This window comes from Malania oleifera, chromosome 10 (genome assembly GCF_029873635.1).
Source record: "Malania oleifera isolate guangnan ecotype guangnan chromosome 10, ASM2987363v1, whole genome shotgun sequence".
Lineage (NCBI taxonomy): Eukaryota > Viridiplantae > Streptophyta > Magnoliopsida > Santalales > Ximeniaceae > Malania > Malania oleifera.
The window spans coordinates 92,904,759-92,976,847 of NC_080426.1; the positions used below are offsets into that span (position 1 = coordinate 92,904,759).

Consider the following 72,089-nt stretch of genomic DNA (forward strand, 5'->3'; position numbering starts at 1 on the left):
AGTGCATGAGAGTGTAAATGATAGGATCTTTGTGTCAAAATAATATTTCAATCACAATGCACTAACAAAGATCACAAGCACACTTCAAATATCTCAATAAATAATATTTCTCAATATAAACCACAAGCGATATTTAAAAATGGTTTGCAAAATATTTATTTGATCTTTGTAATAAAAAGATAATCTCAATCAAAAGGTATAACAACAAAGATCATTTAGCACTTAAGAAAATATCTCAAAATAGATTTCTCAAAGATACGCACAAGAGATATTTTTGAAAATGATGTATAATATTTTTACAACCAAAACACAATATGAACTCTTGAGTATTGCAATGAGAATGCAAAACTCAGAAGCCCAAAGAAGTTTTCCTACGGTAGGCTTATTTACGAAGCCCTCTAGGAGAACTTGCAGCTTACTCTCTATGAAATATAAATCTCAAATAGAACAACCAAGAGAGAGTTTAAGCTTGGTGAGATAAGTTCAAGAATATTACGAGGTATTTGCAATATGAATGAATAAGAGTGGGAGTTTAAAGCTTGAATATGAAATATAGGCTTTTTGAGATTAAGAGGATATTGGCTAATTATATTTGCTAATCTTATGCTAATTATTCCAAATGATGGCGTATAAACAGACAACCCCTAAAATATAATCGTTAAGGACACATGGAATTATTAGGAAAGTTTTAATACAATTTAATTATTTTAACCCCGTTAAAAAAAGTTAACCACGGTAAAAATATTGGGGCAACCCGAGAGGTCCGGTCGACTAAAACAAGTTCGGTCGACCGAAGTTCTTGAGGTTTGGTCGACCGGGCAAGAAATGAACTATATGGTCGGTTAACCGAGCATCAAGGTTTAGGGGCGATTTTCTCAGTTAGAGCGGTTCGATCGACCGGGAAGAAATGAACTAGATGGTTCGGTCGACTAGACCATTGGGGCATCTCCTGAGGACCCTCGGTTGATCAGTGCGTTGATGTTCATTTTGTGCTCGGTCGACTAGGTGGTCAAAGTGTTGACTCAAAGGAAGTTTGGTCAACCAAGTGTAAATGAGCTATTATGAGTTCGATCGACCAGACTGTGGTCAAACCGTTGACTTGGTTTGGGTTCGGTCGACCGAGAGTATATGTACTATGAAGTACGGTCGACCGAATGTGGCTATTTCAAGCATTTTGGTCCCGTTTAAGCATGCAAATACCTTATTCAAATGACCATTCATATATATGCATGTGTGAGTGTCCTAGGGTCATTTTTAGGTCCTTTTTAGTTCGAGGACACCGAAAAAATTCGGTGTCGGTCGACCAAAGAGTGTTCCCTAAGGTCCATCTATGGTCATGAGCTTATCGATCCTACCATGCAGGTAAGGTATTAATTATTATAGACCATTCCCTATTTACTATTACAAAGTCAATATGATAAATATAAATTACAATGAATACACATTTTGAGTCTTCGTCTTCTATAAATCCATGTTCGTGCACCATATGATATGTTTGATTGGTCCTGCACACAAACTCATCAAACCATTAAATACTAGAATATTTGTCATAATCAAAACAGGGTATGACACATAGGGTTAACATATAATATCCTAAACAATGAAATATATTGAATATTGGACTCGCTCAAAAAAGCATGCATGCCTTCCTTAAACTTGGTCAATTATCCTTCATTTTCAATAAATTCACAAAAATATATTTTAATTATTCAAAATTGAAACACTATATATATGGAATGACTACATGTGCACATATTATTATACTTGTACTATTATTTTATGTTGTTTTATACATAAAAAAAGTCATAACTTCTAGAACTCAAAAGGACACTGATAAATAGTTTAATATAATGCATTCTATTATATATAACATTTCTTGATTTGTCAAGAGAAAATTCCTCATTACTGGACTAGGCAGCTAGGATTAATTTATGGCTAAATTATCTACAATGACATTGTTGGAAGATTGACATATAAGTTGGCTTTTTTTTTTTTTAAGAAAAAATTCGCACATGTTCTTTTTTGTCTCTTAGGGTCATTTTCATTGTTGAAACTTGAAACGTCCATGTTATTTGATTTAAATTTTATTATGATAATTATTTATTTGTCAAAAAAAATTCTTTTTGTCGGACTAGGCAACTAGACTTAATTTATGACTAAACTATCTATAATGACATCATAGGAAAACTTGAAAAAATTCCTTACCCTAGGATTAGTCTAAAGATCAATTAAATGAGTAGTAATTAGGTGTTCTAACCGCACCAAGGAAAAATAGGTTAGTGGTGATTTCAAATTCAAAATTTTCAAAAATCACATATTTCATTCCCTCACCTCCCAGGGCTTTGCACTGGGACGTCGCGACATAGAGATTTGTGTAGATCCACAAATTAAGCCTAATAGACAACCACAAAAGTTATTTCCCACTTATATTGGCCCCATTTTTAAATCTAAAAATATTATATATATATATATATATATATATATATTCTTATATTATCCTAAACAATGAAATATTTTGAATATTGGACTCGCTCAAAAAAGCATGCATGCCTTCCTTGAACTTGGTCAATTATCCTTCATTTTCAATAAATTCCCAAAAATACATTTTAATTATTCAAAACTGAAACACTATATGTATGAAATAACTACATGTGCACATATTATTATACTTGTACTATTATTTTATCTTGTTTTATATATAAAAAAAGTTGTAACTTCTAGAACTCAAAAGGACATTGATAAATAGTTTAATATAATGTATTCTATTATATATAACATTTCTTGATTTGTCAAGGGAAAATTCCTCATTATTGGACTAGGCAACTAGGCTCAATTTATGGCTAAATTATCTACAATGGCATTGTTGGAAGATTGACATATAAGTTGTTTTTTTTTTTTTTTTAAATTCGCACATGTTCTTTTTTGTCTCTTAGGGTCATTTTTCTTGTTGAAACTTGAAACATCCATGTTATTTTATTTAAATTTTATTATGACAGTTATTTATTTGTCAAATTTTATTTTTTTTTGTCGGACAAGGCAAGTAGACTTAATTTTTGACTAAACTATTTATAATGACATCGTAGGAAAACTTTCATATATGCGATTTTTTTTTTACTTGCTTATGTATCTGGCAGAAAAAACAATAAAAAATGATGTATTTATATTTAGGCATGACACCTAATTTTCCAATTTTACGTCTCGTATAATTGTTTAAATAAGTTATGTAGTAACACTCATTAATGATTTTTTTTTTTTTCTATCAGGATCATTTTAGTGGTTATAGTTTTCATATTTGAATTATGAGAGGGTTTGAAGGGCGTATGGAGTGGGAATAATCCATGCGCAATACAATCTCCTATTACCCCAAAAACTAATAATATCTTATATAAAAAAGGCTTATAAAAGCAACTCTATACAATAATAAGACCACCCGAATGGATTAAAAAGTTAACTAATCGAGTTGTAATAGTTGTAACTTAAAAAAATCCTACATTCTTCATTATACTTGTGTGTATAAATGAACAAATATGTAGAGTACTCACATTCATGGGCGGAACTACTTACATCTTTAAGCGATTCTCAAGCCCAATTTTTATACTCGGTTCATAAATGAGCAAAGTGTGAACATAGATAGACTCGACTTATTTCGACTCGTGAGCAGCTTGGTTATAAGCTTAACTGAGCTCGTTAAGAGGCTCAGTATTGGGCTCGTAAATAGGTTCAATTATAATTTATACTTATAATAATAGTTGGCTAAGCCCAACCCAGGTCTAAGGGCCAAGACTGGCCGAAGCCCAACCTGCAAGTGCCGATACGGTCCAAATTTTAATATAATTTTCTATTACATTTTTGTCCCTTCACAGTTTCACTTTGGACTATAGTCGTTTTGCTACCCTGTTACCAGTCGGCAGGTGCGTCTAAGCTCCGCCCCTTTGCGACTCTGCTCACGGATTGGACTCCTTACTTTGCCTCTCCCCGTCTCCGTCCCTGGCTTCATAGCCCGTAGGAGCCCAGCGGCAGCACAAACGCAAGTGCGCAGCCCCTCAGCCACGCGATTGAGGTAACTTTCTCCTCCGATCTCTTCTTACAACTATCTCAATCTTTGCTATTTTTTTTTTCCTTTTTTAAATTTCTCTCTGTTTATGGACTCATTGTTTCACAATAAGGCGACCTATTCATACTCAATGTTGTTGCTTCATAAACATGGCAGGCTGGGTTATGCCTTCTGAGTTCTGAAACATATTCTTTGTGGGACTATCATTAGAACCTGAAAATTCACTAATTTCTGGTTGCATGGTAACAAGAAATATTGTGAACAAATTAGATGGAGCGTCTTTTATACAACAGAAAGCAAATTAATTATGCATGCTTTTGTTACATTGTTAAAACTCAATATTATCTAATTTTGTTTATGATTTATAGTTAACGAATTATACTCATTGTTATTGCTCTCGCTGCTTGGTTTTGCCTGATTATTTCATAGGTTCGCAGAATGTTCTTTATTTTATTTTCTCTATATTGAAATATTAAAACTAGATGAACAAGCTTTAATGGTTTAATTAGTTTCTTTGCGGGCAGCAGCTTTGAATCTTTTATGATTTTAGGTGATTGATTGATAGTAATTAATACCTTTTTAAGCAGTAATATGTTGATACATATTTAATTGTTGTTTTGAAATTTCAAAATAATTAGGTTTAGGGAATCTGCTTTATATTTAGATAAAACTATATGATGATATGATACATGTTTATTTTTGTTTGTTATGAGCCAAGTCCGAGCCCGAGCTCGAGCCCAAGCCAATAATTTTAGTCCCGAGTTGAGCTCGAGCCTTACTTCTTGAGCTTGAACTGAGCCGAGCCTGAGCTCAAGCCAAGCTCTGATTCTATTGAGCCGTGCCTTAACATGCTGAAGTTTGGCTCGGCACAGCTCGTTTGCAGCCCTAGCCTGTAGTTTTTATTTTTTTTAGAACGAAAATGCCCTCATAAAACCAAAATACTCCATATCCATGCTTGTCCCATCTCTTGCATCTCTCTTCTCATACACCAGATATCTAGTTCTTCACAACCCTTCTTCCCTTCTCTCACTGGTCGCCAAATGATGCTTATCGACTGATCAAAGATACTGCAGGTATGTGGATTTTCTTTTTCTTTCTTCTTCTCTCATGAACCCAGCCATTCCCCTTCCTTATCCTCTGTTTTTGATGTTTTTTCTTTTTTTTTTTTGAAATGTATGATATTTTTTGTTGCTATTTTTTGATATTGTTGAAATCTCCTTCTTCGCAATATTTTTTGCGATAAAATTTTATAATGAACCATACCATGACTAAAATTCCACAATGTTCTCATCATAAAACTGTTTTAAGAGTCCCTACCCTAATGTACAAAAAAATTGATAATCATACAGCAAATATTTTGTTGTTGGAGAAGATTAGTAGAATGAGAAGTAAAGTAAGGCCAACTGAATAAAGAGTACAGACATTCAATTCAGTCCCTCCTCACCTGACTAGTGAAAGAAAATTAAATAGATGTAGTGGAGGGAATTGGCAGTGTGGTATACCTTGTACTTTTAAATCTTGCACCCAAAATAAAAAGCCAAGAGGAGATGCTTGAATTTATTTCTCTCCTCAAACAAAGTTCATCCAAATTCCTTACTTTGATATGAGAAGCAATCTTCAAACTGTTATCATGTTAGAAAAGGCAAAATAAAAAAAAATGATAACAGTTTCTCATATGAAAAAATATATTCATTTACTTATTGAAGTTTCATTGTTTTTGCTTTGTTTTTTGTTTTTTTTTTTTTGGTGTTGCAGAGCTCAAAAATTTCGTTGTGGCTTTATGTTTTTGGTTGAGAATTATCTTTGTTTTCCCCCCTTGATTATTCCTATAACTGCATCTGTCATTTATTATCTATTAGATTTAGAAAGGGGTTTTTTCAAAGCTGGTTTGCTATTTTAATTTTAAAAACACCCTTCAACCTCTTCCAAGTGTTCCCTTGTTCTAAATAATTGTCGTGCATATGCTCATACTGTAAAATAGATGACTTAACATATCATTTCCCACTCAACATCCTGTAAATCATATCACATCATACAAAAGCAATGGTCACATGAAATTATTCCTTTCTTTTAATAACCTCTTGTTCCTTTCCTTTTTCTTTTTCTTTTTCTTTTTCTTTTTCTTTTTGAGTTCCGTTTATTTTCCATCAAGAAGCCAGTTCTCTCCATCCAAATGATGTGTAATGGGTCCCGTATTGTGAAATTTATACCCTTTACAGGGAAGTTCAAATACATACACCTTTTGATACTTTCTGTTACCTTTAAAGAGAAGTTGAAATATATCGTTTTTGATGCTGTTTACAGGGAAAATGGCAGAGCTAAGCATGGGAATGTTGATAGATATTGTGGATGAGGAATGGATGAGAGATACTCTCCCACATGACGGTATGTGCTCAGTTTCTGTCTTATAAGTCATCATCTCTTGATATTTTTATAATACTTTGATGTATTGGAATAATGATCAATCTCATTCTTAACTTATCTTTTGTTTTTTTTTTCCTGGACTATGTGGAATAGACTTTCCAGTGTTTGGTGAGCAGTGGGTGTGCTCAGATTATTTGAATGGTTTTTTACAAACATGTTTTGGGGGTTTTGGGAGGGTGAAAGTGACAAGGATTTTGTTGAGCTGTGGAAGCAATCACTATGATTTGATGTAGTTGATTGGAAAAGAATACTCTGATTTTCATCAGTCAACTTTCCTTTGAGTTTTCTTTGGGATAAAATAGTTTTTTCTTGCTTCCTTGTGATCTTCGAGTGCTGTGGCTGAGGATCTTCAAATACCGTGCTTAATGAATGTTTGATGGAATTGAAAGGCTTTTCTTTAACAGAGTTTTTTTTTAAATAAATTTTCTCCTCCGTCCCTTTTCTTCCTCTTTTACTTTTATTGTTTTGGTATATAAAAAAAAAGAATTTATTTGATACAGGGGTAGCATCAGGGTTCTGCAGCCATGGAGAAATTAGAAGAGAAGAAGGAAGGGGAAGGGAGTAGAGAGGAGATACGAGGGGGAAACTCATGTTCACTTCTATTCAAATTCATCAACTGCCAATAACATGGCTCTCACACACTATTTATAAGAAAGCCTCTTCACGTGAGATTACATGTGAAGCCCTAAACCTACATTACATTAAAAACATACCCTAGAATACACAAATACTACAAACAAGCCCCCAAATGCACATACTCTACTTATTAAACTAAACACATAGTAAACTACTAACTTAATTCAACAATTCCTTGAGCCAACTCTTCTTAATTATTTTCCAGTGAGGATCTTCCCAAGGTCTTGCCTTTTGTTCTACATCACTATTCTCTCTGGTTGCATTTGTTTTTTCAATTCATAGTTTTCTTTGATTTGTTCTTGATAACATCATTTGTGAAATATAATCCTACAAAAAAAATGTAAAAATAAAAATAATTGTCTGGTTTCATTGCAGATCTTCCTTTGCCGCCAGTAGCTGTTGTTCGGGCAGATGATACAGAAGACTCTAGTACGACTCATCATATTCTTATATTAGTAATGTGATTTCTTATTTTGTAAAAAATAAAGTATGAGTGCTTTGATTTGATGATATACCTTGATTTTGGTGTGTAGATTTGTTTCTATGCATAGATTGATGAATTTAGGCCTTGAGTGGAAAAATATTATGCTGCATAATTGCCAGCTTCCAGCAGCTTCAATTCTCAATTCTAATCCCCTAGAACTATTACATAAGAGGCTATTTAAAGGTTTGTAATGATTGGAAAATAATCAAACTAATTTAAGAAATCTAAATAAAATAAAGTTCTAGCTTCCTAAATAAACTAAAACTACTAGGAAAATTAAATAAACTAATATACGAGTTCCTTAAATAATAATTTCCTAGAAGACTAGCTCCTTAAATTATCCTAGAATCTCCCTAATAAAAATACCTTAAATAAAACAAACAAAAATACAGTAAAATTAGGAAAGGAAAAATAACTCTTGCTTGGTTCTGCATCATTCTCCTTCTTTAGTGGGAAAGGAACTTGATCTTGAATTAGGCGAGACATGCTTTAGCTAATATTGCTCTCTGTATTCATCCGTGAAAACTCAAGTGCATTCACAGTCTGATCATCATTTGAGACCTGCCAAGCACATGCTGGATCTTTTGTAGCCTCTACTATGGTAACATTAGTCTTTGTATGAAAATGGTGATAATAATGTTTTTTTTTTTTGCAACAATTCTAAATCAATTGAAAAATGTTCAACCCATTTAGAATCAAGTGGCTTGGTAGGCGCAGGAGGTGGCTCATGTGGAATAGATAGTTCCTGTCAAGTATCCATCTAATGGTCGCTCTTTTTCTCAGCATTCCTAGTAAAGGTAGTGGTTTGATCCTTAGAATGAAAGTCATAGGGTTGTAGCTCAATGCGTAGGTCATAACAAAGGCCCTTAAGTTACTGTTTTATGTTTAGCTGTTCATCTTCATTGAAAGAACACCAGGCAACTGATTTGTAAAACTCAAGTGTGTATGCATTGACATCTTTATCTTGTTGGATCAAGGCACTCTACTTGAAATACATCTGTCACTCATAAATAATCGGAAAGGATTTTTCCTTTGTCATATGCCACAAAAGGTTCCACTTAGTCGTTGATGAATAAGACTGCTATCCAGAACATGTGAGGCTCTTGAGACAAAGAGCGACCATACCAACCTCTGCGTCCTAGTGAACACGGTCACACCACGATAAGTAAAGATGTTTTTGATTTGGTTGAAGTTTAACCAATCAAAGAGTAGCTTTGAGTTGCTCCCTATGGTGAACTCATGCAAAGCAAGTCTGATTCAATATCCAACTTGCTAGGAGCTTGTTCTTGAGCAAGCCAAGTATGACGTTTGTACTATTTTTTTTTAATAACAAAAGAAATTCATTGATAGACTAAGAATGTACAATCATGAGAGAAGACATCTCCTTAACAAGCCCTGGGATACCCCAAAGAAAACAGCAAGGAAAAACCAAAAGGCACAATGAACAATACAAGAAAATTAGCACACCTTGATAAGTCAATAAAGAGCGCCCATCATGCTGAAAATCCAAAAAGCTCATAACCTTGAAGTTTCCATTACCCACACACCAAAGAGAAGGCAAATAATGAATCTTCTTCCACATCGATATAAAATATAACTATTCCCTAAGAATATACTTGCATTACGTTCCTTCCACAGACAATTCCATAATGTTGTTCCTTCCTTTTTCCTAACAAAATTGACAAAAGAAATTGCCAAAAACTCCTCCATTGTCTCTAGACAAACCTAACTTTCTCCAAAATAATTGAATAGCTTGTTCTAAACCATCTAGGAAAAATCACAATGCAAGAAAAGATGATGTGGAGCTAATTTAGAGAGAGAGGGGGGGTGGGAGAGGAAAGGAAAAATTAGTACTAGTCAAGAACTCACAAAAAGATTTGCAAAAATAACACCCTGAGGGATCCAAAGACCAGGATCAACTATCAACGTCCAAAGAGACCTGACAATTATTCAACAAGACGAACAAGGAGGTTAATTCTTCCGTTCCTCTATCATTCAAGGATCTTGCGAAGTGAAAATCCCAAGAAGATAAAAGACCACCCAGATTTATAGTAAATGAAGAAACATAATCATTTAACCCTGAGCTTAGACGAAAAAGGCGAGGATAAAGAGAGGATATTACAAGCTTCCCTATCCAAAGGTCTTTCCAAAAGCAGATATTACAACCCCTATGTAGTTAAAATTTATTATGGGGAATAAAGAGAGGATAAATCTGAGAAGTAGCTCTCCATGGACTTCTCGAAGAACATCAAGAACCCAAATTAGTATCCCTTCCATTCTCATCAAGTTCAAACTTGCTTTTAACAACTTTATGCCACAAGGAAGAATCCTCTAACAGCCACAAAAGCCATCAGCCATTTGGCCAAGAGAGCTGTTCCTTTAGACACCATATTCCAAGACCCAAACCACCCTCCTGTTTGGACCTACAAACCATCTCCCATCTCACCAAATGGTCCCTAAACCCCCTACCCTTGACCACTGAAAATCTCTCATAATTTTCTCAATCTTGTGAGCAACTCTTGTAGGAATTTTGAAAATAGAAAGAAAATACAATGATATACTAGAAAGACGAGCCTGAATGAGTATAATCCTACCTCCCAAAGAAGAAAGAGCACCCTTCTACCCATCTAAAAGCTTAGACACTCACTCGACAATTGAATCCCAAAAACTAATAGATCTAGGGTTAACCCTCCGAAAGCAAAGCCTAAATAGGATAGGTACTCCTACGCAACACACTCTGCCTCCAAAGATAACTCCCTAACACGCTCAACATGCACACTAATTGCCACAATACTGCTCCTTCCCCGTATTGATCTTAAGCTCCAAAACCCTTTCAAAAATATAGAGAAGCCCCAAAATATTCAAAAAAAGAAGGCCTATGATTCTCTATGAAAAGATAGTGTCATCAGCAAACTAAAGGTGCGAAACCATAACCTCCTCCTGCCCCACTCCTAGTCCTTTCACTAAACCATTATCCAAAACCTTATCAACCATCCTACTCAAAACATCAGCTACAAAAATGAGCAAAAATGGGGTAAGAGGAGCCCCTTGTCTAATCCCTCTCGTTGTAAATCAAGATTTAGGCATGCTGTTCACTAACACCAAATAATTCACAATAGACATGCAACCTTTTACCCAACGATGCCATCTTTCTCCAAGAGTATTCCTCATAAAAATCTTACCCAAAAAGTTCCAACTTACTCTATTATATGTGTTTTTGAAGTCTCGCTTAAATATGGGCCCTATTTTCTTTTTCCTTCGAATCTACTCAATGGCTTCATTTGTAATTAAATTGGTATCCACAATCTGTCTCCCCTCTATGAATGCACTTTGGTCTTAGTAATAGTGTTATCAAGCACCACACTCAACCTTTTAGCTAGTACTTTAGTTATTGTTTTATAAACACTAGATACTAGACTAATAGGTCTATAATTAGAAATCTTAATAGACCTACTTTTCTTTGGCACCAAAGTTATAAAGGTAGAATTAATACTCTTTCTTAAAATCCCATTCTAGTAAAATTCATTAAAAACCTTCATCAAGTCATCCTTGACTATGCTGAACAATTTTGGAAAAAAAGCCAAATTGAAACCATTCGACCCAGAAGCTTTATCCCTTTCTATCCCAAGACCGTCTCACTTCGTCTTCCTTAATTCTCTAACCATGCTTTCTTATTATTTGATAGAGAATCCCACTTTAAGCCTTCCACCATTGGTCTGCTCTCATCCTCCTCAAAAAACAGGTCATAATAAAAATTAGTGAGCTCAGAGGCGATCCTATCACTATCTATTATCCAGTTAAACTCTATCTTCTACCTCCAACTTCTCATTTCCTTAAAAATCACTCCTTCCAATTCATTCTTCAATGAAACCCTTCTCAACTCCTCCCTTGAGAGAGAGTAACAACTTTTTTCTCTATATCTTATTCTTCCAACTCTCGTATAATACTAGCCTTTCTAAACCTATTATTTACAAACACCTCCTTATTCCACTCTTTCAATTTTCTTTCAACGTCTTCATAAATCTAAACCCTTCTTAGTCCCTTTCCACATCCTTACTTCAAGAATTCTTCAATCCTCACTAGAGGCGGGGAAGAACCATGATCCAGCCACACAGTTTCCTGAAAGGAGTAGGACCCCAAGAAACCTTCCTTGATTCCAATAAGACAGGACAGTGATTAGAGGTGGGTCTAGGTAAAACAACTTGGGAGAGATTAGGACCCCAAGAACCATGCTTTTAAGAACTTGTCAATTTCTATGAGTTCCACCCACATCCCTCCCACTGACCATGAAAAAATTGCATTACCCAAAGGAAGATCCCTTGATCCACACTTCCTTATAGACAAATCAAACTTCTACATAGTTGTAGTAAACCTACCTCCCCCTTTCATCTCTAGAGGAAACCTCACCACATATTAAAATCACCATCCATGATCCACAAAGGGGAGCAAAAGCTAGAATCAAAGTAAAGATCATCCCAAGAAGAGCCCCTAAGAGAGTCTAGAAGGACCATACACCGAAGAAACCCACCATTGATTCTAATTTCTCACTTATAACTAGATAGAAAGAGTAAAAAAAAACCCACTAGACTATCCACTTTGGTAATAGAACGTCTCCCACAGCACTAGGATGCCACTCGTTGACCCTCAAGAGGGTACACAAACCCAATCCTTACAATGCCCCTTCCATATCCCTTTAACAACCTCCCTTACATGACAATGGGTTTGGGGACTTGGTACCTCTTCCTCTTGACAAGTCTGTGGTTGGTTGTCGTTGGGTTTACACTGTGAAAGTCAACCTTGATAATTCTGTGGCTCGTCTAAAGGCCCATCTTGTTGCTAAGGGATACACTCAAGTGTACGGTCTGGATTATTCTGATACTTTTCTCCGGTTGCCAAACTTACATCAGTACGATTGCTTATCTCCATGGCTACACTTGTCACTAGCCTCTGCATCAGTTAGATGTGAAAAATGTCTTTTTGCATGTTGACCTTGAGGAGGAGGTTTATATGAAGCAACCTCTTGGGTTTGTTGCTCAGGAGGAGTTAGACTTAATGTGTCAGCTCAAGAAGGCTTTGTATGGTTTAAAATAGTCTCCCAAAGCATGGTTTGGTCGTTTTGGTGTTGGACTACTTGAGTTTGGTCTTCGACGGTGTTGTGGATCATTCCATGTTTTATTATCATACTTCATCGATTTGGATCCTTCTTGTTGTTTATGTGGATGATGTTGTTATTACAGGTGATAATGATAAAGGTATTTAGAGTCTCAAACTTTTTCTACAAACTAAATTTCAAGATTTGGGACCGTTGAAATACTTCTTGGGTATAGAAGTATCTAGATCTCATATCGGAACTATTTTGTCACAGACAAAGTATGTTCTTGATCTATTGGATAAAACTGGTTTGTTGGGATATAAACCGATTGATATACCATGGATCTTAACAAGAAGTTAGTGCTGGATATGAGTGATTTGCTACCTAATTCTAGGCAATACTGGAGACTTGTTAGAAAGTTGAATTATCTCATAGTCACTCGGCCAGATATATCTTTTGTAACAACTGTTAAGAGTCAATATCTAGATTCTCCAAGGACAAGTTAGTGGCACGTAGTAATTCGCATCTTGAGATATCTCAAAGGTGCATTTGAGTGAGGTCTTTTATATCGTGATCAGGGTCACACTTCTATCTATGGATATACAAATGTAGATTGGGCTGGATCGCCTTAGGACCAGAGATCCACAATCGGGTACTATATCTTGGTTGGTGGTAATTTGGTTTCTTGGAAGAGCGAGAAAGAAATTGTGGTGGCAAGGTCAAGTCCAGAATCAGAATATAGAGCTATGGCTGACATTGCTTGTGAAGTTGTCTAGTTGAAGAACAAGTTGGAAGAATTGGGTATTTTTCATTCTCAGTCTATGAAGTTGATGTGTGACAATCAAGTTGCTCTTCATATTGCTTCCAACCCGGTCTTTCATAAGCGGAAGAAGCACATTGAAATTGATTGCCACTTTGTTAAGGAGAAACTTGTGCAAAAGCTCATTACAACCGCTTATGTGAAGTTGGACATGTAGAGTGCTGATTTGTTTGCCAAATCATCTTTTTGGTGGGGGGGGGGGGGGGGTTGCTCTTGTTAAGTTCATTTGTAACAAGATAGGAACATATGACATTTATGCTCCAGCTTGAGGGGGAGTGTTAAGAGGTTGTTTATGTCTTTTAGTATTATTATTATTATTGAGTGTGTTAGTATGTTAATTAGTGAGAGTTAGTAAGGGTATTATTGTCATTAGAATGTATTTCATTTGTATTATAAATAGAGGGAGAGATCTATCTTCAAGTTAGGTCATTCATTTTAATTACATCTTAACAATTTTCTTAGGATTTGTATTTTAAAAGGGATTTGAATGATGAGGAGATGGAGGATGGATGGATGTTAGGGTGTGGGTCTTGGAATCATTAGAGGAATACTCTCTTATAAGTCCTTTTTCAGTCATATTATTGGGAATAGTGCCTCCTTCCTCTTCATCAATGTGTATGGGAGGCTAATGACCCTTCTAAGATTAAAAATGTCTGGTTGGTAGTCCTTACTAGAGTTAATTCCAACAATTTGCTAGAGTAGGAGGCCTTCAAAGGCTTTGTCTCGTAACATGTGCTTTATGTGCTGCAGCAGTTCAGACCGTTTCCCATTAATTTTTGCACTGTTCATTTTCTTGGGACTTGTGGAATAAAGTTTTTGAATTACTTGGGGAGGTTTGGGCGTGTCTGAATTTGGTGGAGGTACTTCTGAGTTTCTTCTACAGGAGTTGGGAACTGAGGATTCTGGTGGGCTGTGGAGTGGTGTTTCTTTTGCATTTTTGTGGGGGATTTGGTTGGAAGGAGATGTGCATATTTTATTCAGCAAGAGTTTATCTTTACCCATGCTGTGGGATAGAATGCGGCATTTGGCATCTCGTTGGCTTCTAGTGTGGCTGTTTCAAGGTCTTTTATTTTCGAGGATGTTTAAGCCTAATTGGAAGGCTTTGTTGAGTTGATTGTATTTTATTTTTTGTTTCTTATTGGGGATTGCTTGTCCTCTTCATTGTAAATTTTTCTTGCTGTTCTGATAATTCTCCTTTTTTTTTCCTGATTTGAAAAAATTGCTATGGATCCTGTAACAGACAGACCCCATGAGTTAAAAAAACAAAAAAAAAAAAAAAAAAAAAAAAAAACAGACCATGACATTGAAGAGAGTTTTTCAAGAATGATATCTTTTATCTTCTGCATTCAGTTGGTGCATTCTTTCATTCAAAGAACAGCAATTCCTGCTGGCATTGCTTTTGTTTTAGATTATTGATTGCACTAATACAGTCACCTACAAGCCACCTTTGCCTGAGCTGATGGAGACAGCCTTTGCTCCGTGCTACCTTTTCTTCAAAATCAACTTTAACCTCATTCTATCTTTGCCCTTTATTTTTCATCGCTTTATAGAATTTGCCCGCCAATTCTTGCTGAAAGTACTTGCATGTTGACAAATTACTTCAAATTAAAACAGTAGACAACTTATTTGATATTAAGCTGTTAAATAGTCCTAGATAGTCTTAGATTAGTTATGGTGAACTATTTTAAATAAATACCTTCTTGATTGTGATAATGTTTGGTTTTAAAATTTGATGGTAATATATTTTATATTTTTTCTGTATGTTGGCATGAACTATATTGTTTTGTTTTATTGAGCAGATGAAGAGACTCAAACAATCAATGGAGATGCTTGGCATGATCTTGCGTTGGGATCCCAGTAACGGTTTCAAATACTATAGCCTTATGTTTGGAGAGACCTTGAATTTGGATAAGATGTAATATAAAATTATATTGAAATTTCTTTAAATCCAATCAAGTCCAAACTCAGGGTTTGAAATCCATGCTCCGAAACGCAACATAAGGGTAGTGTCTTTGGCTGTTATAGTTGGCTGCTGTTAGTTTATTGTGGGAACTATTTTGTATTGAATTTGGTAGGTAACTAAATTTTAACCCAGCTGAAGGTAGTTGGAAAAATCTAGGTGCGTGGAAATTCCTATTAGAATTAATTCTTACTGATTTTAGTCGCCAAATTTCAAACAGTGAATTTGAACCCCTTCTATGAGCATATATCGATACAATGTTTGGTTTGTTTCACTAATGTTCCTAATACTAGTGGGCATGATTTTGTATGTGCAGCCCCCCCCTTTTGTAGTGAGAGCTTCTTGCCAAATTGTATGGGACCAGAATTGGGACGGTTGAAGGATCAACCAATTCTATTGTTTTGTTTGCGGGTTAAACAGATGAACGTGTCATTTGAGCGTACACACGTTCATCTCGCGCTACGATCTGCTAAGTTTTTAGGGAAATTGCATGCTGACATGCACTTAATACAAGGGCTCTCTTACAAGATGCAATTTTTTTGGGGAGGGCGGGGGGAGATACTCCTAGAAGACTAATGACAGTACAATGTGGTTTTTGGGGAGGGTGTTTGCAATTTACACGAGCTTCCATGCTCTGCCTCCATCCATATTGAACTTCTTCAGTCTCCCGAAAAGCATGACAAGAATGAGAATGATTTTGCCCTCGTCGCTCCATTTTCCGGAGAACCCAAACCATTTATTCTGGCAACTGCTGTCTGGCTTCAGTTTCCGCTCACAGCTATAGCCTGTGGTGAATCCCACATTGCCGTAAGCACTGCAAATATGAAACGGACGTTAAAATGCTTGGGGTGCGGTGGGTGGTCACTGCCTGGAATGTGGACGACGACATATGGCATGCATAAATTAATTATGTTCCCCTTTGGCCTCTGCTCCTTATTTAACTGCTGTTGCCTTCTCATCTTTTCACTCTCTTTCATATTTGGGTGAAGGTAATGTCGATGGTGCATTTGTTAATGATGAGGGCCTCTTTCACGCTTGGAAAAAAATATGCTTTTGAGGATTGGCTTCTTATTATTCTTGTTATTTTAATAATTGAAGGGAAACAAGTGGAAGCGGTATAACATGCCTGGGTCCCATGCTCATCTAAAAAAAAAAAAAGATACTCCTACTGTATATCAAATCGGAGAATATAAATTAATTAAAAACCAAAAGAAACCCTCTCGATCACTCATTCCTCTCCTTATGGTTGATGAAAATTGTGGAAAATGGGATCACCCTCTTGCCTTTCTAAATTTCAAATTTAGAAAATTCGGTAGGGAAAAAGATTAGAGCAGAAGCATTCACTTTGAAGATGCCTTGGTGGTGACACGCGAGGAGGCACTACTTAGATTTGAAAATAAAATAACTAATTCAAACTCTCGATTAAATATAATATATATACACATGCGCACACACATGTATAGAATATATATTATTAATTATAAAAGTAATAAAATTATAAAAAAATAGATTGGACTCTATTGGTTTAGAGTAATTTTATGAAATTTGAATCTACCCCCCTCCCCATTAAACTCCATGATTAGCTCAGCTTGACCTAATCTTTCGTGCCTCCAATTTTAGGTGGCTTGTTACATGAAACTCGTATGGATGATGGAGGTTGACGCAAAGCAGTTTATGTGGGTCTTGAAACTGGAAAATCTCTCTTCCCCACCCACCCCAAGTAGTGGTGTACTGTCCATTTTTATACGGTAAACTTAATGCAATAGATAAAATATTTAAATATAAAGTTTAATGAGAAATTTACTCTCACTTTGAAGATATTTGGCAGTAACTTGGATGAAGAATATTTGTTGGACAAAAACAAAAATTTTGATTTAATTTTATAGATAAATCCAAATAAATTAACATTAATTAACGGTGAATGCTTGACTATTTTAATAGGTAGAATCCACGAAGCGGAATATGTATTTGAGGAGAAATTATACAAGGGTCCTCCTCCTCCATGTTTAAAATACGGGCACACGGACGCACGGAGGGGGAGGTTTCCCGTATAATTTTCTTGCAGCATGCATTGATTAATACACATGTAAGAGAAAATTATAACGAAGAAGAAATGCAAATTACTGTATATAAAAGAATTAAGGCGCACAGGTACATACCTAATCACTTCCACCACAATGTTAAGGACACTGAAATTGAGTGGATCTTCTTTCATCTTCTTCCTCTCCGTAATGCAAATGAGGATGATGAAGATGACTAGATATGAGAGCTGAGAGAATAGGATGTTCTCCACCACCACCCCGCCCTTCCCCCTTCTTCTTCTGCTGTTGTTGTTATTATTATTCCTTTCGCCCATCTCTGCACACTCCTCTTTCTTTTCCTTTCTTGGTAGGAAAGAAGTATATGGGGGAAGGTACCTGCATGCGTGTGGGTATATTACAAATTCAATTATCATTTCTCACATATATTTTTTTTTAAATTTAAATTACACCTACATATAATTATGCTAATTGAAAATAAATGGCAAGGTGGTGGCTTCAATTTTTTTTTTGGGCATGGACGACTAAACAAACATCCTTATTTATTTTATGGTACAGCTGAAAAATAACACCTATTCTCTTTGAGTTTCCTAGTTATAATTAAGTGTTCAAGTCAATTAAAGAACACAAACAAATGCATTAAGCCGGGAGTTTAATTTATATTGCATCTTATGTACTAATTAATCAAGAGTCAGAGTAAATAAGAAGCAAACCAATCAAAATAATAGGATACATTATATGTTTTACAGAACATATTATAAAACCTTAACCAATAAAACATGCCAAAGATTGGCGTAATTTGACTTGACTTGAATTGGTTGTTCAGTTATATATATTTATATATTAAATACTGATGACGATGACAGAGCAATAATGCATTTTTTTAAAAAGAAAAACTAGTTTCCAAACCTATATATATATATATATATATATATATTTAAAGTGGTTTTGGGAGGAGGTTCAGAAGAATGCATATGGCTCTGATAGAAAGGGATTGAGGTAAGGCCTCTATAATGTAGTCATTGAAAGCTCCAAATATTTAAGATGAGAAAGAAGGAGATGGGTTGAACTTAAGCACGCAGCTAGAGAGAGAGAGAGAGTCTAAACTTGAGCTAGTCGATCTGCACATGCAGTCTATGAACCTATGAATCTATGATGTCAAGCGGGAGAGGTAATACTTTAGTTAATATATGTCCTTGTGTTCTGTGATGTCAGTGGAGTGAAAGAGAAGCTTTGGAGTCTCAAGTGAAAGGGGGAGAATGCTTTGGCGAGGTGCAGACAACCCAATCCTGCTCATGCCCTCCACCATCCCTTCAGTTTGCTTTCACGTATTCTTTTTATATCAGCTTTGTGTGGTTTATATGTGTATTTCATGGCGGTCGAAAGTTGATTTTAGTCGTTAGATGACAAAAATCAACAGAGATAAAGTAAATGATTTCGTTCTTTGTTCATAAATGATTTTATTTAATTAAGAAAATTCAATGATATGAATGTGTATCATGCACACCATCCATTAGTTGTACATAGCCCTACGCTTCCCTTCGGGTTGTGTACTATAAGGTTGTGTTTGGGAGTATGTATTTCAGATTTTAAATTTAAATTTAAATGAATTTGAATAAATTTGAATATAATTTAACTCTGTGGTTTATTCAAATCTAATACAGCTGCAAATCTAAGGTCCCTTCATCAAATATAGGATAAGAAGATTTTGACTTTTATTTTTATCCAGTTATATGTAGACAAGCACTTACTAGTGAAAGAAAATAATAAATACACCAAATGTATATAATGAATCTGACGTAATTTTACCATGTGTATAAAAAATTATCTAATTTATTTAAACACATACATATAGCAAAATCAAGTTAGATCTAATTTATACACCCGAATGTAACAAATTTTCTATTAGTAGATGTAGAAAATTTCACAAGGAATTGTTAATATATATTTATATAGATATATAATTCTTTTGTTTTTGCTGCAGCATAGTGATAGAATAGACAATAATAAGGGTTTGTAATTTTTTTTTTCAATCTAGGATTCACCATTGTAGATTAAATCATTGAGTACACCAAATTTAAATAAAAACAGAAAGATTCCTAATAATTAAGCAAAATAACTGTAATTAATTTTTTTAGTGGAATATATTTTTAATATTTTCTTTCTTCTAATCATATTTATTTTAATTTTTATTTGAAAAAAATTTGCATTCAATCAGACTTTAATAATTTATTTTAATTATTAGAATATTCAACAAACAAAATTTTAATTCTTAATTTAAGCATTTAATTGTAGAAAATAAATATTTCCTCAAATTTGTATCAGATTCCTTAATTTTTATAATTAATTTACAACAAATGTACCAAATTGTCCTACTCTTTAGAGAGATTTTTAAAATTCTCACACAATGACAAGATATAGTTTGGTATCTAAGGAGAGAGAGAGAGAGAGAGTTACATCATGACGACAAATAAGACGAGGACGGCCGGCGATATAATAGAAAGATCTACGACAGTTTCCCCAGAATGCCTGGAATTCACGCATTGAAACAGAGCCCCCACGAGTTTTTTATAAGAAGAGTCGAGCCCATTCAGGGCCCCCGAATTCCACTCCATGCAGCAGAACACCAGCAGCTGCACCATTATCAACCCCACCACAGTCGCCACCAGAAGCCACGAATGCAGGCTGGGCAGCAAATGCAGATATCCTATCTCCCTTCTCTTCTTCAACACGTATTCGCTGCAATTCGAACAATGCTCCAGTCTTTTGTTGTTCTTCTTCTTCCCTAATTTTCCCAAAACCCAAACGCAAAATCTTAGGCAGGAAGGAAACAAGGTGTTCCCCAGGAGCACCTGAGGAATCAGCAGCAGCAACAGACCCGAGTTCTTGCCAAAAACTATCATGTTCTCGTTTGTCGGCACATATCCACAGCTGGCGAAGGTGGAAACCGTGGTGAACAGGGAGAACGTGAAGAGCTGAATGCCCTTCCTTTTCAGCACATCTCTTGCGCTCAAGACAATCCTCACGTAAGCTAAAACCAGCGTCACCCCAACCGCATGAACCACCGTGAGATAACCCAACACTGTATAACCCAGAAATTTAATTGACTTGTACCTCAAAACTACCTCATCCTCGGCGCCATCCATATTGGTCTCCCCCAGTTGCTGTTGCTCATCGCCAGTACTAGTGCGTTCTGGCTCGGGAGGCATGGCTGCCAACCCCAGCTCCATTTGGTTATGCGAGTTGTCGTAGATGTTTCTAGGAGTACTCGAAGAACCCTTGCTGCTGCTGCTAATCGAGAGGACTCTGCCTTCGGTTTTAGTCGTCCATGCGGGTTTCTTGAGCTTGGAGGCCTTCAAGTGAAGCCCAACCATGGAGGTGAAGACCTCTCCACCTATGAGCATCAGTATGGTTAATACTATAAGTTGGCCATTGGAGAAAACCTCCATTTCCACCGTGGACATGCTCGAGACCGTCGCGGCCGATACCGAAGTGAAGAACAAATCCAAGTTCCTGGGCCGAAAGAAAGGGTCTGTTCTTGGCTTCATAACTTTCAGAACCCAGAAGCCCAGGAAGGAAAGGGAGATGAAATAAAAGAGGTGAAACAAGAAAGGATTCACGCGGAGGAGGACACAGCGGTAGGAACACTCGAGTAGGAAGCAGGTTGATCTGCAGAAACGGGCGAGTTTGAAACGCCAGAAACTACAAAGATGCTGCAGTTTCTTGCCGAAGGAAGCAAAGCGCTTCATCTTGAGAAACTATATATTCCGCGCAGGAATGGAAAAGAAAACAAAAAACCGAAGAGAGAAGAAAATTTTTGTTGCGAGAAAATGTGGATAGGGGTGTGGAGCCATATATAGGAGGAGTGCACGGTCATTTGGCACGTGCCCTCCCGAGAATATGGGGTCTTTTTTAAAATGGCCGCACTAATTTAAGCAAATGCATTATTATTGGGAGACAGTGAGACACTATACCTTCCACAAAATTTCAGAGTCGCCTTTTTTTTTTTTTATAAATATTTTACATTAATAAAATTACAAATTATTTTTAATACCCCCTCTTAATTTGTAATTTCAACGTGATTTTTGAACTCCTTGAAATTTTTTTGTTGTCATGGTCTCCGCGAATAAATACACCGATTCCTCTTTAGTGTGTATATGAACTGCAAATGATTTTCTCCTGAATTTTTGGATAAGTTTCCGAATAAAATGATGTCGTAACTCAATATGATTGGTCTTGTTATGAAATACTGGATTTTTCGTCATAGCAATCGTAGACATGTTGTCACAATAAATAGTTGTAGGAGTCTCTTCAGTTTGTTGCAGGTCTAATAATAGCCTTCTTAACCATATTACTTTACATTAAGCATCTGTTTTCAAAATATAATATACTTTTTGCCGGCGAAAGTGCAACCATTATTTTCACTTTTTGGTTGCCCACAAAATTATTTTGGATCTTAGACTAAATACATAGCCGGAGGTGCTTTTTCGATCATCAGTCGAACCTACCTAGTCACTATTTTTTTCCTTTACATGTGTGATGCCGAATTTCCTGGTTCCTTGAAGATAACGTGAAATTCTTTTTGCTGCTGCATAGTAGCTCGCTAGGTTGATACATAAATCTTGAAATTAAGTTGTTTGGGTAAATAATATCTGACATTGTGTTGGTTAAATATATTAAGGAACCAATCAAGCTTTGATATGTTTTTTCATCAACCTTCAATGCGCTGTCATTCAACTGTAGCTTCTCGTTTATGACCATTGGAGTAGAAATTGGTTTGCAATTACTCATTTGGAAATTTTTCAATAAATCTTTGAGATATTTTTATTTAGAAATAAATATCTCAACTTTTAATTATTGGACTTGAATTCCAAGGAAATACATCATTAAGCCCAAATGTGTCATATTGCATTCTTTCATCATAACTTTCCTAAATTCTTCTACCCTTGCTAGGTTAATTTGTACCTATGTAAATTAAATCATCAACATATAAACAAACGAGGAGGAAATCTCTCATACCTCCTTTGTTCATGTAAAGTTAAGGCTTATTCTAACTTCTTTGGAATCCTTTTTGACGGAAATAGAAATCGATTTTACTATTCCAAGTTCATGGAGCTTGTTTAATCCATATAAGGCTTTTTGTAGCCTCTACACTTTGCCTTCTTGACCAAGTACAAAGTAGCCATCGGGTTGCTCAACATAAACTTCTTCTTCCAATTATCCATTAAGAAATGCTTATTTGACATCAAGCTGAAAGATTGGTAACTCCAGTTGAGCTGCTAAGGCAAGAATTGTTCCTATCCTCTCCATACGAACTACTGGTACAAAAGTTTCATTGAATTCGATTCCAGGTTATTGTGAATAGTCTTTTGTGACTAGAAAGACTTTGTGCTTATGTATTGAGTCATCTTATTTATACTTGATATTGTAGACCCATTTTAGTCTGATTATTACTTTCCCTTTGAGTAGATCAACAAGCTCCTATGTGTTGTTCTTCTCAATTATTGCAATTTATTCATCTATGGCCTTTATCCAAATTTCTTCATTTGTTGCTTCTTTAAAAAACTGTAGCTCACAAGAAAAAACCATAAGTTTCATCAATTTCTTTTAAAGAATGTACCCTACTCAGTGGAGTCTCTAACTATGAATAAGCCTGACTTGAAGTGTTTAGCTATGAGCTTATAGTTCTTGGAGAACTAGAAGACTCATATGGACTTTGACTTGGACTTGCTTTTGGTTGCCGCTTGATTAAGATTCTTCATTATTGAATATTGAGGATGGGCTAGGCATATTCAATATTACTATTGTTCTTTGCGTAGAACTTTCTTCCCAACTCCATTATGTCATTTCGTCAAAAATAACATCTTAGGATATTGTAAGGTCATTAGTTTTTATTTATTAATCAATATCCTTTAGATCATTACTATACAAGAAAGATGTATTTTTCTCTTTTTTCAATCAAGTTTTTTTTCGTTGCTGAGAAGGTATACGTGAGTAAGCTATACAACCAAAAAATTTCTAAAGATTTACCTATGGCTTACGTTTGTGCCACACTTTATATGCAGTCTTGTTGTGAATCACCTTTGTAGGAGAACGATTCAATATATAAACAGTAGCATTAACTACTTCTGCCGAGAAACTATTTGAAAATATTTTACCTTTCAACATGCTTTAGGCTATTTTGACAACTGTGCGATTCTTTTGTTCGACTACACCATTTTCTTATGGAGTATATCGCACAGTGAGCTCCCTTTTTATGCCTTCCTTTATGAAATAATCATTTAATGTTGTTGATAGAAATCCTCCTCCTCAATTTGTTCTCAAGATCTTTAGTTTCCTGCCACTTTTCTTTTCTGCAAATGCTATAAATAGAAGAAAAGTGAAGAAGGCTTCTAATTTTCGCTTCAAAAAATATACCTATATCGTTCGGGGTATAATCATCAACAAATAGAATAAAGTATCTGTTGTTGTTAAGAGATGAATGTTAGAGATGGAGCCAGAAGACAGCCAATAGACAACGCGTTGCTGAGTCAGAAAACGCGTGGTGAATCTAATTTCACGGGGTGCAATTTATGGTGCAATTTATCTCTTTGTTATAACTCTCATTCTTGATTAATTTTTATCTTAATTGTAATTTAATCCTAGCCCTATAAAAGGAGGGCCGTGGAAGATGTATGAATAAGAAATATAGCACAGATAGAGTGCAGAGAGAGCAGAGAAGCTCAGAGAGAGCAAGAAAGGAAGGAGAGAGAGAGAGAGAGAGAGAGAGAGAGAGAGAGAGAGAGAGAGAGAGAGAATTGTAATATTTTCTGGCGAGTTAGTGAATTTTGGTGTGTGCTCCGTGGATGTAGGTCGTTCTTGACTGAATCACGTAAAATCTTGGTATCATTTTGATCTGGATGCTCTTAGGTTCCTAACAATGGAGTCCTTGTGGCTCTACAAATACCGACATAGACTAATTCTAATGGAGCTCTAGCTCTCCAAGATTTCTTGAGGAATGGTAATTAGTGCATTTTTCCATAGATGCATTCTTCACAATTTTTTTCTTGCTTAGAAATGTTGGGCAACCCAACTACAATATGTTTATCCTTCAATAATTTTAGGCCTTTGAAATTTAAATGTTTGTACCTCAAGTGTCATAAATTTGAATCATCGTCGCTAAGACTTTTATTTCACATAAGCTAATCATACTGAGGCTGTAACACCCCCCAAAAAAAATTATTATAGGAGGAGGATGTAGTGATTTTTTTTAAAAAAATAAAAAAATAAAAAAATAAAAAAAGAAAATAAAAAAATAATTGAATTATTATTATTAATTAAATAATATAATATAATAATATTATAATATAATAATATATATACATAACATCAAGATGCTTTAGGAAATTCAGATATAGAGAGCACTAATCTCTCTCTCTCTCTCTCTCTCTCTCTCTCTCTCTCTCTCTCTCTCTCTCTCTCTGTCTCTCACTTTCTCACTCCTCCGAACCTCCTTCCCTCTCTCCTCAATTTCTTTTCCAGTATTCGGTCGATCGGAAAATGAAAGATATCGTTGGGTTCCTATCTCTGCCACTGATATTCCTATCAGAGTGGATTTGTCGTAGGAGTGACGTAGACACCACTCTTGGGGTAAGGTATACTCCCTCTTTTTCCTCAATATCTCCTTAGATCTTTAACTAAATCGACAATCGGACACTACCATGGGATCCTAGTCTCGATTGTCGACATTTTGGTTAGGACAAATTTTCAATTTAGGGGTCTTAGGCACCACTCCAAAGTAAGAGTGAGATTTAGGGAATTAATAAAATTGGTTATTTTTGAGAGTTTAATTATGTATTTGGAATCTATGGGTTTAGGAAATGTTAAAATAGTATTTTATTTATGATTGATTTGATTGAACTAGGGTTATTGAATCAGGGTTCGGGATGAGCGTTGCAGGCATCGTTTTAGGGTCCCTGCTGGCGTAGTTTCTGGAAACCAGGTAAGGGGAATAAATTATAACAATATTTTTTGAGAATTATTGACTGATAAATTATGTGAAAACGAAACATAATATTTTGCTTGAAATTATTATGATATGATTATCAGATAAAAATTATGTGGCATATGAGTTATACTAAGAACATGTTTGAATTGGGTTGTGTGATTTGCATGAAAAAAATGGGAATATGATATTAATATATATATATATATATATATATATATATATATATATATATATATACTGAAAGGTTTTGTGTAAAGATGATTTAAAAGAAATCCAGTGCTATGTCTATACTGAGTGAAATGAAATGAGAATTATTTTATTGAGAAACAATGAAAATAATATATGTATATGTATTTTGAAGAGTTTTATGAGAAATAACGAAAAGGGAAACATGAATATGTATATTGGAAAAATACTGAAATGCTTTATTGAGAAATGTTGAAATGTGTGAAATGATACACACACACACACACACACACACGCATATATATATTGAGATGGAATGTGAATATTAAAAATGGGAATATTGCAGTGTAAATTATGCAATATGAATATTGAAATGTGAAAATTGAAATGTGATTTTTGAAATGTGAATACTGAATTGAAAATGAAGAATGTAAATATTGGGAAATGTGAACATTGTCATGCCCCGAACCCCGAACCTCGAAATGGGACTTAAGGGTGATAATGTAATCTAACCTGTCCCTGTATCCGATAAAATATCCAAAGATACAGTACAATGGATGAGGGTCCGACCCCGTGGGGTTCCTAGGCACCCTAAACACATCCAATCACAACCATATACGCAGCGAAAAAAGGTCATTTTATAACAACATATATAGTACCATACCAGAGTCTATACAAGAGCAGATCATGGCTCTATCAAAACGTACAAACGGGTGCCCAAATACATCTCAAAATGGCAACCCACAAAAAAAACAGTCCTTACACTTACCCAAGCGCTAAACGCAGTACACCGACCACTACGCTTCCTACACTAGGACGCTAGTTCCGGTTACTCGAAGGACTTATAAAATTGTACGTACAGTAGGGGTGAGACACCTTTCAGTAAGGAAAAATACAGGTTATATCGGTGTGTGACATTTGAGTGTTATCATGATACACTAACATGCATGGATCAATAGTCAAAACAATCAAAATAGTTTCAGTATTTTCACAAACCAAGCAATACAATCTGGTGTTGTCACACCCTTCAGCTCGAAGCTGGACTGTCTGGTGGTATTTCACACCCTTCGGCCAATTCCGGTAGTCTAGTGATATTTCACATCCTTCGACAAATGCTGGTGCTCCCGGTAACCTGGCATAGCATTAGCGTTGAACAGGTGCAGATCTGGTGTTCGTACACCCTTCGGCTCAAAAGTTGACCAATCTAATGGTATTGCGCACTCTTTGGAAAAAGGCAGATTTTCAAACCTGGAACAATTTGGAACCCCGTTCCTAATTCACCAAAATACAACATATGCATGCTCATATAACCAAACAAACCACACCCATTTGGTAATCTAAATCATGGTTTTCCAAACAAGTACAGTTTAAACAAGTCAAGGCATGACCATCCCAATATCATAGTATAAATCAACATATACCCACGGTTTTCAACAAAACCAAGGATGCAGCTCGTCGCCCCTTTTCCCAAAACTATAATAATGAAAAACCCATAAATTTCCCTATTAGATCCCCCCAAATGAGTAGCCAAAACACACACAGGACCATGGACCACAGTTCCACCGAGTTCGATTTAAAAAATAACCAATATAAACATAGTTCTCCTTACCTTTTCCCCGAATAACAAATCCTGAACTTCAAGGCCCCTAAACAGCGAACCAAGTTCCAAAACCTACAAATCACAGTATAGAATATGCTCACAAGACAGTTACCTACAAAACTACTGGATCAGAATTGAAAACCGAGTCTCACCTCAATTTTACCTCTAAACCCAAAAATCTCCAAAACGAGATTCCAATCCGTAGAAATTGTAGAGAATCCTTCCACGATCCTCGTGATAACTTTAGATTTCCAATTCCAGCAACGATCGGCGAAGAAATATAGAGAGAGAGAGAGAGTAGGGAGAGGTTTAGAGAGAGATCTTTGAAGTTACTTAGTGAGGAAGTAAAGGAAATTCCTATTTATAGCCCTTTGATCCGGCCCAATTCGTCGACGAATCTTCCACTACCTTCGTCGATGAATCAGTGACCTCGTCAAAGAATCTAAAATCACTAGTTTTTCGAGACTCCTCAGCTTCTCCTCGTCGATGAGTCCCTGAATTTCGTTGACGAGAAGAACAAAGGCTTCGTCGACGAAATCTGGCTTCGTCGACGAAATCTGGCTTCGTCGACGAAATATGCCAAATTCCCAATTTGCCCCTCTCTTATTTATTTAACCCATTTATCACTGTTTGTGTTCTTACAATCTCCCCTTCTTACAAAAATTTTGTCCTCGAAATTTGCCATCTCTCATTCACAAACTTATTCACACAATCAAACACATATATACCACTCTCGAGAAAAACTGGCGACCACTACAGCGTAGTCCCATCATATACATACACATACATACCCTCACTTATGGCGGAGGAATACCGTGGTTACATATACAAAAGTCTCAGGAGTTCACAGTACACATACACTCTGGACGACTAACCACCTAACCTAACCCATAGTAGGATTATGTACAAGTGCTCAAAACAACTGTGGATACTTCCGGCGTATTTCTGTTTTTAGTTCCCAAGAAGCTTTCTCAATCTCGTGGTTTCGCCACAATACCTTCACTAACGATATCTCTTTGGTACGAAACTTCCCAACTTTATGGTCCAGAACCTGAACATGTATCTCCTCATATGCTAAAGTATCCCCAATTTCCAACTCATCATAACTAATAACATGTGAAGGATCCAACACGTATTGCCTCAACATGGATACGTGAAACACATCATGGATCCTCAAAAGTGCTGGAGGTAATGCAACTCTGTAGGCTACTGGACCCACTTGCTCAAGTACCTCGAATGGTCTGATATACCTCGGGGTCAACTTGCTCTTCCTCCCAAATCTCATCACCCCTTTCATCGGAGCAATACGCAGAAATACCTTACCTCCCACTTTGAACTCTAACTCACGGTGGCGAACATCTGCATAACTCTTCTGCCGACTCTGAGTTGATCTAATCCTCTCCCAGATCAAACCCACCTTCTCAGACACCTGCTGCACAAGTTTAGGTCCTAACACCTGACGTTCACCAACCTCATCCCAACACAAAGGAGATCGACACCTCCGACCATACAAAGCCTCGAACGGTGCCATCCTGATACTAGACTGGAAGCTATTATTATAAGCGAACTCTACAAGTGGCATAAACTGTATCCAGCTACCACTGAAGTCTAACACACACGCTCGCAACATATCCTCCAATATCTGTATCGTCCTCTCCGACTGTCCATCAGTCTGGGGGTGGAACACTGTACTGAAAGTAAGCTTCGTCCCCAATGCCTCCTGCAAGCTCATCCAGAATTGAGAAGTAAACCTTGAATCCTGATCCGATACTATGGACACCGGCACTCTGTGCATTCTCATAATCTCATGCACATACAAATCTGCTAGCCTACTCAAAGGATAGCCAACCTTCATCGGTATGAAATGAGCAGATTTTGTCAATCTATCCACGATCACCCAAATAGCATTCTGTCCATGAAGCGCTGGTGGCAAACTAGTCACAAAATCCATGGAAATATGCTCCAATTTCCACACTAGAATAGGCAAAGGCTACAACAGCCTTGCCGGCCTCTGATGTTCAGCTTTCACCTGCTGACACGTCAGACACTGCTTCACGAACTGAGCAATCTTCCTCTTCATACCAGACCACCAGAAGGTCTCGCGCAAGTCTCGATACATCTTTGTACTACTAGGATGTACCGTAAATAAAGAACGATGCGCTTCCTCTAGAATCGTCCTTCTAATCTCATCATTGTTCTGAACACACAGTCTAGTTCCAAACCTCAATACATCCCCCTCAGAGATGTTAAACTCTGTAACCAGTCCTTGCTGTACTTTTTTCCTAATCTCTGACAACTCTGCATCACTAGTCAGCGCAACCTTTATACGCTCAATTAAGGTCGGTTGGACCACCAAACTAGCAAGATAAGCCTGATGATCACCAACCACCAATTCTATACCTGAGCTCTCTGAATCCTGTCTGATGTGACATTGAGTTACAACCGCAGATATAGCCGTAGGCCGTGACTTCCGACTCAACGCATCAGCTACCACATTAGCCTTCCCCAGGTGATAACTGATCGTGCAATCGTAATCTTTAATCAACTCCAACCACCGCCTCTGCCTCATGTTCAACTCCTTCTGTGTGAAGAAATACCTGAGGCTCTTTTGATTAGTGAAGATCTCACACTGCACCCCGTACAGATAGTGTCGCCAGATCTTCAGTGCATATACCACAACAGCCAATTCCAGATCATGTGTAGGGTAATTCTTCTCATACTCCTTCAATTGCCGTGAGGCATATGCTACTATCTTACCCTGCTGCATGAGCACACATCCTAGGCCTTTCAGAGATGCATCGCTATAAATCACAAACCCACCATCCCCCGAAGGAATGGTCAACACTGGAATAGTAACCAGCTGGTGCTTCAACTCCTGAAAGCACTGCTCACAATCATTGGTCCACTCAAACTACACTCCTTTCCTGGTCAATTGTGTCAGAGGTCCAGACAGTTTAGAGAAACCCTTTACGAATCGACGATAGTAACCTGCCAGTCCCATAAAACTTTGAACCTCCTACACATTCTTCAGCCTTACCTAGTCGACCACAGCTTCAATCTTTTTGGGATCAACTGATATACCATCCCCAGTAACCACATGGCCTAAGAACGCAATCTGACTCAACTAGAACTCACACTTCTTCAGCTTAGCATACAGCTTCTTCTCTCGCAGAATCTGTAGCACTAACCTCAAATGCTCCACGTGCTCTTCCATACTCCTCGAATATACCAATATGTCGTCAATGAATACCACCACGAATCGATCTAGGTACTCATGGAAAACCCTGTTCATCAGATCCATGAACACCGCCGGAGCATTCGTCAATCCAAATGGTATGACTAAGAACTCGTAGTAGCCATATCTGGTCCGGAAAGCAGTCTTCGCTACATCCTCTGCTCTAACCCTCACCTGATGATATCCTGACCGCAAGTCTATCTTTGAAAAGACTCGTGTGCCCTGTAACTGGTCAAAGAGATCATCTATACGAGGTAAAGGATAGCGATTCTTCACAGTCACCTTGTTAATCTCACGATAATCAATGCACATCCGCATCGACTCGTCCTTCTTCTTCACAAATAATACTGGAGCTCCGTAGGGCGAAACACTAGGTCGAATGAATCCCCTGTCCAATAATTCCTGTAACTGTTCCTTCAACTCCCGAAGTTTTGCTGGAGCCATTCGGTACGGAGCTTTAGAGATCGGTGCCTTACCAGGCAACAATTCTATTGCAAACTCCACCTCACGATCTAGAGGTAAACCGGGTAAATCATCTGGAAACACATCCGGGAACTCGTTGACTACCTGAATGTCCCGCGGTGGTTCCTTCATACAAGCTAGGTACCCTTGACATTCGTCCAAGAGTAGCCTCCTTGCCTGTAGTGCCGACAAAATCTGTGGTGCTGGACAGACACACGATCCCACGAATTAGTACTCCTGCTCCCCAGGAGGTCTGAAAACTACCACATTCCTATGGCAATCGATCACAGCGTAATTGGAGAATAACCATTCCATCCCCAGAATGACATCGAACCCCGACATGTCATATACAACAAGATTTACTGGTAGCAGCTTTCCCTGAATTTCCACTAGGCAGTTTACCAACATCTTCTTACAGAAAGATACACTCCCAGATGGTGTAGTAACAGATAACACCTCATTCATGTCTCAAGTCTCAACCCCACACCGTCCCATAAAATTCATAGACACAAAGGAATGTGACCAGGTCGACCACAGTTATAGCAGTTACCATCAAAAAACCGACACTCACACTAGTGCCGTTTGAAGCACATGGTACAACGACTACCCATAAGAATCCTGGCACTCGGTATTCTGATGATAACTCGAGCCCTTGCTCCTCTTCTTCCACGATCCCTAACAAGATCTTGTCTGAGAACCAGAAGCTAATGTCCTCTTCCTCAATTCCTGATCCACCTCGTCCTCTCGGATACCGGTCTCAATTACCGTGGCTTTATCCACCAATACCGAGAACTTGCAGATTTGAAGCATACCCACCAATCTGTGAATATCCTTCCTCAAACCCTTCTCTAACCTCCTAGTCTTCGCATACTCTCTTGAGATCAAACATGGTGCAAATCGGGACAGCTCTATGTATCGAGCCGCATACCCTTGCACCGTCAAACTACCCTGAGTCAGTGCAAAAAACTCATCTGCCTTCACATCATGTATAGAAGCCGGGAAGTATGTGTCAAAGAAAACCTCCTTGAAACGGCTCCACGTAATTTCCTCAGGACCACCCCTCTGCTTCTCCAACAGATTCATTGCAGTTCACCATCGACCCGCCTCCCTAGATAGCTGAAAAGTAGCATAGAGGACTCGCTGCCTATCGGTGCAGTGCAGGACCTCCAAGATCCTCTCAGTCTTCTCCACCCAATCCTCTGCTATAGTCGGGTTAGGTCCTCCAGAGAACGTCAGAGGATGCATGCGTGTGAACCTCTCAATGGTGCACCCCGCAATAGTAGGAGAGCGCTTATGTCTCCTCACACTCCGCCCGATCTCCCGTAATACCTGTCTCGTCAAACCTTGAGGCACAGAAGGGGACTCATCCCTCACAATCTCCTCGGAGCCACTTCCCAGGTTATTATCCTTGGGCTCCATTCTGCAACACAATAGGAATCTATCAGTATCGCTATGACACACACAGTTAACACAATGATCTACACGAATCGTGTTAACTGCTCCCTGTCAGGTTTAGGTCTGTCCTATCACACCGACACGAAAGTCATCAATGATCTGCCCTGCTTTTACTGGAATCGTCATCCCAGGAAAAATATGGAATACCATCGACAAATCTTAATCTAGGAACAGAACAACCCTCAACCAACTCTACCCATATTCACATCATATACTCTGGTATGTACTCATAATCAAGCCTAACCAAGTCTACAAGATCTAGTAACCTGGTTAGCTCTGATACCAAGCTGTCACGCCCCGAACCCCAAAATGGGACCCAAGGGTGAAAATGTAATCTAACTTGTCCCTGTATCCAAAAAAACATCCAAAGATATAGTACAATGGATGAGGGTCTGACCCCGTGGGGTTCCTAGGCACCCTAAACACATCCAATCACAACCATATACGCAGCGGAAAAAGGTCATTCTATAACAACATATACAGTACCATACTAGAGTCTATTCAAAAGAAGATCATGACTCTATCAAAACATACAAAGGGGTGTCCAAATACATCTCAAAATGGCATCCCACCAAAAATAAATTCCTAGCACTTATCCAAGCGCTAAACGCAGTACACTGGCCACTACGCTCCCTATACCAGGATGCTAGTTTCGGTTACTCGAAGGACCTGTAAAAATGTACGTACAGCAGGGGTGAGACACCTCTCAGTAAGGAAGAACACATGTTATATTGGTGTGTGGCATTTGAGTGTTATCATGATACACTAACATGCATGGATCAATAGTCAAAACAATCAAAATAGTTCTAGTATTTTCACAAACCAAGCAATACAATCTGGTGTTGTCACACCCTTCGACTCGAAGCGAGACTGTCTAGTGGTATTTCATACCCTTCGGTAAAAATCGATTATCTGGTGGTATTTCACACCCTTCGACCAACGCTGGCAATCTAGTGATATTTCACACCCTTCGGCAAACGTCGGTGCCCCCAGTAACCTGGCATAGTATCAGCATTGAACCAGTGCAGATCTGGTGTTCGCACGCCCTTCGGCTTAAAAGTCAGCCAATCTAGTGGTATTACGCACTCTTCGGCAAAAGCCAGATTTTCAAACCTAGAACAATTCGGAACCCCGTTCCTAATTCACCAAAATACAACATATGCATGCTCATATAATAAAAAAAACCACACCCATTTGGTAATCTAAATCATGCTTTTCCAAAAAAATACAATTTAAACAAGTCAAGGCACGACCATCCCAATATCATAGTATAAATCAACATATACCCACGGTTTTCAACAAAACTAAGGATGCAGCCCATCGCCCCCTTTTCCCAAAACTGTAATAATGAAAAACCCATCGTTTTCCCCGTTAGATCCTCCCAAATGAGTAGCCAAAACACACATAGGACCGTGGACCACAGTTCCACCGAGTCTAATTTCAAAAATAACCAATATAAACATAGTTCCCCTTACCTTTTCCCCGAATAACAAATCCTGAACTCCAAGGCCCCTAAACAACGAACCGAGTTCCAAAACCTGCAAATCACAGTACAGAATATTCTCACGAGACAGTTACCTACAAAACTACTGGATCAGAATTGAAAATCGAGCCTTACCTCGATTTTACGTCAAAACCTGAAAATCTCTTAAACGAGATTCCAATCCGTAGATATTGTAGAGAATCCTTTCATGATCCTTGTGGTAACTTCAGATTTTCGATTCCAGCAACGATCGGCGAAGAAATCTAGAGAGAGAGAGAGAGAGAGAGAGTAGGGAGAGGTTTAGAGAGAGAGATCTTTGAAGTTACTTAGTGAGGAAGTAAAGGAAATTCCTATTTATAGCCCTTTGATCCGGAATTGCCCAATTCGTCGATGAAATGGTGCCTTCGTCGACGAATCTTCCACTACCTTCGTCGGCGAATTGGTGACCTCGTCAATGAATCTAAAATCACCGATTTTTTCGAGACTCCTCGGCTTCTCCTTGTCGACGAGTCCTTGAATTTCGTCGACAAGAAGAACAAAGGCTTTGTCGACGAAATCTGGCTTCATTGACGAAATATGCCAAATTTCCAATTTGCCCCTCTCTTATTTATTTAACCCATTTATCACTGTTCGGTTCTTACAAACATTGCAAAGTGTGAAAGTTGCAGTGAGATCATTAAAATGTGATTGATGAAATGCCAATACCGCATAATGATTGCAAATATGTGGTAATGATAATCTTGACAGATGGATATGAAAACCTTAATGATAGGTAGTGATATTGAGCACGGTACCGTTGCTAGTGGTGATAGTGCAACCACACAGACTCTTGGAATATGTGGCATGATAGACGACTGAGCCATTTAGTAGAGTTGTTGTACCTCCTGAGTCTGGATCAGGGCTATAGGTCGGCCAGTCGTACTACAGATGTGAGATATGTGATATGATATTTTGATCTAACCGGGTCGGCCAACCACAGTTAGTCCAGCCTTTGAGCCGCACAACCCTGATCATAGGGGAAAGCATGGCGTGGAAAAGAGATCCTCAAGGCAACCATGAGTTACAAACACGATATTAGTACTGGAAACCAAGGATACTCATGTGCTGGATAGTAAAATGAATATATGTGAGTTAATAACATAAATAATTGAGGCGAAGTAAAACTCTCCGCCTGAGGGCTTACTGAGTAAGGTGAGTGCTCTGATATGTATTAGTTGTCGTCAAACCATAGTTAATCGGGTAAGGTTATAAACGATATTAGAGCAGAAGGGAGTTGCATGTATAGGCGTGCAATCTACCCTATCCTCAAAAACTTTTCTAGTAAATATGGGTTGTGTAAAAATGAATTTGAGAAATGATTTTAAAGTTTATAAAAGCTGGTATTTTATATCTATATGATTTTGAGCATATATGTCAGTGTATTTTCTCACATGAATTGATGATTTGAAAAGTAAAATATGTTAAAACTGAACTCATATTGCCACACACTGTACATAATTTATTCCCTCTTATTGAGATGTGTCTCATCCGAATTATCTACACTTTTCAGGGAATAAAGACAAACCAAGTGATAGAGCTCCGAGATAGTAGGGAGCTGAGATCCTGATATACAGGTGAGTTTTTGGATTAGGGAGGTGTGTTTACCCTAGGGTTGTATTGTTTTTGGGTATGAGATTGAAATGTATGCGCATGGATATTGATACTCTGGGTATTGTATTCCCCTAGGGTTGTATTGTTTTTGGGTATGAGATTGAAATGTATGCGCATGGATATTGATACTCTGGGTATTGTATTTTAGATGGTATGTATATTATGTTTTCTGCTGTTAGGTTAATATAAATAAAATGTCTATTTACCTAGTACCCAATGCGGGTCAGGTCATGTGGGCGGTATCAGAGTTGTTGACGTGACTGATATGATGTTTGATGTGTATGATTTATTTATTATTGATGATTTAAAAAAATGGTATGAAAATCGGGGCGTCACAGAGGCTCTTTTATTATAACCTTGACAAACTTTTGTTTTAGAGGATCATTCAACCTTTTTATATTCCAACAACCAATGAATAAAATATTCATGTGATTGCAATTGGGTTTTTGGTTTCATTAGTTTTAACCTAACTTTTAGAAGGTCGGCCGAAAACTAAGGTGTAGTCCCAAGAGGGGGGGGGGGGAGGGGTGAACTGGGTTTTTAAAAGTTTCTTTTAAATCTTTTTCTAAATTCACAACCTTTTGTAAGTTTCTTAATCACACAAGAATGCTTTGATTTTCAATTCTTAATTAAGCCAATCACAATCCACACTCAATCAATGATTTGGTCAAATACAAACCAATGATTCTTAATGTGATACTTTCAACAATGTCAAACAATACTCAATCAACCAACCAATTTACCAATCACAAGTTACTTAACCAATATTCTTGTATTTATGAAATTTATGCACTTCCTTTTAACCAAGGTTTCCGCAAATGATTAATCAACATACTCCCTTTAAAATTTTTGCAAAAGATCAAACAACGTACTTCCTTAAATTAAAAGTTTCTCAATCTTAACTTTCAGCTTCCTGCACTTAGATACACAAACATGCAATTTATATATGTAGAAAAATTAAAGAGTAAGGGTAGAGAGTGAGACCGAGCTTTTACAAGGTTCAGCTTATACCAGCCTACGTCCTTGCCTTACGTAAGACCACCTAAGGATTCCACTATAATGTTTCTTTACGGGCAAAGCAAACCATTACAATCCCTCCTTCAATTAGGGTGGAGCCTACTCTCCAAGAGATACCCCACGCTTGGTACAATGATCTAATAACCTTGAACCATCTAGAAAACAAAGAGACAAGAAAGAATTCTTGTGTACAAGAAGTGTTCTTAGATAGAGCTGGATAGTACAAGATTAAGCACAACTAATACTTCAAAGTAAATATCAAATAAGAATGAATTTTGAAATTAGGATAGCTGTCCCAAGAGGGGGGGGGGGTGAATAGGTTTATTTTAATATTTTGACCTTTTCTGACACTTTACTTGTTTTAATACAACAATGAGAAAAATAAATCAATCAACTAATAACCACAACCAAAAATCCATACACCACAAGATATTGAAATTTAAACACACAAACCAATTTACCAAAGTATTCAAACAATCATACAAGTTTGTTAAGCCTTTTATTAGCTATTGTGTAAATGTTTGCAACCTTATTTGGATGAAACCTTTGTTTGTGCTTCTCTTGATTAAGATTTCAGCAAATTAACCAACATACTCCCTTTCAGGTTTCCGCAAATGGTTAATCAAAACGTACTTTCTAAATATCAAGAGTCTTCCTTTGATTTTAATCTCAAACCCTGCAATCTGCACTTTAGTATATACAAAGATATATTGTGCAGAAAAATAATGAATAAGGAAGAGAGAGAGCGAGACACAAAGATTTTATGAGGTTTAGCTTTAACATAGTCTATGTCCTCGCCCTTGGAAAATTACCGAAGGGTTCCACTATCATAGTTCCTTTACTGGGCGGAGCAACACCGATTACAACACTTCTTTATTAAGGCTAGAGCCCGCCTTCTCCAAATGATGTACTCTCGCTTGGTCAACGACCCAATAACCTGGAATCGTCCAAAAACTACAAGAGAAACAATAAGAGGATTGTGTACAAAGAGTGCTCACACAAAGAGCATGTTAGTACAATTCAAATCTATGTACTTCAAAAAGTAAATATCAAGAATGAAATACACTTTTGAAGCTTAAGAATAGATTTCACCAAACTCCCTTTTCTCTAGATGAGAAATCAGTAAGTAGAACTCAGGGATTGATGATAAATGATCTCAGAACACCAGCACTTTCAGTTTGCAAAGGATGAGCAAGTTGAGACTTTGAGAGCAAGAGAGCTTAAGGCATATTTTTCAATACTTGGTTGTATTTGGAATTGGAAACCCATGTATTTATAGGCATTCAAACAAGTTTCCTTGTTGTATTTCCCAAGTTTTTAGAAACATTGGAGCCCAAGCAACTCAAATTTAAAAAATAAAATTTTTAAAATTTCTGCTCGTTAACAGTGTTTAGATGGCTAAACACTCGAGTTCAGTCATCTGAAGTTCCTAAGTCTATTTAAAAAATGAACTAGATACAAGGTCAGACGACCAAGGATAGGGTTTAGATGACCGAAGGGTCGAGTTCAGATGACTGAGGTCAAGGTTCAGTCATCTGAAGTGCTTGTGCCAGTTTCTGTTTCTCACCAAAAAATCTTCAGACGTCTGAAGTAATTCTTCAGTCAACCGAACTTGGAGTTTAGTCATCTGAAGTTGTCACTTCAGGCTTCTGAACAAAGCTTCAGGCTTCTGAACAGATTTCTTTTTGAATATTAACTTTCAATAATAAAAATAGTTTTACTCTCTTTCATTCATTCTTTATAAAACTTATTTCGGGGTTTTTAAATGGGTCTCTAAGTCCATATAATTCCTTTAAAAAGCTTCAAAATATATTTCAAGAGATATTTAGACTTTGAAGTACTTACATTGGTTTTCCTAAAACCTTATATGCTAAGCTTGAGATCATCCACTTTCTTTTTGCTTTGAAATCCCTAGGATTGTTTGCTTAAGCTAGTTTTAGATTCCCATGCTTTGATCAGTATTGTTCTGTTTTAAGCTTCTTTTTGGATCACTTGTTAGTTTATTTAACTTGATGGTCCACAAAGATCCTTGTTTTCCTGAAACACAAAAACTCAAACATTCCAAGTTAAAATGTACTTTATTTGTTATCACCAAAATTGATTGAAAAGCCTAGTTAGGCCAACAAATTTGAAGCTTAAGAATGTCACTGGATTTCTTCCTCTGATTTGAATCAAACTCAAAAGTTTTTTGCTCTTAGAGTGATTAGAGACTCAGTATATATTAGAAAATTCTTAGCAAGAATATGTGTGTAAGAGGGCTTTGAGAGAGAGAGAGAGAGAGAGAGAGAGAGAGAGAGAGAGAGAGAGAGAGAGAGAGAGAGAGAGCAATATAGCTTTAAAACTGATTTTCAATTCTTGGTGTATGATTTGATTGGAGAAACCATGTATTTATAAACTCAAAAAGTGATAAATTCATGTTGCCAAAATAACTTGGATTGTTTCCCAACTTTTTATAAAGTTTGGGGCACAAGCAACTCAAATTTGAAATTTAAAAGTCATTTAAAAAACTAACCGTTTACGAGGGTCGGTCGTCTGACCTTTGAACACAATGTTTTTTTAGGTTCAAAATAGGGTCAGTCGCCTGAGGTGCTAGGGGTCAATCGCCTGATGCTTTACTACCTGTTCAAATTCAATTCAGGATTTTTTTTAGTCTCCTGACCAAGCATAGGTCAGTCGACTGAAGAGATAAAAATACTATTTTTTAGGTTTGTTTTCAAAATCCTTAGCCATCTTGCTTTGATACTTTTAAAGAGTCTTTTCCGGGGTTTTCAAAGTAAGGCCTCTAAGTCCATATTAACCCCTAATGAGCTTTAAAGCATTGAAAATGATATTTAAAGTGAAGTACTTACATAAGACTTCCTAAAGACATTAAAAACTCTCTAAACTTTGAAGTGTTCATGTATATCATTGCTTTGAATCATCTTTGCCTTGAGCTTGAGTATTCTTTAAGCTTCATATGTCTTGACCATATTGGACCTCTTTGAGCTTTCATTTGATCACCTTGTGAATGAAGTATCGCTTTATGGTACTTGTGATCTTTGGACTTTCAATTCTTGCATCTTTTGAACTTGATATACTAGGTTTCCTGAAATATCATCACTTAAACCATAACTTGTAAAATTATCTTTTATTTGTTATTATCAAAAAAAGATTCAAAAGCCATGTTAGGCCAACAATCTCCCCCTTTTTGATGATGAAAAATAAGGAGTAGAGATGAGAGAACCTTGATAAGACTCCCCCTTACAATAAGCATATATTTAACAATATGTATCAAAATGAGGATTTTAAATATAAGTTAAAAAATCATTATATCATAATCAAGTATAAGTGCATTACAACTCATTTCAACATACTAGTATTAAGATCATACTTTAAGTCTTTATTTAAAGTATTATCTCAAATAGTTGGCATTATACTCATTTGTGCTTTCTCATTATGCTCATTTTTGCTTTCTCCACCATGCTATGTAATATTGTCAAAATTATTCTTATATGTTCTCATTATTACCATGCTCTCATTTTTGCTCTCTAAGATATCTCTCCCCCTTTGACATCAATCAAAAAGAGATAAGTAGCATAGTCGCAGGGAGGCTTAGGATAGAATATAACAATAAGCATAGTCATATAGGCATCAAAGGGTATAAAAAGTCATAATCATAGGGAGTTACAAGCCAAACCAAGAAAAACAAACAAAGCAACACAAGGGCAAAGCCAATACATAGATATTACTGCAATACAAATAACAAATAGATCAATCATCAGAAGCATTATCATCATTTGCTGCATCATCAGTTGCATCATCATTGTCTCCAGTACCCTCTTTACTTCGTTCTTTAGATTCTTCATCAGATGAATCATCACTACAAGGGGTAGAGCTGGTATCCATGGGTTCAACACTCCGAGAAGAACTAGCCCTATACTACTCTATGTGAGTAAGGCGCTGGTCAAGTGCGGAGCAAGTAGTGTGGAGAGTGAGGATATGTGTTAGCTTTACTGTGATCCCAAGAGGGGGTGAATTGGTATTTTTAAAATTGAATCCCTAGGTAAATATTCTAATACCAGTATATTCACAACCCTATGGTCAATCAAGTGCAGGTAATGAAAATGTAAACTAGAAAGTAATGAAACAATTTAATCAAACACACATGCACCAGAAAGCAGTAAAGTAAAGCTGACACACAGAAATGTTATCGAAGTTTGACCAATTGCCTACGTCCCCGCCTTGGCTAACAAGTACAAGGATTAACATTATAGTTGCTCACTTAAATGGGTGGAGTGGCACCTAAACAAACTAGGTCAATTAGCATATGGCTGACCTCAACCTTTACAACCAATCCTTACCGAACTAGATTACTGCCCCCTCAGGCTACGCCTGAAAACACTCAGATTTTACAATCAGATGGTACAGAAATAGTGCTTTCACATAAAGCAGATATGTACCTGAATACGCACATTAACATACACATCAATAGCATGAATATAGTGTAAGCTCAGTGATGTAAGTTTTGTTTAATCAATACTCAACACAGTATAATCAGTATGATGCTCAAGAGTATTCAACACAAGCAATATCTTGGAATCTAATCAAGGTATTTCAATAAAAAATCAATATTCCAAGTATACAAATTAGATAATCAAACTAGCTTAAGAAAGTTTTCTTCAATGTAATGTGCACAATCCTAGTTTGAAAATGTTTGCTTGTTTTAAAAAATCTTGGCACACTAAAAAAAAATCTATTGGACACTTGCAACAAGATGCAAATATCCAAAGCTTCCTTGGTTTAATCCCATACAAGATTTATAATAGAAAAATCCGTGGGATAAACCTAAGCTAAGCTCCCAAACAAATTATCTCAAACACATAAACAAGTGGGAGTATTAGCACAGAATAACAATCACACTAACACAAAAAGAACTCTCACAATCTTAGATTTTATCAAAGGGATGCAAGTTTGAGAGTATTTGGGCAAAGGGTGAATTTTCAAGAGAGGAATTTTTGACTAATCACTTTTCTATTCTTTTTCTAATATTGCAAATGAACTCATATTTATAGCTAGGGGTAAAAATATAATCGTTTGGGATATAATTGGAATAATTAAAAAAAGTTCCAAATGATTAAAATTCAATTAGTTCAAGTTAACCCTGTTTTACCGCGGTTAAAATAATTTTCACCGGCTGAGGTTCGGGGGGCTGAACCTGAGTTCGGTCACTCGAAAAGAGACATGCTAAAAAGATCTTTAATCACGTTCAGTCACCCGTATAGAGCTTTGGCAGCCCGAATCAAAGTCAGTAGCATTTGTTCGTGACTTCGGGTGCTCGGTCTAATGTTCGGTGGCCCAAACGCTTGTGTTCGGTCACCCGGGGTCCTTTTTGAACTATAACCATCAGTCGTCCGAGTTGGTGAACTGTCCCTTTCGAGGGGTTCGGGCACCCAAAGAAGATATGTGTATTTAAGTGTCGGTCTCCCAAGAGCCTGGTCAACATATTGACTTGTCAACATTCGGACGCCCAAGGAGTTTTGTACTCCAAGGGTTCCGTCGCCCGAACTCTCTCAAGTTGCTTAGAATTGTTCAATTTAAGCACAGTTTCAACACACCTATATATTATATGCTATATGTGTGAGTGTTGGAACCTAGGGTCTTGCTATGGTCTTATTGAGCTTACGAAATATCCTATATACATGATGTGTAGGTAAGATACATGCAAACCACAACCTAGGTTACTATTACAGACCCATATTACAAACATTAAATTTATAATTACAAATTATAAGTCTTTAGGGTCTTCTTGTTTCTTCAAGTGTCATTCCTTGGGATATTTATTTAAGCCTGCACAGACACTTGACAATCATCAAATATCAGTGTCACGACCTGCTTATTTTTTCCACTTTTTTTTTTCAATAATAATATCATCATAAAATCAATATCATACACCTCACATTCTAGCTCAGTAGGTCACAATCCACCCGGACCCGTGGGTACCAGGGATATATTAGAATATATATATATATATATATAGCAGAAGCCTAAGCAGCAGAAAGCACATAATCATATACATCTCATCATAACATACATTACAACATACTAGAGTACTACAATCACTATCTCTCCGTATATACATTCCAAAAATGGAATCTAGGGACAATTCCCACAAAAACCTAATTGTCCTTACCAAAACTTACCCTTCCAAAAAGGGCTGATAACCCACACTATGTCAGTGGGACTTTTCCCGCTCTCCTATCTGGGGCTCCTGAAAAGTTTATGAAATTTAGGGGTGAGATACCTCTCAGTAAGGAAAATAAACTAATACCAGTGTGTGGCAACATGAGTATACCGTGTTCTACATATATCCTACATACCATATTCAATACTGTTTATCAAATATGGGAAAACATATGTATATCAAAACATGGCAGAACATACTGTATTTTCATAAACATTTCTCATCTCATATCATAATAATAATAACATAAAAACCATCCTAGTAGGTTAGCTGGCTGTTGTCATGTATTACCCCCATATGGCTGGGTTGTGTGGCCCAAAGGCGGGACCTGACAATGGTTGGCCGACCACTGCCAAGTCAATAGTCTAGTCTGTATGTCCGATGGGTCTACCCAGACTGGTTCGTACACCAGGGGCGATAACAGTACACTTCTTGAAAATAAGCACATCGACCATCCAATCTCACACCACTCCGTACAGCGGCGTTAACACAGATATCATGATCACGAAGGCCATGGACACATAGCAACGGTACCATGCAAGTGCTAGCCTAAACCAAGCAAACGAGGTTCTGATATCATATACATATACTAAAATCGTGATACATAGATATCTCATATCATTCATTTTCACATCAATCATATCATATGCATATATATATGTGTATCATGAAAATCATCGGCCCTTATGCTGGTATTACACATTTTATCATACCACGGCCCGTACGCCGGCATATCACAATCACATAGCACGACCCGTACGCCGGCATATCAAAGTCACATAGTACGACCCGTACGCCGGAAAATCACACACACACACACACACACACACACACACACACACACATATATATAAATATCTTAGCCTGTACGCCGTATTCAAAAGGAGGTTCCATGGTGTATGTTGTTTGCAGATGATATTGTATTAATTGACGAAACTAGGGATGGAGTAGAGGCTGAGTTAAAATTATGGAGAGAAGCTTTGGAATCCAGAGGCTTCAAGATAAGTAGAAATAAAACAGAATATATGAAATGTAATTTTAGTAATGATAGGAGGAACATTGGAAACAAAGTTAAACTTGATGATGAAGAAATAAATAGTACTTGTAGATTTCGATACCTTGGATCTATTATGCAAGCTGAAGGAGAAATTGAAGATGATGTTGTAACGTCCCTCAATTTCTTAACATAAAATATCACATAATAAATAATATGGTCAACCCGAACCCGTGGGTAGCGGGGACACCTGTCATACACAGCGGAAAACCTAGCAGCAGTACACATAAAATCTCAAACATCCAGTCATAAAATATAATACCAGAGCATTCTATACATCCTCACATACATCAAAATATCTCTAGGGTCAAACACAAAATAATTCTAACCCTAGTACAAAATCTTACCCTCCTCACGGGATAATCTCACTAATCTCAACGGCGGCCTTGACCCGCCGGTCTCTCAGGGACTCCTGAAGAATGTAATAATATTGGGGGTGAGACACTTCTCAGTAAGGGAAAATAAACTAAATACAGCTGTGTGGCAACATGAATATTTAATGCATTTATACGTATATAGTACATTTCATAATTCCATAAACATCATCATATCGTACTGGTTAAACATATATTTTCACATCTATTAAGAATTCATATCATACATAAAATCATTTGTTATAACTGTAGTATTGAAAACAAACCCAGGATGACTAGCTAGCTGGTGTCATGTATTACCCCCCATGACGGGTTGTGCAGCCCGAAGGCGGGACCCGACAATGGCTGGCCGACCACTGCCGAATCAAATATGTCTGTAAGTACGATGAGCCCGCCACACCCTGGTCCGGACTGCCAGGTGGACGTCCACACTCTACTGAAAGCCACATCGACTATCCATCTCCCATCCCCTCGTGGGACGGTAGCACTAATAAGGCCTCGTGCCAAAATGAACCCATAGCTACGGTACCGAGCTCCTGGTCTGAACTAAACTAACATCCTGGTTGTGAAAACATATAATACATGATCATACGTAACATCATTACGGCCTCGTGCCGAAAACATAGATACGGCCTCATGCCGAAAATATAAATACGTGGCCTCGCGCCAATAACATAAATACGGCCTCGTGCCGATAACATAAATACGGCCTCGTGCCGATAACATAAATATATGGCCTCGCGCCAAAAACATAAATACGGCCTCGTGCCGATAACATAAATATATGGCCTCGCGCCAAAATTGTTTCAGGTATATATATACTGAAAATATCTCATTTATCACACAATCGTCAAAACCATCACAACATAACTCATATTTTCATAAATGCCTGAAATCATGCTTGGTTCGTAAAATCTTTCACATCATAATACATTTCACATAAAATAATATTCATGCCACACATATGCTGTTAAAAGTCATACTTCATATTCTAAAATCGTGAATTCTTTACATCTCATACATACATATACATTTTAATCATTATAGCAGTATTTTCCCAATCGTACATTTCATTCGAAATACACAATATAACATATGTTTTTCTGAAAATAAATTTACTCATAATCAATAATAATTTGTATGGAAAATTACTGCTTTAGTTTATTCCCTTACCTGACTATTGATGAATTCCTTAGGACCCAAATCCTACGCCCTTAGCGCCCGAAATTCAACTCCTGAAATTTATATTTTTCCCCATATTAATTAATCTATTTCTCCAAAATAATACTCATCTAGCCTTCCTTAGGCTCCATATACCTCAAATTAATATTTAAACTATTATTTAATATCCCTACTTAATTTTTCAAAATTTGCCTGCGGGTCCTAAAATTACACCCGCGGCGCTCACCCGAACCCTAAATTTCAGAAATCCTATTTCAGTCACAGATGCTTAATATTTTAGCATTTCTAAATTAATGCTAATTAATTAAAAATAAGCCCCTTAATAATCGCCGCACCCCAAATTTGGAGTTTTGGCCCGACACCCCCATGAGAATTCCGTCCCACTAGACTTGTAGAGAATCATCCCTAGATTCTCGTGGTGGTGTCCGTTTGTCAATTGGGCTTATATTTTGCAAGAAATTAAAGAAAAAGGGGAAAATGGCTTACCCCAGGGAATACGCTTACGTCGCTCCTACCACCGATCCGCTCCGGTAGAAATGACGACAGCGGCGAATGGAGTCCAGTGGTATCTTCGGATTTTCGATCGGGCAAAAATCCGTCATGAAATCGAGGAGAGAGGGAGAGAGAATGTGAGGAGAGAGAGAGAGATTGCAGGAGTTGCAGAGAAAGAATAAAGAAAAGAAAAGAAAAGAAAGAAAAGAAAGAAGAAGAAGATGCTGTGGGGGGGGGGGCCTGCGCACTTTCTGAGACTTACCTGAAGCTTCAAGCTTCAGGTAATGTTATAATAATAGTAATAATAATAATAATAATAATAATAATAATAATAATATATTTAATTAATATTAATAATATATTTTATTAATAAAATAAAAATAATTTAATTAATTATTTTTTTTCTTTTAAAATCTGATTAATTAATTAATTAATAATATTATTTTTTTTATTTTTTTTATTTTTTTTTGGAAATCAATCTGCTAATCTTTTATATATCTTTTTTTTGGGGTTTTTACAGATGTAATGCATAGAGTTAAAGCAGGTTGGGTACAATGGAGAAGTTCTTCAAGTGTTCTATGTGATCGTAGAATACCCTTAAAATTGAAAGAGAAGTTTTATAGGACATCTATAAGACCAGCTATGCTATATGGATCAGAATGTTGGGCGACGAAGAAATATAATATCCAAAAAGTAAAAGTTTCCGAGATGAGGATGCTTAGATGGGTGAGTGGTATAACATTAAAAGATAAATTAAGGAATGAACATATTCGTGGTAAGTTAGGTGTAGCTCCTATAGAAGATAAGATAAGGGAAGGACGACTCAGATGGTATGGACACTTGCAACGTAGGCCTTATAGTGCACCTGTGAGGAAGAGTGACTTAGTTACTGTAGGGGGCAGTAGAAGGGGTAGGGATAGACCTAAAATAACTTGGGAGGAGATAATGAGTAAGGATTTAATGTCTTTGAATCTATCAAAAGAAATGGTCCATGATCGCATAAATTGGCAAAAAAGGATTCATATAGCCGACCCCACTTAGTGGGACTAAGGCTTGGTTTTGTTGTTGTTGTTGTTGTTGTATCTTGGCCCGTACGCCGGTTTTCCCATCATAAAAATCCATGTTATCCACATTCCTAAAAAACAGTATTTCACATCATTTTTACTCATGCCACACAATCGGATTTTCACATATTCAATATATCATCATTTAAACAGTATTTTCCAAATATAAATCATATATATATATATATATATATATATACATTTTCTACAAATGAGATTCTATATAAATATATACATACATTTTCTCAAAACAAACTAGCTTAGTTTATCCCCTTACCTAAATCCTGCAAAGCCTCTAAGAAAATCTTTCCTGCACCCGTAGGGTTTTCAACTCAACACCCCTGAAAATGAAAACTCGCAGAATTAAAGTTTAGTATTTTCGCACGTATAACATTTTCTATAACTACCACAAAGTCAAATTTGGCTTAAAAAGCTTTACCTCAACTTAGGGATGATTCCCAATGTTCCCAACTAACACCCCTGAAAATTAAAATTTCCCAGTATTAAAGTTCAGTATTTTTAAGCATATAACACTTTTCTCAACTGTCGCAAATTCAAATATTGAGTAAAAAGCCTTACTCCGCTCCGGCAGATTTGGAGAGAACTTCCCTAGGAGCGTTGTGGTGACTTCAGATTGTCGATCCGGTGAAGATCTGGCCTGAAAATGACGAAAGAGAGAGAGAAGACCGAAGGGGAGAGAGAGAGAGAGAGAGAGAGAGAGAGAGAGAGAGAGAGAGAGGAAGCATAGCTTAATTAGGAAGTTAAATCCGGATTTTTCATATTTATAGGACAGCGGAATTCGTCGACAAGCCCGACCTTCGTCGACGAGTCCTTCACAAATTTCGTCGACGAAATCCACTCCTCGTCGACGAAATTCAGTCGGCTCAAAAACCCCTCTCGGTATTTTCTCGTCGACGAGCCCCCTGTGTTCGTCGATGAATTCTCTTAAGTCTTCGTCGACGAATCCCCTATATTCGTCGACGAAGTCCTGCTGATCCCCTTTTCCATTTTCCTCGCAAAGTTCAATATCGTTGACGAACGCGAAGCATTCGTCTACAAAGTCGACTGCTTCCTTCTGTTTCTAGTTTTCATTTCCCTTTCTTTATTATTTAAATACCATTTTAAATTCGGGTCGTTACAATTAGTATTTGTCATTATCAAAACCGGGTGCGACCTATAAGGTCAACATTCTCCCCCTTTTTAATGATGACAAATACACCATGCAAAAAAAGAAGAAGATGGGTATAGCCTTAAGAGGCTCTCCCTAACAATGTGTATCATGTATTTAACCCAAAAATTGCCCCTACATCTCCCCCTTTTGGCAACAGTAAAAAGGGCCATAAAAGTAAAAACTATAGGCATTGGGTAAGTGTTACATTTATACATTATAAGTGTTGGAAAAGTTTTGAAAATTTTCGGTAGAGTGCTGTTTGTAAATTTGACTTTCCAAAACAAATCCTGTATAAATTGTAACTTGCTTAAGTTTATATATATCCTAGAAGTTTATCCATAACTACTCAAACAGTTCAGTATGATTCGACAATTAGATATAAATTCCAATGTCATCATGAAGTGGACAAAAGAGTGGTGCATCACAAGCAATATTCGATATGCATAAGGTCCAATATGGTCATAACAGAGATATGGGAATTGCACACACAAGCAAGAATCAACATTTACAGAGTCTAAGGCAAGAAGACATATCACCAATAATATTAGTTGCTAAGACTTTTTTAAACTTCACTTGAGAGCTCCCCCTAAATTTATGCAAATTATGAAACATCTAAGAAGCTTCTCTACTGTGCATTAAGCCTAACTTACGTCTAATTTGTATGAACCTATCCTTGGGAAGTGGTTTAGTGAATATATCCGCCCACTGTTCATTAATGCATATAAACTTAAGAGTCACATCTCCTTTTTGCACATGATCATGAAGGAAATGATGTCTAATCTCAATGTGTTTAGTTTGTGAATGTGAGATAGAATTTTTAGAGATGTTGATTGCGCTAGTATTATCACATTTAATTGGTATTGTATCATAGTGCAATCCAAAATCCATATGTTGTTGTTTCATATAAAGAGTTTGGGCACGACAACTTCTAGTTGCAATATATTCAGCTTCGGCTGTGGATAAGGCAACCGAGTGTTGTTTTTTGGAGAATTAAGAAACAAGAGATTGTCCTAGATAAAGACAAGTGCCGCTGGTACTTTTTCTATCAACTTTACTACCGGTAAGGTTAGCATCAGTATAACTAACAATCTTAAAAGTAGTATGCTTAGGGTACCACAAGCCTAACTCTATAGTCCCAACTGGATACCTAAGGATTCGTTTAACAGCTTTTAGGTGATATTCCTAAGGGACAGCCTGAAACCTAGCACACATACACACACTAAACATAATATCAGGCCTACTAGCAGTGAGATATTGGAGACTCCCAATCATGCCACGATACAATTTTACGTCAACAGAGATTCCTTGCTCATCTTTATCAAGCTTAATCGAAGAGTTCATAGGTGTACCAAGAATTTTGCAATCTTCCATATTAAATTTCTTTAGCAAGTCCCTAATATATTTAGATTGGCATATGAAAGTTTCATGATTAGCTTGCTTAATTTGTAGCCCTAAGAAGAAACTAAGTTCACCCATTATGCTTATTTCAAATTCACTTTGCATGCACTTGGAAAACTCATTACACAACTCATCATTAGTTGCTCCAAAAATGATATCATCCACATAAATTTGAACAAGGAGTATATCATCATTTTTGGATTTGATGAAAATTGTAGTGTCAATCTTGCCACGAGTAAACCCATTTTTTAGTAGAAAACCACTAAGCATCTCATACCAAGCTCTAGGAGCTTGTTTCAATCCATATAAGGCCTTAGACAACCGGTAAACATGATCTGGATTTTTATGATTTTCAAAACCAGGTGGTTGTTCTACATATACTTCTTCATTAATAAAGCCATTTAGAAAAACGCTTTTGACATCCATTTGAAACAATTTAAAATTTTTAAAAGCGGAAAAAGCAAGTAGCATACGAATGACTTCTAACCTAGCAACATGAGCATATGTTTCATCAAAGTCAATCCTTTCCTGCTGGTTATACCCTTGGGCAACTAGTCTAGCTTTATACCTAGTTACTATCCCATTCTCATCTTTCTTATTTCTATACACCCATTTAGTTCCAATAATTGTGTGATCATTAGGCCTAGGAACTAGAGTCCACACTTTGCTTCTTTCAAATTGGTTAAGTTCTTCTTGCATGGACATCACCCACGAATCATCCTCTTTGACTTCTTTAATATTTTTAGGTTCTTCTTGGGATAAGAAAGCAGAATGATTCACTAGATTTCTCAGGAAGGATCTTGTTGCTACACCACGAGATGGTTCACCTATGATTTGATCTATATGATGATTTCTAATAAATTTCCAATCTCTGGACAACTCCTGATTTTCATTTTCATTATTTTCAGATGATTTTTCATTTGCTTCAGGGTTTTCACTTGCATTGTTTTCAATAGATAATTTATCTAAGCATTTTCTAATGTTAATATCATCTTTCTTAGAAAATGGATTAACTTCATCAAACACAACATGAATAGATTCAATGAAAGTTAATGTTCTTTTGTTGAAAACCCTATATGCTTTGCTATTTAGTACATAACCTAGAAAAATACCTTCATCAAATTTAGAGTCAAATTTTCCTAGATGTTCATTATCTCTAAGAACAAAGCATTTGCAACCAAACACATGAAAATAAGAAATATTAGGCTTATGGTTGTTCCACAATTCATAAGGGGTTTTATTAATTGATGGTCTAATCAACACCCTATTCATAACATAACATGCAGTATTAATGGCCTCGGCCCAAAAATATTTAGGTAAGTTACGTTTGTTCAACATGATTCTACCCATTTCTTGTAGTGACCTATTCTTTCTTTCTACCACACCATTTTGTTGAGGTGTCCTAGGTGCAGAGAAGTTATGTGATATGCCCTCTAAGTCATAATATTTTTCTATGCTTTTATTTTTGAATTCCGTGCCTCTATCACTTCTTATATGAGTTATTTTATATCCCTTTTCATTTTGGATTCTCCTACAAAGTTTGGTGAACTGTTCACATGATTCATTTTTATGTGCAAGAAACAACACCCATGTGAATCTAGAAAAGTCATCCACAATTACAAAAGCATAAGATTTACCACCAAGAGTTTGTACAGAATTAGGTTCAAACAAATCTAAATGAAGCATCTAAAGTGGTCTAGTAGTTGATATGAATTTATTTTTCTTAAAACTAGATTTTGCTTGCTTACCCATTTGACATCCCTCACAAATTTTATCTTTTACAAATGACATCTTAGGCAAGCCTCTTACTAGTTTTTTTCTAACAAGTTTTGACAATAAATTCATGCTCGCATGTCCTAAGCGTCTATGTCATAACCAACTAGTTTCATTTACAACAGAAAAACATGTTACTTGTTGTGAAGGTAGTTTATCAAGAGAGGTAGTATAAACATTTTCATGGCGATCAATAGTAAAAAACACTTTATAATCTGATTTGTTTTCTACTATGCATTTATCATTTTCAAAAGATACTTTATATCCTATGTCACACAGCTGACTTATGCTTAGTAGATTATGTTTCAGCCGATCAACTAGTAAAACATTATCAATAGTAAGGGAGGAATCCTTACCAACCTTACTTACCCCGATGATGCGTCCTTTTACATTGTTGCCAAATGCCACATAGCCTCCATCTTTAGGAACAACTGAAGTGAATTTTCCCTTGTCTTCGGTCATGTGTCGTGAGCACCCGCTATCTAGGTACCACCGGTCCTTGGAGGAGGACAATCTTAGGCAAACCTCATCCTCGTGTGCTATCAAGCATAAATTAGCAACCTCTGAGTCGCTGTGGTATGATTCTGAGTCGTTGCTGTTAAGTTTGTCCCATGATGTTCTAGCCTTCATAGCTTTCTTCTTTTTCTTAGCCTCCTTTTTCAGTAGTGAGCAATCTGGTTTGATGTGCCTGGCCTTGTTGCAATTATAGCACAAGAGCATTTGATTTTTATTTTCTTTTGCTGGACTCTCCCTTATCAATAGTGGACTCTATATTTTTTATACGACTTCCTGTTCTTTCGGAAGAATTTGCTGAATTTTCTGGTTAGCATGGCCATTTCATCATCAGTTTTAGATTCACTGCACTCATTAGATGTGTTAGTGGAAGTTTTCAATGCAGTCACTTTCTTAGCCCTATTATGCTCATTAAGTCTCTCATTTATGGCTAATTCATAAGTGATCAGGGAACCTATCAATTCATCTAGGGTCATGACCTTAAGGTCTCTACCCTCAGCAATGACCATAGCCTTGGCTTCCCAAACAGGAGGTAAGCCTCTAAGGATCTTCCTAATCATATCATATGTGGGATAGGTCTTTCCTAATGCATTAAGTGAGTTTATGATGTGTGTGAATCTAGTGTACATGCTCTGAATGGACTCACCTACATTCATCCTAAATGCCTTATACTCACTAGTCAATATATTTATCTTACTGTCCTTCACATCTCTAGTGCCCTTATATGTGACCTCTAACTTATCCCATATTTCTTTTGCAGAAGAACATGCCATAATTATGTTAAATTTATTTACTTCAAGACTGCAATAAAAAATATTCATAGTAGTGGAATTTAGGCTAACAGCTTTCATATCATCATCATTATACTCATCCTTAGTATTAGGAACCCTAGCTGCACCCCCAGTTTTCATAGGGACATAGTTTCCCTTAGAGACAATCCTCCACACCTTCCAATCAGTATTCTGAAGGTAGATGCGCATTCTCTATTTCTAGAAAGTGTAATTAACACCACTGAAAATAGGGGTCGTGTGGAAGATGGTCCCTCAGAGAAAGGGGTCATGGAGCTATGAGCCATAAGTGATCTTTTTACAAAATAACACCTAGTCTATGCTACGTGGCTCTGATACCAATTGTTAGCTTTACCATGATCCCAAGAAAAGGGGGGGGGGGGGAGGTGAATTGGTATTTTTAAAATTTAATCCCTAGGTAAATATTCTAACACCAGTATATTCACAACCCTATGGTCAATCTAGTGCAAGTAATGAAAATGTAAACTAGAAAGTAAATGAAGCAATTTAATCAAACACACATGCACTTGAAAGCAGTAAAGTAAAGGTGACACATAGAAATGTTATCGAGGTTCGGCCAATTGCCTACATCCCCGCCTTGGCTAACAAGTACAAGGATTACCATTATAGTTGCTCACTTAAACGGGTGGAGTGACACCTAAACAAATCAGGTCAATTAGCACATGGCTAACCTCAACCTTTACAACCAATCCTTACCGGGCTGGATTACCACCCCCTCAAGTCACGCCTGGAAACACTCAGATTTTACAATCAGATGGTACAAAAATAGTGCTTTCATGTAAAGTAGAAATGTACCCAAATACGCACATTCACATACACATCAACAACATGGATATAGTGTAAGCTCAATGATGCAAGTTTTGTTCAATCAATACTCAACACAGTATAATCACTATGATGCTCAAGAGTATTCAACACAAGCAATATCTTGGAATCTAATCAAGGTATTTCAATAACAAATCAATATTCCAAGTATACAAATCAGATAATCAAACTAGCTTAAGAAAGTTTTCTTCAATGTAATGTGCACAATGCTAGTTTGAAAATGTTTGCTTGCTTTAAAAAATATTTGCACACCAAAAACAAAGCTATTGGACACTTGCAACAAGATGCAAATATCCAAAGCTTCCTTGGTTTAATCCCACACAAGATTTATAATAGAAAAATCCGTAGGAGAAACCTAAGCTAAGCTTGCAAAGAAATTATTTCAAACACACAAACAAGTGGGAGCATTAGCACAAAATGACAATCACACTAACACAAAAGAACTCTCACAATATCAGATTTTATCAAAGAGATGCAAGTTTGAGAGTATTTGGGGAAAGGGTGAATTTTCAAGAGAGAAGAATTTTTGACTAATCACTTTGCTAATCTTTTTCTAATATTGCAAATGAACTCATATTTATAGCCAGGGGTAAAAATATAACCGTTGGGGTATAATTGGAATAATTAAAAAGTTCCAAATGATTAAAATTCAATTAGTCTAAGTTAACCTTATTTTACCACGGTTAAAATAATTTTAACTGACTGAGGTTTGGGTGGTTGAACTTGAGTTCGGTCACTCGAAAAGACACATGCTAAAAAGGTCTTTAATCACATTCGGTCGCCCGTATAGAGCTTCAGCAGTTCGAGTCAAAGTCAGTAGCATTTGTTTGTGACTTCGGGTGCCCGGTCCAATGTTCGGTGGTCCGAACGCATGTGTTTGGTCACCCGAGGTCCTTTTTGAACTAAAACCATCGGTCGCCCGAGTTGGCAAACTGTCCCTTTCGAGGGGTTCGGGCACCCAGAGAAGATATGTGTATTTAAGGGTCAATCACCAGAGAGCCTAGTCAACATGTTGACTTGTCAACATTCGGGCGCCCGAGCTCTCTCAAGTTGCTTAGAATTGTTCAATTTAAGCACAGTTTCAACACACCTATATATTATATGCTATGTGTGTGAGTGTTGGAACCTAGGGTCTTGCTATGGTCTTATTGAGCTTACGATATATCCTATATGCATGATGTGCAGGTAAGATACATACAAACCACAACCTAGGTTACTATTACAGACCCATATTACAGACATTAAATTTACAATTACAAATTACAAGTCTTCAGGGTCTTCTTGTTTCTTCAAGTGTCCTTCCTTGGGATATTTATTTAAGCCTGCACAAACACTTGACAATCATAAAATATCGGTATTTGTTATTATCAAAACCGGGTGCGACCTATAAGGTCAACAATACGTTCTCCTGAAGGGACTGGAGGCCTGAACACATGTCTCTGCTGAATGTTGTGAACTCATGGTGGAAGGGTACAAACCAAGAAGGAGTATCAGATGTTGGTCCTTGTTGCTGTTCTGGAGGTGGAGGTACAACTGCTGGCCTTTGTGGTCGTCCTCCTTTCAAAAACCAACCTTGCTCATGATTTTCATATCCTATTTGCTTTAGGGTTGTAGAATTGAAAAGGTCACACTGAGTATGCTTTATGAACAATTTAGTAGGGGTAGTGACACTAAGATGGGCAAAGATGAGGTTAAGAACATGTCCATATGGAAGAGTGATTCATCGAGCTTCTAATTTAGCCCACATCCATTTCAGAATTAAGCTAGATAGATCGACTTTCTTCCTTTTCAGCAAACACCATAACACAAAACAATAGGAGATATGATCATATGAACCGGCTTGGGGTAGGATATTGTTTGTGATTATCTTCTGAAGGATTTGAGCTTGTAGGTTTAGCTATTTATACATTGGAGGATGTCCAAAGTATACTGGTACTTCTACCATTATTAGCGGCAAAAATTCCTCAGGTGTGCAACCTTGCTCCATAATCCAAGTTTGAGCAAGTGCAAGACATTCAAATTCTCCCGGGCTAATATGCAAAATTGGAGCTAGAGTTTGTGGAGTTAGGACTATCCTCTTTCCCCTAACCTTAGTGGTTGGTACGTTTTCTCTATGTTTCATATTCGCATGAAATATTTTCACGTACAACCCTTTTGATTGGTAAACGACAAACTTCTTCTAGCCAATTTCTTGAAACATCGGCAGGATGTCTGGAAATTCAGAACGAAATAAGGATGTATCAAGAATTTTATCGAAGATTGGTTCTGTAGAATAAAGATGTGTTTGGTATCGATGCTTTGATGGAGGAGTTACGAGCCATTGTTCGATGTTCCCGTCATCTCTCCCTGAAGAAGCACCTCGGTTTGCTGTAGTTTTGGTGCGAGACATCTTGATCGTGGAGGAGCAAACGAACCAGCCAAGTGAAACCCTAGAAATCATGGGAAAAGTTGCAGGAGAGTGATTGTGAGGCTTTGATTTGAGGTATTTTGAGTTAAGAATCGAGGGAGACCAAGAGTAGGTGCCTTGGGTGAGTGAGGGGACAGAGGTTAGTAGCCTGGGATATGAAAAGTTAGGTTTTTTCGTGCTTAAAATATATAAGATCTGTCAACTCAGGCGCCTAATGATTTATGCTCAGTCACCTTATAATTTATAAAGATCAATTTGCAACAGGCAGTGCAACATCAGTCACCTGAGGTCAAATGGCTCAGGCGCCCGACCCTTCAATTTACACTGCTCAGTTGGCTAAGCTTCCAAGCTCAGTCGCCTGACCTCCTTAATCTTTTAAATTTTATCTTCACTCAACATGAACTATTCTTAAATAACTTCCTTACTATGTAATAAACCAAATTCTCTTCTAATTGATATAAATCTCTCTTCGTGAAGGGTTTTGTGAAAATATTCGCCCATTGATCGTTTGTATTTATGAATTCAAGTAATATGTGTTCTTTTTGTATGTGGTCTCTTAGAAAATGATGTTTTATATCAATATGCTTAGTTCTTGAGTGTGATATCAGTTTTTTTGGAAATGTTTATTGCACTTGTATTATCACACTTAATTGGTATGGTTGAGTACTCTAAATTAAAGTCTTTTAATTGTTGTTTCATGTAGAGTGTTTGTACATAGCAATTACCTGCTGCCACATACTCAGCTTCAACGGTTGATAAAGTTACAAAATTTTGTTTCTTGGAGAACCAAGAGACAAGAGACCATCCTAGAAAGTGACAAGTTCCACTTGTACTTTTCCTATCAATCTTACAATCCACGTAATCGGAATCCGAATAACTAATCATTTCAAATCCGGTGTCCTTAGGGTACCAAAGTCCTAAATCAATAGTTCCTATCAAGTATCGTAGGATTTTTTTCACTGCTATTTGATGGAATTCCTTAGGAGCTGATTGAAATTAGGCGCACATACATACGCTAAACATTATGTCCAGTTTACTAGTTGTCAAATATAACAAACTTCCTATCATACCTCGATAGGACTTCATATCTACTGATTTTCCTTTTTCATCCTTGTCAAGACTTATGGAGGTAATCATGGGGGTATCTATGGGCTTACTTCCTTCCATGTCAAACAGCATATCTCTTATATATTTTGATTGATTTATAAACGTTCCATTTTTAGCTTGCTTGGTTTGTAATCCTAGGAAATAATTTAACTCTCCCATCATACTCATCTCAAACTCATCTTGCTTACACTTTGCAAATTCCTTATATAATTCATCGTTTGTAGCACCAAATATAATATCATCAACATAGATTTGTATGATAAGCATGTATTTATTTTTGGACTTAATGAATAATGTGCTATCCACCTTTCCTCTTGAGAAACCATTTTCTAGTAAGAACCACTTAATCTCTCACACCAAGCTCTAGGAGCTTGTTTTAACCCGTACAATGTTTTTTTAAAAAATCTAAATACATGATTGAGATTGTTTATGTCCTCAAAACTAGGAGGTTGTTCCACATAAACTTCTTCATTTATAAAACCATTTAGAAAAATACTTTTTACATCCATTTGATATAGTTTGAATTCTTTATGAGATGCATATGCTAATAACATTCTAATAGCTTCCATTCTTGCTGCAGGAGCAAAAATCTCATTGTAGTCTATTCCTTATTCTTGATTGTATCCTTGAACTACAAGTCTTGCTTTATTTCTTACAACTATATCGTTTACATCCTTTTTATTCCTAAATACCCATTTAGTTCCAATTATTGAGTGGTCATTGGGTTTAGGAACTAATTTTCAAACTCTATTTCTTTCAAATTGATTCAATTCTTCTTGCATAGCTATTATCCAAGAATCGTCACTTAAAGCTTCATCTATATTTTTAGGTTCTTCTTGTGATAAAAATGCATAGTGATTACATGAGTTCTTTAATGATGATCTAGTAATTACTCCTCTAGTCGGTTCTCGTATGATTTGATATTTAGGCTGATTTCTTACATATTTCAATTCCTTTGGAAACTCAAAATTTTCTATATTATCATCATTTGGAGTTTCTTCATTTTTCTCTTCTTTTTCTTCTTTGATTTCTAGATCTTCTAGTTTTTGTGAAGTATCATCCTTTTCTTCGTTCTCAATTTCTTTTATAAAAGGATTAGATTCATCAAAGGTTACATGAATTGATTCAATAATTGTTAGTGTTCTCTTATTATAGATTCTAAAAGCTTTACTATTTGTTGCATATCCTAGAAAGATACCTTCATCAAACTTAGCATCAAATTTCCCTAAGTCATCTTTGTCATTAAGTACAAAACACTTACATCCAAAAACTTGAAAGTAAGCTTTGTTGGGTTTTCTTCCTTCCATAATTCATAGGAAGTTTTATTTAGGCTTGATCTAATGGACACTCTATTTATTACATAACATGCAATGTGTTAGCTTTGGTGTATTTCCAAGAGGGTGGTGAATTGGAATTTAAAACTTTTTCCTAGATTTGACCTAAATAGCAGCAGTACATTCACAACCTAGGGTCATCCATGCAGTTCCAAATGCGCAGATAAATATAACATGCGGAAATTAAAATCATGTGCAGCATTCACCAACTATAACATACATGTGCAGGAATGTAAATTGTAGAAAGATAAACAATGCACACAAGATATGTTATCGAGGTTCGGCCAACTGTGCCTATATCCCCGCCTTGGCTACACCTACACAAGGATTCCACTAATGGCTCACTTAACAGGTGGAGCAACACCGGATACAACCAAGTCAATTCAAGGGGCTGACCTCAACCAACATGCTTTACCAGGATGGCGCACCTAACTTTCCTAACCGGGTTTAAGCAAGTCTGGGACTATTCAACAGGGCTAGTCTCCCTCTTCAGACCTGTGCCTGGAATACAAAAAATGTGTATAAATTTTTGCGTACACGGAAATGCTTCTTACACTAAGCAGATTATGTACCACTAAGCACAGTATAATCAATCAATCAATGCACATAAATAATATAAGAACTATAAGCTCAGTGCGGTTAATACTACAACTCTTAAGATAATGTCACTAGTCAATCCAAGTGTGAGAGTGTGTTTGCAATCTATCTTTGAAACTATATATAGATATATATCAACCACAAATAGGGTTTCAAAGATTTTCAAAGAATGTAATCAAAATATGTCTAAGATGATTTTTTCAAGATTTTAACACAAGAGATATTTGAAATCAAGCTTGTTTGAAAAATATTTCACAAAGCACAAGAACTAGCCTTTGAATATTTGCAACAATAATGCAAGATTCACAAGCTCAAACGAGTTAGCCCAAAATAATATTTATTAATGAAATAATATGGGATCAACTCAAGCTAACTCTCTAAAAATAATTTCAACAGTAATAAATGAGAGAGTATAATAGCTTTAAAATAATGTATGAAAACACACAAATATATTCACTCTTCAAGTTGCAACAATAATGCAAATGAAGAGGATACAATAAATGCTCTCTTTATCAAAGATGATTTTGCAAAGAAGAATCAAAGAGAGAGTGTAAAAATTTGCTTGGAATGTTGAGTATATAGAAAAAGGGGTATAAAATATTTGAGAGAAATTTTCCTAATCACTTTTGCTAATCTTTTGCTAATCCTTGCACATGAAGGGGGTATATATAGACTACCCTATGATTATAACTGTCCACGACACATAGGGAATTATTATAATTAATTTTAAAACATTTTAACCAAATTAACCCTATTTAAATATTTTAACCGCGGTAAAAATAATATGGCAACCTGAGAGCACCGGTCGACCGAAGGTGAGGTTTGGTTGACTGAGTGTACAAGTTCGGTCGACCGGGCAAGATTTGAACTAAAAGTTTGGTCAATCGATCAACAAAATTCCAAGGCAATTTTTCCTTTCCACGTGGTTTGGTCGACCGTGAGGTTTTGAACTAAGTAGTTTGGTTGACCGGAGTGTTGGATTCTCTCATGTGTGGGTTCGGTCGACTAGGGCGTTGGCTTAAGATTTGGGCTCGGTCGACCGTATGGTCAAATGGTTGACTCGGAGGGAGTTCAGTCGACTGGGTAGAATGAATTGGGCATGCCTCGGTCGACTGGGCAGTGGTAAAACGGTTGACCCGGTCACTGATTCAGTCGACCGACAGATATGTACTTGTGAAGTACGATCAACTGAACATGCATTTTTAATGCATTTTGGTCCTATTCCCTATGTAAATTAACCCTATTCCTATAATGATTAATGTTTAAGACTATAAGGCATACTTTTATAAATTATAGGGAGTCTTAAGGTCAGTCTAAGTCTTCTTTAGGACACTGAAAAAATCCAGCATCGGTCGATCGAAGGGTGATCCCTAAGGTCTTTATAAGGTCATGATTTTGTGTAGGGGCCTAGAGTCGTTCTAAAGTCTTTGAGCTTGTAGTTTCTACATGCATGATATGCATTAAATATTACAGACCTTTCCTACTTAAATGTTGCAGACCCAAATTAAATAATAATGAAATACAATAAAAATGATCTTCAGGGTCTTCAAGCTTTACTTCATGTGCCATTAGTGTATCTGCTAATATAAACTTGCACATGAACTAGATAGCCATTAAATACTTAAGTATTTGTCATTATCAAAACTGGGATATGACCCATAGGGTCAACACAATGTTAACCGCTTTAGTGCAAAAGTACTTAGGCTGTTTATTTTCATTTAACATTATCCTAGCCATTTCTTGAAGGGTTCCATTCTTTCTTTTAAACAATTCCATTTTGTTGTGGAGTTCTAGGTGCTGAAAAGTTATGTCTAATTCCATGTTCATTGCAAAATTTTTCAACATATTTATTATTAAATTCTTTTCCTTGATCACTTCTTATGTTTAAGACACCATAGCCCTTTTCATTTTGAAGTCTTTTACACAAGTTTATTAATGTGCTACATGCTTCATCTTTTGAGGCTTGGAAGAGTACCAAGGTAAACTTAAAGTAGTCATCAATAATGACAAAAGCATATTGCTTTCCTCCTGTGTTGGCCTTATTAGGCTTAAAATCTTATTTTGATGATAACAAATCGGAGAAACTTAACATATTTGGTTAAGTGATGATATTTTAGGATTCAAGTATGTGAATACAAGGTCAAGTGCACACAAGGATTATTGAAAGCTTATACTCCAAAGAAAGAAGATCTCTCAAGCTTATACTATTAAAGCATGGATTCAAAGATGATTCGATGAAGCTTAAACTGAATTGAAGTTGGAAGTCAAGATAGACTCAAGAGATGGAAAAACATAAAGACTTAAGTGCTTAGAATGTCAAAGTCTTAAGAAGTTTTTATGTAAGTACTTCAAGCAATTTTAATATGGATGCATGAAGTTCTTAGGTGATATATTTGGACCTAGATACCTTTTAAAATACTTGAAAATTTTTTTTGTAAGGTCAAAAGTTATTTCAAAAAGGTTAAAATTATTTTTGGAATGAAAAGCACCAAAATAGGATTTTCCAAATTCTGTTATTTTTTCTATATCCAAATTGATGTGCCTTTTTATCTATCAAACACTCATTATCTTAAAAAGTATTCAACATGAAAGTTGTGAAATTTTATCTTAGCTTTCTGTTGATACCAAGAATGTCTAATTTAGAGTTGTATAGAAAACGTTATGACCAAAATAATGAAATGTGGTCGAAGTTGTCACGTGGCTGACCCTTGTTTGTTCAGGCGACTGATAAGCAAACAGATGTTGGTTAGGCGACTGACCTCTCAGGGTCAGGCGATTGGCTCTATACTGTGTTGCAAAAATACGCCAAATTAAAGGCTCAAGTGACTGACCCAACCCCTTAAGCGACTGACCTTCGATTTTTCAAATTTTAAACAACGAGAGAATGTTTCCAAAATAGATTTCTTGGGCTCCAAACTCTTTCATACTTGGGAAACACTCCAAGAAACTTGGGCAACACGAAAAATATACTTTTTTACTCTATAGATACATATTGATTTCAAGAATTAAAATAACCCAACAAGAAAATCAATCTCAATTCTCATATTTTCAAAGCTCTCATTGAATACTCTTCCTCATACTCTTGCTGAGATTTTGCTGATTTAAAGGCCACGGTTCTTATGTTCTTAATTGAGTTTTACAATCTAAGAAAGAACCCTGGTGATATCTTCTTGAGCTTCATCTTTCTATATTGTGATATTGATTGAAGTATATAGATTTCAATTGTACTAATCTACTCTTTTGAGAGTGTCATTGTACACCAAATTGTTTCTTGTTTCTTTTGTAGTTTTTGATGGTTCAAGGTTGGTTGAATCGTTGTGCTGAGTGTGAGGTATCACTTGGAGAGGGGGCTCCACCCTAATTGAATGAGGGATTGTAACGGTTTGCTTCACCCATAAAGAAGCGTTATAGTGGAATCCTTAAGTGGTCTTGCCTAAGGTGAGGACGTAGGCGGGTATAACCGAATCTCATAAAAACCTTGGTCTCACTCTTTACCCTTAATCTTTAATTTTTCTACATATGTAAATTGTGTGGTTGTGTATCTAAGTGCAGGAAGCTGAAATATTGAGATTGAGAAAACTTTTAATTTAAGGAAGTACGTTGATTGATCTTTTGTGAAAACCTTAAAGGGAGTACATTGATTAATCATTTATGGAAACCTTGGTTAAAAGGAAGTGCATTAAATCCATAAATAGAAGGCTTTTATTGAACTCTACATTGAGTTATACAAACGCTGAATCAAGGAAGTACTAGCGCATTGGAAAAGCAGGCGAAAACCCCAAATGTTACACGAGCCAGAGGGCTAATGTTTGTGGACTTGAGAATCAATGGGAAGGGCACCTACGCTATGGTGGATATCGGGGCTACCCATAACTTTGTTTCACAACCAGAAGCTTGGAGACTCAACTTATCCTTAAAGAAGGATATAGAACGCATGAAAGCAGTTAATTCTATAGCCCAACCTACTCTAGGAGTAGCCAAGCAAGTTACTGTGAAGCTTGGGTAGTGGGAAGGTCATGTGAATTTCACAGCAGTGCCATTGGATGACTTTCCAGTCATTTTGGGAATGGAGTTCCTAAGGGGAACGAAGGTAGTGCTGATGCCTTCGGCTGGTTCCCTATGTCTGATGGGAGATCACCCGTGCATGGTATTGTTGAAAGTATCTCATTAAGAATCATTGGCTTGTGTTGATATTAAGTGTGGATTGTGTTTGGTTTAATTAAGCATTAAAAATCAAATCATTCTTGTGTGTTTGCTAAGTTTACAAAAGGTTGTGAATTTGTAAAAAGATTTAAAAGAAATTTTTAAAAACCTAATTCACCCCCCTTGTCGGACTACACCTTAGTTTTCAATCCTATACTTTGAGTCCTAGTGGGACCAAATAAGTCTAAGTGAACAAGCTCTAAGGGCTTACTAGTGGAGATGTGTTTCTTCTTCTTAAATTTGGTCTTAGTTTGTTTTCCTAATTGAAAAGTATCCCAAATTTTATCTTTAGCAAACTTTGTACTAGGTAGTCCTCTAACTAAGTTCTTCTTAACTAGTTTTGATTGTAAGTCCATACTTGCATAACCTAGCCTTCAATGCCATAACCAACTTGTCTCATTCATAGTTGCTAAGCATATGATGTTTTCAGATTTTAACTTTTCAAAATTTATGCAATATAGATTATCAATTCTTCTAGCGGTGAATAGAATATTTTTTTTTCTCTATTTTTAACAATACATTTGTCTTACTTAAAGATCACATCAAATCCTTTGTCACTTAATAAGTTATGTTTTAATCCATCTACCAATAACACGTCATCAATGGTGAGGGAAGATTCTTTACCTATTTTACCGATCCCAATGATTTTGCCTTTGGCATTGTCTCCGAATGTAACGTATCCACCATCTTTTAGCCTTAATGAGGTGAACTTGGATTTATCCCCGGTTATGTGCCTAGAGCCCCCGCTATCCAAGTACCATTTGTCTTTAGATGAGGTTGTCCTAAGGCAGAACTACAAGAAGGGTTCAATACGTTACTCTTAGGTAGCCAAACTTTCTTAGGTTTCTTTATTTTAGATTTCTTTTTTTTTTTTTAATTTTCCAAACTTTCTTGATTTTCACATTCTTTCTTTTAAATGAACAATCAAATTTTATGTGTCCCTTTTTCTTACATAAGAAGCGTGTAATATGTTGATAGATATTAGATGAAGATGTGCTTGCATAATACTTTGATTCTTTAACAAAGTATCCCATATAAAGATTCTTCTTCTTTTTGTTCTTAATTCCATTACATCCTATTCCTTCTTTATCAAATGACATTTTTTTTTCCAAGCAAGTTTTAAAAGTTTTCCTTTCCTTTAGTAAAATTGTAAATGATTTATTCCTTGTCTTCAATTTCACTTTTAAGGTCTTTTATTTCTGAGTCATTCTTGTTTTCCCCATTTACTCGTAATTTAACTAAGTCTTGAGACAAGTCATTTATTTTCTTCATAAGCTCATCAATATGTGAGTCATTTTCTTTTTCAACTGATTTTGATGTATCTAGTTGATTTGTAAGTGATCCATTTTGTTCTTTTAAGGCAATGTTCCTTTTAGTTATTTTTATGAACCTATTAAGTAAGGCAAATAATTTAGCTTGAATTTCTTTGTATGATGGCATACTCTCACATAAATCACTACATGATTCATCACTTGATTCTTCGGATGAACTATAGTAGGAATTTACCTCATCATTATGAGCCATGAAGCATATGTTGGCCATCTCTTGTTCACTTGATTTGTTCTCTGATTCGCTTGAGCTTGTATCATCCCATGTAGCTTTCATTGCCTTCTTTTTCTTCTTCTTGTCTTTCTTCAGTTGTAGACAATTAGGTTTAATATGTCCAACCTTTTTGTAATTATAACAAGTAGGGGGTTCATTCTTATTCTTATTTTACTTTTTACTTGTATCTCCTTTTTTAGTTTTTAAACCTCTAAACTTTCTCGTAAACTTCCCATTTATTTTAAAGAATTTACCAAGTCTTTTAGTAATGAAGGCTAGTTCTTCATCATCTAATTTAGTTGCATCTCCCTCTTCTTCACTCGAGCTTTCTTTGGTAGCCTTAAGGGCTATAGATTTCTTGTTTTTGTTTTCAACATTCCTTTCATTCATAGTCACCTCATAGGTGAGAAGGGATCTAATCAGTTCATCTAGTGAGGTATTCTTAAGGTTTCTTCCTTTCGTAATTGCTGTGGCTTTGAGTTCCCAAATGGGTGGAAGACCTCTAAGGATTTTTCGGATCATCTCATAAGTATAATAATTTTTCCCTAATGCATTAAAGGAGTTTATGATATGGGTGAACCTAGTGTACATATTTGAAATAGATTCATCCGAATTCATCCTAAAAGCTTCATATTCTCTAGTAAGCATGTCAATTCTATTATCTCTCACATCAACGGTACCTTCATAGGTTACCTCTAGTTTGTCCCATATCTTTTTTGTTGTTTTGCATGCCATGACCCTATTGAATTCATTTATGTCAATAGCACAGTATAAAACATTTATAACACTTGAGTTAACTTGTAACATCTTATGGTCATTTTCAGTCATGTCTTTTTCTTCTTTGGGTATTTTTTTTCCATCTACAAGTTTGGTAAGGAAAAGAACACCATGTGTGACAACCCTCCATGCTTTCTAGTCCATGGTTTGTAGGTAGATTCTCATTCTTTATTTCCAAAAAGTGTAGTTAAGAACACAAAAGATCAAAGGTCTGGCTGAGGATTGACCCTCTCCAAAGGGAGCTACGCCTATGTGTGCCATTTAGATCTTTTTATAGCTTCTAATTAAGATTTTCTATAATCCCGTTCTGATACCAATTGAAAACTAAGGTGTAGTCCTAAGAGGGGGGATGAATTGGGTTTTTAAAAGTTTCTTTTAAATATTTTTCTAATTCACAACCTTTTGTAAGTTTCTTAATCACACAAGAATGATTTGATTTTCAATTCTTAATTAAGCTAATCACAATCCACACTCAATCAATGAATTAATCAAATACAAACCAAGGATTCTTAATGTGATACTTTCAACAATGTCAAATAATACCCAATCAACCAACCAATTTACCAATCACAAGTTACTTAACCAATATTTTTGTAGTAGAACTTTCAACGATTCATCGTACGAATAACTCAAGGTAGAGTCTGTTAAAAGCCCTGTATTTATGAACTTTATGAACTTCCTTTTAACCAAGGTTTCCGTAAACGATTAATCAACATACTCCTTTTAAGGTTTCCACAAAAGATCAATCAACACACTTCCTTAAATTAAAAGTTTCTCAATCTCAACTTTCAGATTCCTACACTTAGATACACAACCACGCAATTTATATACACATAAAAATTAAAGAGTAAGGGTAGAGAGTGAGACCGAGCTTTTATGAGGTTCAGCTTATACCAGCCTACGTCCTCGCTTTAGGTAAGACCCTCTAAGGATTCCACTATAACACTTCTTTATAGGCGAAGCAAATCGTTACAATCCCTCCTTCAATTAGGGTGGAGCCCCGAGCTTTTATGAGGTTCGGCTTATACCAGCCTACGTCCTTACTTTAGGTAAGACCCCCTAAGGATTCCACTATAACACTTCTTTACGGGTGAAGCAAACCGTTACAATCCCTCCTTCAATTAGGGTGGAGCCCCCTTTCCAAGCGATACCCCACGCTTGGTACAACGATCCAATAACCCTGAACCGTCAAGAAAACAAAGAGACAAGAAAGAATTCTTGTGTACAAGAAGTGCTCTCAGATAGAGCTGATTAGTACAAGATTAAGCACAACTAATACTTCAAAGTAAATATCAAATAAGAATGAATTTGAAGCTCAAGAATGTCACTGAATTTATTTCTTTGATTTGAATCAAACTTAGAAGTTTTTTGCTCTTAGATCAGTGATCAAAGACTCAGTATATATTAGAAAATTCTCAGCAAGAATATGTGTGCAAGAGGGCTTTGAGAGAGAGAGAGAGAGAGAGAGTGAGCAATATAGCTTGAAAACTGATTTTCAATTCTTGGTGTATGTTTTGATTTGAGAAACCATGTATTTATAGACTCAAAAAGTGATAAATTCGTGCTGCCCAAGTAACTTGGAGTGTTTCCCAAGTTTTTATAAAGTTTGGGGCACAAGCAACTAGAATTTGAAATTTAAAAGTAATTTAAAAAACTAACTGTTTACGAGGGTCAATCGCCCGAATCCTTCAGGGTTAGTCGCCCGTCCTTTGAACACAATGTATTTTTGTCAGTTCAAAATAAAGTCAATCGCCTGAGGTGATAGGGGTCAGTCGCCTGATCCTTCACTACATGTTCAAATTCAATTCAAGAATTTTGTTTGTCGCCTAACCAAGCATAGGTCAGTTGCTTGAACAAATAAAAATACTGTTTTTTAGGTTTTCTTTCAAAATCCTTAACCATCTTGCTTTGATACTTTTAAAGAGTATTTTTTGAGGTTTCAAAGTAAGGTCTATAAGTCCATATTAACTCCTAATGAGTTTCAAAGCATTCAAAACGATATTTAAAGTGAAGTACTTACACAAGACTTCCTAAAGACATTAAAAACTCTCTAAACTTTGGAGTCTTCATGTATATCATTGCTTTAAATCATCTTTACCTTGAGCTTGAGTATTATTTAAGCTTCATATGTCTTGACCATCTTAGACCTCTTTGAGTTTTCATTTGATCACGTTGTGAATTAAATATAGCTTTATGGTACTTGTGATCTTTGGGTTTTCAATTCTTACATCTTTTGAATGTGACATATTAGGTTTCCTGAAATATCATCACTTAAACCATAACTTGTTAAATTATCCTTTATTTGTTATCATTAAAATAAGATTCGAAAGCCATATTAGGCCAACATCGGACTTTTTTTTTTTAAATTCCTTTGTCTACTGCACCATTAATTGAAGATTTGTTGATACCTTTGATATCAGGTTTTTGGAACTCATCCTTGATCCTAGCTCTTTTAGTAGAATTTGCAGGAGTAGGAAACTTAGCTATAATAGTTATATTGAGATTTCTTAGAGCTATATCAGCTGAACCTATAGCTTCATGGAGACCATTATAGCTGCAACTTTTAGATGATTCACCTTGGTAGTACTCACTCCACCTCAATTATTTCCTTTTTTCAACTTTCTTCAGGTTATCCTCATCCTTAGTTGATTGATTCTTCAAATTATCTTAGTTAGACAGAGGTATACTTGATTTGATTTTACCTTTCTTAATAAATACTTTGCTTTTGCATTGAAACTAATTATGACCAAATGTAGAACACTTGGTGGACATTTCTGGTCTCCAGATGTATTCAAAACCAATAACCTCAATGTCTCCTTCTGCTATTAACAATTCAATAGAACCATGTAATTGCTCATCAATTTTGACCTCAATACATGTTCTCGCATAGTTTAAATTGTGCATTTGTTTAGTATGCAAATCAAGAAATAGGGGAACTCCCACTAAAATAGCTACATAACTAAGTCCAGGAGTAGTCTAATATATTGATGGAACATTGAAGAATTTTACCCATATAGGCAGCATGTCTTTGGCTATTTTCTCCTTTTTTGCTATTGAAGACAAATTATCCAAGAACATTGGTGTATTACCTATGAACCATGGGCCATTATCAAGATTCATTCCTTATTAGAGGCATTCTTAAAGTTGAACATAAAAGCTCCATTTGCAAGTGAAAAGATATCAACCTCACCTTTTTTTTTTTTGTCTATATCTTCTCAACATTGTTCTTGACGTAGGAATAAGCTGGAGGTACCAATAAATCTGCCAATTAAAGATTCTCTCCACCTTTTAGTTCCCATTCTAAAGATTTCTTCTTGTGGACATACTCTAATTCTCCTATTAGAATTGACAAGATTGAAGTATTAGAATTGACAGGATTGAAGTATTGCAACTCATTGTCTCTTGATTTTTCAAATAAGCTACTCGATAAGAACAATTTATCGTTAGGTTTACCTTTATCTTTTGAATCTTCTGTTTCTTGTGATTTCTATTTCTCCCATAGATTGATTCTGATAGATTTGCCCACATCCTCAATTGATTTTCCAAGAACTTGTTCCAACTCTGCACGTTTATCTTGTGCGACTCACCTTTCTTGTGATTTTTGCACCTTCCGTAGATTAATACCAGTAGATTTGTTGACTCTCTCAACCAATTTCATGAAATCTTGCACCATATCAATCGCTTTTCCAAGTTTAGTCTTTGGAAGAATCAAGAACTAGCGCATTTTAGCAAAGCTTGCACCGAGAGGGGGTTTGAACTTCCCACAACTAGTTAAATATTACTTATTTACAATTATATATATTTGATATTTGTTTTTTTAAACATATTCAAACCACACTTATGACTTTCAAAACTTATCCAAATCATCAATCATTATTAGTACTTACCAAAATTTAAAACTTTTTTCTAGTTCAACACTTATTGAGAAGTGATTTCAAATAGTATCTTAAAAAATTATTGTTAGATCATGAGAGTATTTCCCACTTTCTATCCTTGTTTTAGATTTGGTTATTTAGTGGAATGTTATTTTTTAATATCATATTCAAATTATACAAAAGAGCTTGGAAGAGATTTTCAAAGTTTTTATTCTTTGACTCGAATATTTCAGAAGTAATGGTTCATCTTTATTGGGATTTGACAAAGAATCCAAAACTATTTTACTTAAAAAAAATTCATACTTTTCAAAGAAACTTTATTTCTTTTTGGAAGAAATTACTTTTTATTTAAAATAAAAACTTTTCCAAAATGAAGATAATATATTTTATTTTGCTATGCAAGTGCTTAATGGGAATAATTAATTGGCAAAGATAAATAAAAAATAAAAAATGAACAGAGTGATTGAAATTACTACTCTCAAAAACAAGTGTAAAAGCTATTGATTTCTCTTTAAATTTAATGAAAAAAAAAATGAAACCCCTTATTTTAAAATTTTCACCAACTTCTCCAATATATATTTAAATAATAACATTTGATTTTTGAAATGCTTATACCATTTTCTAATGTCTTCTTGACAAATCTCAAAAGTTCATAAAATTTTTAAAATGTCAAGAAGATTTACATCCTTTTTACACATCTCAAGAAAGTTTTATAAAAATTTTAGGATCTGTTTAATTTTAGAAAACATTTTTCATTTTCTATTTTAATTTTTCAAAATAATTTAAAAGAAGTTATCTAATTTTTTATTTTTACAATATTTATATGAAATAAATAAATAAAGATAAAAAATTTTGACACTATTTGCTTGTGAAAATAATTTTATTTTTAATTTCTAATTTTTAAAATAATTATAAAAATGTCACAAGATCTTTTCATTATTTTTCTAAATTTATAACTCTTTACTTGCTGTACGGAAACATGGAATTCGGATGTTGAACTTTAATTTTTGTGGATTATATATAAAATTTGTGCACACAAATCTGTATTCAAGTCTCAAAATCGATCATTCTAAGTATTGCCTCATCATATAAGTTTTGAAAATTTGAAAAACAAAAAATTTTTAAATAAAAATAAAAAAATTATTTTGCACCTTTAAACAAACACTTTATTTTTATTTTTTTAGCACAAATTTTGAAAATTTTAAAAATTAACTAAAATTTTTATAAATCTTTAAAAAATTTAAAAAATAAAAATATTTTCTACAACTGCACTTTTAAAATCTCCAAACCCTATCTTTTCAAACACATATATATATTGCATTTATCTGATACACCCACTCCTTATCTTTTCATTACCAAATTCCCACTGCATGAGGCTGTGAATTTGCCATGTGAGAGAAATGATAACCAACCACTTCTTAAAAAATATTTATTTATATAACGAATAATACTCCTATCAAAGTTTTCTACACGTGAAAAGTGTAGTGCCATTTAATAATAATAATAATAATAATATAGATTAGTGCACAGTTAAAACTTCAGAGGGAAAGGAATTACTTTTTGTGTACAAAAAGTACGATTCATGGCTATTAAGAGGGAAGATTGTACCTATGGCTATTAGGTTCTCAATTTGATGAGTGCATTGGTTGCATTTTATTTTTTTATTTTTTTTATTTTTTTAAAAAGAGCCGGTAGCCACCTATATAGTGATAGTGGTTCCGTCCCAAATTTATTAATAAATTCTCACTTGAGGCGGAGGAAAATCGTGGTTACAAGTAAAGCCTCTAGGAGATTACAAATAAGTAAAATACCCCTCCCAAAAACAAACCACAAACATAAACTAAAAATAGAAAAAAAAAAAAAAACCAAAACTAAACAAAATGGCCCAAACTAAACAAGTCTAACTCAAAATAGTCAAGCAAACTGCACAATACTGGTCGAAAGAAAGGACAAAAGACAGAACATTAACATCTAATGCTAGGGAATCCAAGACTATCGAGTCTCAATATACATCTAAGCTTTCTCGGAAGCTCATCCCCCTCCTCAAATTGATATATCATACTTTCTTCACCCTGACGTGCAAGGTAATTTGCTGCTTAATTACCCTATCTATAAATGTGTTGAATAGAGAACTGAAGACCTTGAAATTCCGAAACAATTTCCTCTCGAAAATCTCATAAATACCACATCGTGCAATTATCATTATTGATCAAATCAACAATCAATTTAGAATCACATTCAATTATCATTATTGATCAAATCAACAATCAATTTAGAATCACATTCAATGACAATATTATAAAAATCCAAATCTTTTCATAATAACACCTCCATGTGCAAAGCTTAAAGTTCAACTTCATTATTCGTACATTGGCCAAAATAAGAAGAAAACGCACCTTTGAGTTTGCTAGAGGAATCCCGAATAGTACCTCCTCCCCCATATGGACCCAAATTACCTCTACAACTTCCATCTACATTCAACCTCACAAAACCTATTGATGGTTTCTCCCAAACAACCGTACACTATCTTCTAATGCTATAAGGCACTATTCGAGGAATATAAAAAAACTCAAACCCCCCAGACCCGGATTGCATAACAGAAGGCACTATCAAAATATGCCTAATCCAAAACTAAATGTAACACCAAACCACCTCTTTATACTCGACCGTACCTTCCATCCTAGCTTTGCATCGAAATTGCCAAAGTCGCTGAGTGATGATAGAGGGAATTAAGCCAATACAAATGCCACGTTGAGAAGATTTTTTTGTTAACAAAAACCAATGACAG

The 72,089-nt window shown here is 36.1% G+C and overlaps 2 protein-coding genes across 2 annotated transcripts; one reads left to right on the forward strand and one right to left on the reverse strand.

The window, feature by feature from the left end:
• The first annotated feature begins 4,916 nt into the window (after positions 1-4,916).
• LOC131165798 (anaphase-promoting complex subunit 13) lies at positions 4,917-15,624 on the forward strand. Its single transcript, XM_058123886.1, has 4 exons — positions 4,917-5,127; positions 6,359-6,439; positions 7,490-7,543; positions 15,310-15,624. The coding sequence occupies exons 2-4, from the start codon at positions 6,364-6,366 to the stop codon at positions 15,369-15,371; spliced, it is 192 nt and encodes a 63-aa protein (XP_057979869.1). The 5' UTR covers positions 4,917-5,127; positions 6,359-6,363; the 3' UTR covers positions 15,372-15,624.
• Positions 15,625-16,084: 460 nt separating this feature from the next.
• LOC131166780 (probable cation transporter HKT1;4) lies at positions 16,085-21,258 on the reverse strand. The gene is made up of 3 exons (XM_058125351.1): positions 19,967-21,258; positions 17,630-17,887; positions 16,085-16,284 (listed from the first exon to the last, which is right to left on the reverse strand). Exons 1-3 carry the CDS (start codon positions 21,256-21,258, stop codon positions 16,086-16,088), a joined length of 1,749 nt encoding a protein of 582 aa, XP_057981334.1. The 3' UTR covers position 16,085.
• Between the last annotated feature and the right edge of the window lie 50,831 nt (positions 21,259-72,089).

What these genes read in the sequence shown, in the direction of transcription:
- LOC131165798 (XM_058123886.1), top strand. Translation starts at nt 6,364, where the DNA reads ATGGCAGAGCTAAGCATGGGAATGTTGATAGATATTGTGGATGAGGAA. An exon ending in AGATACTCTCCCACATGACG is followed by an intron (nt 6,440 to 7,489) that starts GTATGTGCTCAG and finishes GTTTCATTGCAG; the next exon opens with ATCTTCCTTTGCCGCCAGTA. An exon ending in AGATGATACAGAAGACTCTA is followed by an intron (nt 7,544 to 15,309) that starts GTACGACTCATC and finishes TTTATTGAGCAG; the next exon opens with ATGAAGAGACTCAAACAATC.
- LOC131166780 (XM_058125351.1), bottom strand. Translation starts at nt 21,258, where the DNA reads ATGAAGCGCTTTGCTTCCTTCGGCAAGAAACTGCAGCATCTTTGTAGT. An exon ending in GTCTTATTTGTCGTCATGAT is followed by an intron (nt 17,888 to 19,966) that starts GTAACTCTCTCT and finishes ACACGCATGCAG; the next exon opens with GTACCTTCCCCCATATACTT. An exon ending in ATTGTGGTGGAAGTGATTAG is followed by an intron (nt 16,285 to 17,629) that starts GTATGTACCTGT and finishes TCATATTTGCAG; the next exon opens with TGCTTACGGCAATGTGGGAT.